The sequence below is a fragment of the Bidens hawaiensis genome, unplaced genomic scaffold, assembly GCF_021521415.1.
Source record: "Bidens hawaiensis isolate Kalapana, Puna unplaced genomic scaffold, B.hawaiensis_p1.1 tig00043271_1, whole genome shotgun sequence".
Classification (NCBI taxonomy): Eukaryota; Viridiplantae; Streptophyta; class Magnoliopsida; order Asterales; family Asteraceae; genus Bidens; species Bidens hawaiensis.
Genome location: NW_027505827.1, coordinates 2,750 through 74,838, shown reverse-complemented (window position 1 = coordinate 74,838; position 72,089 = coordinate 2,750). Strand labels below are relative to the sequence as shown.

Here is a 72,089-nt window from a genome sequence, read left to right as displayed (position 1 = left end):
TAGCATAATTACATCATAAACATACAAACAAACGTACTTGTGAACGTACATACATACATACATACTTGCATATTTACAAACTACGATTGTTGTACGCACAACTGACTTCTTGAAACTCGTGAAACTCACCAACTATTTGTAGTTGACCCGTTTTAACATATTTTTCAGGTATACCAGACTTGGACTAGAAAGTCAATGTGCTACGTGTTTGACTTGCGATCAATGTTGGGTGAATTGATGCAAGTGTGGTAGTAAGAAGTAAAACCACTTAACGGGCTGGATTTAGTTTGTATCACCTAGTTGTAAACAAAGTTAGATCGATGTAAAATATTGTAAACTAGTTTGTATTGTTCTTTATAAACAATGTGGTTGATACCAGAAGTGTATGTTACATTTCCGTTCTACGCATCCGCAAATCGCTTAACGTGGTGTGACAGAAGTTGGTATCAGAGCCATTGGTTATAAGGTAGGGCACCTGGGTCTGAGGCTTTACATCCAAGTAAGGGATAACTATGATGATGTGTCTATGGGTTTGAGTAATATAACTTGCACCTATAGAAAATGGGATTTAATAGGAATACCTTGCAAACATGTGTGTGTTGTGGCATGTTTTTCACATAAGAATGTTGAGGAGTTTGCTGATGCTTCCTACCTATTGTTGATTTCCCTATGGATCCACCCCCAATCAAAGTTGCTCTTGGCCGACCAAAGAAGAATAGAAAGAGGGATCCACCTGAGGATCCACAGAAGAAAGGTAAACTAACAAAGCATGGTGGTGGAGTGACTTGTGGTATTTGTACGGCAGTGGGACATAACGAGAGAAGTTGTGGAGAAAGGGGTAACGTTCCTGAAGAACCAGCTTCTAAAAGACAAAAGGGGAGGCTAAAGAATACTACTAGTCAATCAACTCAGCAGTAAACTTAGTAGTCAATGCAATAGTGAACTCAACAGTCAACTCAGCAGTCTAGCCAAAGGGGAAGAGGAAGGTGAAGGGGAGGGCCACAGTTGTAACATTTCTGATTTTTCATATTTGAATTCGTATTTGTTTACCCGGCTCGAGAATGTAATTCAGATCTTTGATATTAATAAAATCATGAATTTATTAGTATTTAACTGTATTTAATTTAATTTATGATTTCCTAACTTTCGAACTCGTCAAACTATGCTTACAAATCCTTGAAATCGCTTAAAATGACTATTTGTCGCATTTATAGAACTACAAGGCCTAAAATTGCCAAAAAAAAATTAAATATTTGATCATTCCTAGTGCTCCGAGCCGCAAGAGGGGTGAAGCCTCATCCGTGCCGCGCGGTGATGGGTCTGCACGCCCAGTTTTTGTTTTTACTAGTTTATTCGGTTTTTAATGCTAAATCTTCCCTAAACCAACCCAAATAACGAAATTAAGGTCCAAGATAATTAATCTACTATTGTAACATGTCTATGTTCATTTTCATGATGACCACACCGAATTATGGGAGTTAACAGACTCGATTTAGTCATAGATAGGTTATTCTCTATTTCTCTTGCTTAATCAAGTTGATTTCTAAATTAACGAGTTTTATCTATGGATACTTAATCAAAATGTAACCCTAAACCCTAATACTACTGTATTCAGCCATTCTCTCATTAATCCCACAAATTTTCTCTCACTCTCTTTATCATTTCTTCAAGATTAATTGAGTTTATTCGAGCCTAGTTGACTTTACTGTTCAAGACCTCTTTGATCACGAATTTCTCCTAGTTCCAATCCTCGTTTGGGTAAGTTATCTTTTGCTTTTTCATAGGTTTTTATCTCATAAACAAAAGCCATCAATTAATTTCTCAGTTTGATGGAGTCTCGATGGTCAATTTGATCCCGACCCGTTAAGGGCATACTAGTCAAATACATTTGACTAATTAATTTCTCTATCTTCTGGCAAAACCTAGCGTTCGGGCCAGAAGGCTTTATTGTTAACCATGAAATTTTGAGTGTGCTGGTCAAAACTCGACTCCCGACTTGAAGTTCGGATTCTGAACATTACCAGCTCGTTTAAATCTTAAAAACGTCATGATTTGAGTTTTACAAATCCATTTAATCTGATTCCAATTTCATTATTCTCAGTTTTAAATATATCATACTATCTCTAAGTTTCAAGTTCGTTCGGATTAACTCGGTCAGCACGTTAAAGTTCGGCTTCTCGTTTTATTCTTATTATTCATTAAAACTCGCCTAGTTAATAAGGTGAGTCGTCACGCACCTATTATACTGCTTCCAAAACCTTTTGGGACTTATGCGTACCTATTCATACTTTACATATTACATACTATACACAACTAGCAAACTGGGAATATTGTGTGTTGATCGATTAAACGATTATTTGTTGTTTTCTCACTTGCTTGTTGGTTTATAGCATTTGGAGAGGTCCATCATTGATTCTAGCATAATACATTGATTTTGTCATAGTATCCTGATCCCGATTCGCAAGGCAATGGTCAACTGACACCTATTACTTGCATTTGTTTAATTGTTGATACTCACGGTATGGGTTTGCTCATTATACATATAATATCATATTATTAAAAACTGGTGATTTTCTCACTCAACCTCGTGTTGACAAACCTATATATTTTGTACGCATATTGCAAGGCAGATTTACTATATCCGACTCATCAACAAGGCGATCTTTGCCAATTTTAGTATCGATCTCGGATTGGGCCTTTGCTATAACTTTTGGGTGGTTTAGCAAAAGAGACATAGCCCATTCCATGGTTCCAGCTGTAGTATCAGTGCCGGCTGATAAGAAGACCTAATCACAAGTCAAAAGTCAACTTAGAAGTCAAAGATCTCATTTTTTATTTGGATTTTAAATTATTCTTTTAATATAAAAAGTTTGATTAAAGCATCAAAATAATCATATAAATTAGACCATGTCTCGTCCACTTGTGTGATTTCCCTTTTGTTACGGTATAACTATTGCACGTTTCCACATTTCTAGAACATCATGGACTTTAGATAATTGCCTGCTGACTAAGTCCACATTGTTTTCAAATCTTTACCCACAAGATGACACTTATTTTCAACATCTTGAACTTTAAAGGGATAGAAAATATAAATAAACATACATTACTAAAAAAACAAACAAAATATATTTTTTTTCTAATAGAAGAAAAAGTTTTAGTCAGTGATTTACTTAAACTAATGGTTAAGATTTGCCAGTTAAAAGGAGGATGACGGCGTAGCTTGTTGCCTACATGCTTACCTGCCTCTCTATTATAATTTGATTCTTTTATTACTGAAACATTATATAGAAAAAAAATTGGTTAATTACATAAAAGGGAAAAAGTATATACCAATTTAACTTTTTCTAATATGTGTCTTCAAGTTACACTTTTTTGAAGTTTCCTAGCACTCTTGATAAATTTCCGTGTCAAACCTACGAAGTTACCTCTATCCCGTACAACACTACGTTCCAATTTTGAGTTCGATTTTTTAACGAGTTTTAAGGCAGCTTTGACTACCAAAAGTTGTGCCCTGAGTCACTATTTGTAATAAATTTTTGATTACGAAACTACTCTTCCCCAACTACAAAAGTGTCGTTACCAGGACTGGTTAACAAGTCAAAAATCGTTTGTGAAAGCAAATACTCCACTGTCTTAAAACTCATACATTGCACATGTTTTGAACTTAGTCACAGTAGTGACCGAAGTCACTAACCTAAAAATTGGATCGGGTCGGGTGGTGATTCGGTTTGGATCGCCGATCCAGTTTGGTCGGGTCAAACAATATGATATCTAAATATCTAATTTTTCTTCATTCATACAAATGATTATTCTTATATTAAAAAATAATAATAATAATAACTTGATCATTTTTAACCAACAAATGCCTAAAATATTCATGATAATGCGAGAGGAAGGGTGTAGTTACTCGATGTTACGACGTGTGTGGTCAGTGGTGTCTCCAAGGTTGAAAGCATTGTCCTGTGTGTGGTGGCTAGTGGTCTGCAGGATGGTGGCCGACAACGGCGGACGACAGTGCGTGCTTAGTGGTGGTCGGTGGTCTCCAGTGACTCGGTAAGGCAGTGAATTTGAGTTCTGAACCGAATGAATGGTAGATGTTTCCAAACCCTAACCCAATGACAATCCCGTTTTTTTTGTTGTTGTTTAAACAAGTATCATTATTACAAATTAATAGCCCCCTTCAATGAGCTTTATAAAAATAAGGCTTTTAGTATTCGACAAGAATTTGTTTATAAAAATACGAGGTTTTATATATATAAAAAAAATCAAATGCTGGGATATTATAAAAAACGTTTAATGGTGACAGGTAGCTTTTTGGAGAAATATCTTGGGGGTGACCACCCTCAACACCTATAAAATTTTTGGACAAAAATAACAAAATTTACCTATTAAACAAAAAAAAGGCAGTGACCGGGGCCACCCCCGGTCCCCATAAAGCTTTGCCCTTGCACATGTTGCATTATGAAGTCTTCCTACACTTAAATGAAGGCTTCTAGAAATCCATAATAATCAATTTAGTGGCAAAGTTTGAACGAAAACGACAGGGTGACAGGATTCAACACGTATAACAATTTTTATAAACCGGGGTTGTCGGGCTCAAAATCTTCAGACAAAAATGGGTAATTGTGTAAATTTATACTACGTACAAAAATTTTCAGACGAAACACATCCTCATCATCACATTCAAAGTCAACTCATAAAACACCATTTTCATATTAACCGGAGATGAAGAACCCGAAGTCGACACTAACTTACGTACCAAAAGCTTACATTCATCGACTCGTATGTCATGAAACTCATTAACCCGGTGGATGGACAAGTGCTCGGTGGAGGCAATGCGCCTAAGGTTACGCAAGTGATCGCCGTATGGGGACCACACCAGGCTGGTCCAGTTATTGCCTATGATCTTTCCGAATAACATTTTGGGACGGTTAGCGAAAACGATGTCGTTTTTGGTGAAACATTCTTCGGCTGCGGCCGGAGAGGAGACGACAAGTACACGGCGGAAGCCGAGACGGAGTTGGAGAATAGAGCCGTGCTTACTGGCTAGTTTGGCTAGGGTTTTGTAAAGTGGTGGTTTGAGGAGGTGGAGGTGGCCGAGTAATGGGAGAGATGGGAAGATGGTTGGTGGGTGTGGGTGGGTGGTGGGTTTACGGCGGAAGTAGGTGGTGAAGAGGTAGGTGGTGAAGAGGAGGATGATTGAAGAAACACTAACCGGACCCCGGGCAGATTACGAATAACCTGAGGGCTAGATAGATGTTTCCCACGAGGGGTTAGACCCAGAGAAGATGGTTCTTCTGATAACCTGCAAAACAGACACCGTGAGCTTGTCACTGAGAAGGGGGGGTTCCTCCTTGTGACCACCCTCCGGCGTGAGAATCAGACTAGATTGCTCTTTAAATATAAATGTATATTAAGAGATTGCTAGAGCAGATATCAGGTATAATATGATGATACAAGATAAGATGAGATGGTCATACCATTTGTGGTATTTATAGCCGAAGGTAGGTTTCCAAGGAGGTGTGGCCGGCTGCAACAGTGTTCCTGTTCCACCAACAGTGGCCTACGCACGTGCCCTGCTGGTAGTTGGTGGGTAGGCAGCGGCTGATAGTGACCAGGCCTGCTGTGTACTATTCCTTTTCTACCAACTGCCGGCTACGCACGTGGTATGGCAGTAGTTGGTGGGTAGGCAGCGGCTAATAGTGACATACAGTACAGGAGCATGCTGCTCGCCATACTGTAGTCAATAAGCTGTCGTATCTTTAGTCAGATCTTTTTCCCATACCTCGTCAGGTACAGTACAGAAGATCTTCCCGGATCGTACGGACTGGCTTATTTGGGCGGGAGTATTCCCCCTCCCGCCCTTGTGCGGGATTGTTCCCGGCTTTGCTCATTCCTTCAGGTGACACTGAATGAGAGCTAAGTGCCTTGTGCGTGTAGCCTTGCTGCGCGGGTGGCCTTCCCTGATGGCTTGTATCCGAGGCTGCGGGGACAGGCGGAGTCCTTCAACATTGGGAGGCATTTCCTGCGGGAACAGCTTGCGTACTGCGCATAAGGACGTCACGTCTCTGAGCATGGTGGGTCCTGCGGCTCCAGTTGGTTTCTGCGCAGACGTCCCTCTTCAAGGTGAGTCTTGCGGGTCCAACTGGGCTCTGCTGGGACCTACCTCTTCAAGTCCCCCCAGTCCAATGTTCTTCTCATGAGTGTTTAATAAAGTGAGGTGAACTTTTGGACTTAAGCAAAGGGTTTTTGAAAAGGGTTTTTTAAGGTTTTCCATGGGGATTTTTCCCGCGGAAGTCCTTATCACTTGCAGAAATTCCCGAGTTTCCTGCTTGGTCTTTGGGTATGATGCGTGTAGGTCTGTAACCTCCTCGCAAGTCAGGAGCGTTGAGTCCCACTTGTGTGGATTCTCCATGAGGTTTTGGTAGTTTTGAACATAGTGATCAATTATGTTAAAACCACCAATTCCATCCTGGAGCTTCAAACAACGTAGTTCTCGACGTTCCCGCTATGCGGGGATGTTATTCCCGTTTCCGCAAGCATTGCCCAGAAGATCCTTCTTGGTTTCAATTCCCAGCGGAGCGCTAGGTATGTGAAGGGTTTTGCCTTAACACTGTACACGCGCTCGTCTTACGGTTACTTTACTTCCAAGGTATTCCTAGCGTCAATTCCCTGCGGGTGCTAGGTATGTGAAGGGTTTTGCCTTTACACTGTACCCGCAGCCGTCTTATAGTTACTTGGTTGCCGAGGTATACTTGGCTTCAATTCCCTGCGGGTGCTAGGTATGTGAAGGGTTTTGCCTTAACACTGTACCCGCATCCGTCTTACGGTTACTTGTTTGCCATGGTTTACTTGGCTTCAATTCCCTGCGGGTGCTAGGTATGTGAAGGGTTTTGCCTTTACACTGTACCCGCATCCGTCTTACGGTTACTTGTTTACCAAGGTTTTCTTGGCTTCAATTCCCTGCGGGTGCTAGGTATGTGAAGGGTTTTGCCTTTACACTGTACCCGCATCCGTCTTACGGTTACTTGGTTGCCAAGGTAAGGGGTATTTTCCCGCTTACTTTTGAGTCTTTTTGAATTTTTGAATTTCGAAATTCGAAGAGTTGGTGGAAAGATAAGAACAGTCCAAACATCTGAAACGTCGTGCGACGGTTTCCTCTGACTATGTCAGGACGTGCAGGAAGTTATGGTGACGTGACAGTACATGGTCATTCCAGACGCTTTTTCAGGCGCGTGGGCGCGATTTTTCGGGCGCGTGGCCGCGAAATTAATGGTAGTTTTGAGTCCCACTTGTGTGGATTCTCCATTAGGTTTTGGTAGTTTTGAACATAGTGATCAATTATGTTAAAACCACCAATTCCATCCTGGAGCTTCAAACAACGTAGTTCTCGACGTTCCCGCTATGCGGGGATGTTATTCCCGTTTCCGCAAGCATTGCCCAGAAGATCCTTCTTGGTTTCAATTCCCAGCGGAGCGCTAGGTATGTGAAGGGTTTTGCCTTAACACTGTACCCGTGCTCGTCTTACGGTTACTTTACTTCCAAGGTATTCCTAGCGTCAATTCCCTGCGGGTGCTAGGTATGTGAAGGGTTTTGCCTTTACACTGTACCCGCAGCCGTCTTATAGTTACTTGGTTGCCGAGGTATACTTGGCTTCAATTCCCTGCGGGTGCTAGGTATGTGAAGGGTTTTGCCTTAACACTGTACCCGCATCCGTCTTACGGTTACTTGTTTGCCATGGTTTACTTGGCTTCAATTCCCTGCGGGTGCTAGGTATGTGAAGGGTTTTGCCTTTACACTGTACCCGCATCCGTCTTACGGTTACTTGTTTACCAAGGTTTTCTTGGCTTCAATTCCCTGCGGGTGCTAGGTATGTGAAGGGTTTTGCCTTTACACTGTACCCGCATCCGTCTTACGGTTACTTGGTTGCCAAGGTAAGGGGTATTTTCCCGCTTACTTTTGAGTCTTTTTGAATTTTTGAATTTCGAAATTCGAAGAGTTGGTGGAAAGATAAGAACAGTCCAAACATCTGAAACGTCGTGCGACGGTTTCCTCTGACTGTGTCAGGACGTGCAGGAAGTTATGGTGACGTGACAGTACATGGTCATTCCAGACGCTTTTTCAGGCGCGTGGGCGCGATTTTTCGGGCGCGTGGCCGCGAAATTAATGGTACGCGTCCTGTCAACAGCTGTTGCCAGCTTGCTTTTTGCCACGTGTCATAGTTTCATTGCACCTTCGTTTTCTCTCTCTTCCGCATTAATTTCATCGCATTAATTGCGATTAGTATATAAAGGGGGAGAGGGTTCTTTGTAATCCACACTTTCACTCTTTTCTTCATCTATTAAGCGATTTCCGGCAAATACTCCCCTTTTCAGGCAAGCATTCTCCCGAAATCGTTTTCTTCTTTCTTTTGCAAGATGTCGTCTCGTGATGTCGAGTCCTCAGCCGATGACAAGAGTACTGCCGGCGAGTGCCAGTGTGCTCTGCCTGGCGATCTGTATCGGTACGTCGTCAGGAAGTTCATGCTCGAGTCTCTCGAGCCTGAGTTTCCTGAACCCCACCAAACGGTGTACGATGCCCCCAGAGGCAAGATCGGGGTTTATGCAGCATTCTTTGTTTATGGGAATCTTAGGTTCCCATTGACAAAGTTTGTTAACCGTGTCCTTGAGAGGCACGGTGTTCATTTGACCGAGTTGCACCCCATGGCGATTGCCAAGATTCGCCACTTCGAGTGGGTGTGCCGGATTTTGGGCATTGAGCCCTATGTTGACCGCCTGATGACCTTCTACACTTGGAGGTGCATCCAGGGGTGGTATACCCTGACAACCCGAATCAAGGGTTTGAAGATTTGCGCGACCGAGAGCAGTCTTCGCCCGTGGAAGCGGGAGTTCTTCTTCATCTCCGCTCGCGCCATCCCCCTTGCCATGAAGTTTAAGAATGGGCAAGCTCTCCCAAGCCTTCACGCCTCCAACTACCAGGAGGCGGAATGGTTCTCGAAGATATCTCGGGTACAATCTCCGGTTTACCGGTTTGCGGAGTCCGGGATGGTGATGCTGGGGATGAGCCGGGTGTGGAAGGCTGCCGATGCGCAAAAAATCCCAATCGTCCTCGAATACGGTTCGAACTCTGTTCCTTACGGTATGCTTTGTTTCTTTTTGTTAATTCTGAATTTCTTCTAACTTTTTTCCTGTTTATTTCAGAGGGGAACGACCTGCAGTCGCTCCTTAATCCGCGGGAGGCTGACGGTCCCGCCCGGATGGGTACTCGCGCTCTAGACGCGAACGAGTTGCCCATCCTAGAACAAACTGCGGATTGGTTCGTGGAGGTCTACCCGCTAGGCCACGAGATCCTGAGCGCCAGGCGGCCAGGTAAGGCGCTCTTCAACCCTCAACCCCTCAATGTTGAAACCTCTGCTGGAATTTCTCTAATCGTATGTTCTGATGAGGAATCCGCAGATGGTCCTCCGTTGGTGCGGAAGAAGAAGGCTGCCGGCGGGAAGGGGAAGGAGAAGGTGGCCTCCACTGCCGATCCAGCGCCTCGGTCTGATTCGGAGACCGAGAGCGAAGAGGTTGCGGGGAATCTCGGTGGTGATAAGATCACCATTCCGGAGGCTGTGACAACTGTCACCGAAGAGCCCAGGATGACAACGGTGACCGGCGTGAAGAGGCCGGCTCCATCGGGTTCATCCCCGCCCGTCCGTACTTTCAGGCTCAAGAAAACCCGTAAGTACAAATTTCCTTTGTCTTTAGCTTCATAGTTTAATATCGTTAACACTTATCTTCTTTACGCAGGCGTGGATGTTGACGCATTCCAGGGTGGAGCGCAGAGTGGTACCTCCCCGCCAATGACGGTAGGCCCGGTCAGCCTACCTGAGGCGACGACCCAGGTGGCTGCGCTTGCGCCTGCATCCGCTGGTTCAGTTGCTCCCTCCTTTGAGCCGACTGTTCCAGCTGCGATGACGTCACCGCCGGCTGTAAGTGCTATTTTTACAGCATCCTTCACCGAGCCGGCGGTTACTATTGCTGCGGATTCCGCGGCGGCGACCGCAGCGGCTGCTACCATGCCCCCGCCATCGGCAACGACGGCCGATCCATCAGGTACGCATGGGGCTTCTCGCCAATCTCTGCCACCTTCCCATCTGCCTGACCTCTTGGATGGATTTCCCTTGGGTTCAGGTGATGGGTTCGGCGGCTATCGGCCTGTTATTGACCCTACAGGTGCGTAGGGTTCTTTTGGCCCTTTTCATATTTTTTTATCATCTTTTCCTAACTGCTTTATGTTTTTTGCAGTGTCGGATTCCAATGAAGTGTATATTCCACGATGGAACATTCGCCGAGGAACAACCCTTCGCACCCCTGTAGAGTGCGTGGAATGGGCTCGTCACGCTGCTCCCAGTGGTGCGTTGGGGGAAGCCATGGCTAGCTACCAGGAGGGTAGGCTAACCAATGAGCTTCGGGTTCTCCTGGCCCGGATGCAGCCGCGCGTCGAGCTGCTTTGTCGTGAAAACGACAAGTTAAAAGCAGCTCGCCTTAAAGAAATAGCTCAAGCGCGGGCTGTCCGGGAGGAGAACCAAAGGCTTTCCGCAGTCGCTGCGGAAAAGGAGAAGGCCTTCAAGGCCCTCGAGGTTGAAGTTCAAGCTCGACTCGAGGCCCGCTCCAAGGCTGCCCAAGCTGTTAATGAACAGCTTCGGCTGGCTAAGGAGACTGCGAGGAACGCAACCGAGAGGGCCACCAAGGCTGAAGCTGTTGCTGAGCCTCTACGCGTGGAGAATGAAGAGCTTAAAGCCAAATTAGAGGCTCTCCAGCAGGCTCATGATGCCTTGGCGATGGAAGACGCCAAAAAGCTCCAGGAGATCTTGGACCAGAGGGGGGTGCTTGACCATACTGAGCGAAAGCTAAAGGGCGTTGAAGAGGCTGCGGCTAAAGAAGTGTTGCTTGCCAACCTTAACAAGAGTGAAGCCGAACGCGCCCGTAACGAAGCTCAAGCTGCCCTCCAAGAAGCTCTGGTTGCCAAGGAATGGCTTCTTCGAGAAGTGTTGTCTCAGGTATGTTTTCATGTCTTTACGCTTTTCTTTGTAAATAGAAAAGGTTTTGACACTTGTATTTTTTCTTTGAAGGTTGTGCATTGGGTCTTCTCAGAGACATCTTATGACGATGCTATGAGCGCAGCCCTCAACGCTTCTCACGAGGATGGGGAAAAGGCCAGCTTCCTGCTTGGTCTAGGGTTCGTTGAGAAAGGCATCCCGCCTTCCAACTTCCCTTTATTCGATGTAGATACTGAAGCTGTATACGACCAAGCAGTAAATCAATATGCCGCCTTCCCGCATCCGGTGGTGGAGAAGGTGAACGAAGTTGCTGCTGCTGATGATGGGCTAGCTATCCTTAAAGCTTTCCTTGAACCGCCACGCTTTACTGATGGTGCTGGTCCAAGTGGAAGTGGCCCTGAAGCCTGATCCTGAAGATCCCTTCCCACTGCTAGGATAGATTTAGCTTGTATAGATTTATTTTCTTGTAGGCGGGTAGTTACCCGGCCATTCTTGTAATGAATATGAAATATAAATCTTTGCGCGGGTAAGACCGCTTCTTTTATTGGATTCCTTGCTTTATAAACGTTATATGACTTGCATACTTTAGTTTAAATTAGCAATTTTCCAAGTGTAGAATAAGTTAACCTTTGAACGTGGTAGATAATAGGTTGAAGTTTTGCTTCCTCTTTCGTGATTGTGCGGGTAGGACCGTCACTTGCACTTAGTAGGATGGCTAAACTTTACCATCTGACCTGCGTGTAGGTTTTCCTCATCTTTTTATGAAATTTCTAAGTGTTTAGGATAAGTTAACCTTTGAACGTGGCAGATAATAGGTGTGAAGTTTTGCTTCTTCTTTCGTGATTGTGCGGGTAGGACCGTCACTTGCACTTAGTAGGATGGCTAAACTTTACCTATATCTGACCTGCGTGTAGGTTTTCCTCATCTTTTTATGAAATTTCTAAGTGTTTAGGATAAGTTAACCTTTGAACGTGGCAGATAATAGGTGTGAAGTTTTGCTTCCTCTTTCGTGATTGTGCGGGTAAGACCGTCACTTGCACTTAGTAGGATGGCTAAACTTTACCTATATCTGACCTGCGTTTAGGTTTTCATCATCCTTAGAAATTTTCTTGAATAAGTTAACCGTTCGACGTGTGGTTGTTAATAGGTTACTGTTCAGTTTCCTCTTATCATGATTCATGCGGATAGACCGGCACTTTCATTTATTGGGATGACTGAACTTTTCCCCTTTAACTGACCTGCGTGAAGGTTTGCCGTTTTTTGGGTTTATGCGGGTTTTGCCGCCTTCCCCATGCAACGACTTTCCACGTAATTATGCGGTGAAAACCGGCATACTAGTGTTTAATAAATTAACCGTTCGACGCGCGGTTGTTGATAGGTTAGTGTTCAGTTTCCTCTCATGATTCATGCGGATAGACCGGCACTTTCATTTAGTGGGATAACTGAACCTTTCCCCGTCAACTGACCTGCGTGAAGGTTTCCCGTTTTTTGGGTTTATGCGGGTTTTGCCGTCTTCCCCATGCAACGGTTTTTCACGTAATTATGCGGTGAAAACCGGCATATCCGTGTTGATAGTTCATAAAGTATAAATGTAAAATCATCAGCATCGATGTTTTAAGGAGAATCATTTCCATTAGAAGTGGCTCTTGGCCTTTTCTTTACAAATTTGGAATTGATTTATATGCAAACTGTGTAAATGAGCTCCCTTCCATGTTGTTGGGATGGGAGTGCCATCGAGCCGATACGCACCTGGTTCGGGATCTCGTTCTTTACGCAGCATGTAATCTCCATATTGAAGCTGGAATTTTATTCGTGTTTTCCCCAGCTGGGGTTCTACACGCATCAGCCTGTTCAGCGTTCATTGCGCCACGAGGTGCGCGAACGTCCCATCTCTGACAAATGCTTCGACCATGTCCTTTACGTCTACGCATTCTTCGGTGTTGTGGCCTTTTGTCCTGTGAAAGTCACAGTATTTGTTCCGATCAGCATTGTGACGATGTCGGATTATTGGAGGCTTTGGCCATGGGAGCTCCTCAGTGGCGAATATCTCGGTGACGCTTTTGGTGAGCGGCGTCCATCTGGAGTTCTGGTTCGACCGTACGTTATCCCTTCCGCCTAACCGACGTTGCAAGCCGGATAAGGTGTCAAAGTTTACCCTTGACTGCCAAATGCCTAGCTTTCGCTTTTTGTTTAATCGGGCGGTAAGGACGTTGTCTTCCCTTGTTTTCTGGGTGTAGAGGTTTGTGCTCTGAGGGAGATCTCTACCCAGTTGCTTCTCCGTTTCCGCAAAGCGTTTAGCTGCTGTCATGATGGCATCCCATGTGGATGGCATGCCATCTTTACCCGTTAAGGTGCGGATGAGCTCTGGGTCGTTCGCGCCCTGAATAAAAGCAGCGCGAACAAGATCTTCGCTAATGTTACCCAGGCTTAGCTTCTTCGAGTTGAAGCGAGTGATGAAGTCTAGCAAAGATTCATCTTCCTCTCGAATGCATTTGAGGATTGTCCATTGCTCCTCGGTATACTTTCTTTGCTGGCTGAAGTGTTGGCTAAACTTCTGTTGGAAGTCTGCCCAGTCGTAGATGTGGTTGACCGGTAGACGATCGAACCACGCTCTAGCAGCCCCCACAAGCGTCATTTGGAACATGTAGCACCACGTAGGTTCCGTCCAACTACTGACGGTTGCCCCCGCTATGAATCTGTTCAGATGATCATCTGGGTCAGATATACCATCATATGTGCCTATGCTGGTCATTTGTTTGGCACTTTTTGGGGCGATTGCTTCCGCAATGTCCCTTGCAAATTTGGACGTTCCCGCATTTGCAACGTTTGGTCTGAACGTTTTGGAGAAGTCTCGTGGACTTCCACTTGTGCTTTTTGGTTTGAAGGCTTGTCCAAAATGCCTTCTCGGTTGGGGGTCCGTTTCCTTACGCTTCCCTTTTGCCTTATGGCGAGGGTTCGCGTCGGAGTCGGATTCCTCCGAGTCGTCGTCCAAGTATTCTTCGAATTCGTCGGCCTGTTGGACGGAACGCAAGCGTTCGTCCAACTCAGCTTGGAATTCCTTTTGACGTGCCTCCGCCCATGCCTTAACTTCATCGAGAGTTTGGCGGGGGAGTCTTGTTCGTTTCTCAAACTGGGTATCGGTGAGTCCCAGTGAGCGATTATTTACTGCACTTGCCCCAGCTTGGGTAACTGGGGTAGTGTTCGTAATATTTACTTCACTTGCCCCGGCTTGGGTAACCGGGGTAGTGTTTGTAAAGACTGTGTAGCCGGTATTCCCCCCAGTAGCTGGGGTTGTGGTTACCGGAGTTTCTTTAACCATCTTAAAAGTTTGAAAAAACTGGAGAAAAATGTTCTAGCTTTATGCACGGATGGCGCCAATGAAGAAACACTAACCGGACCCCGGGCAGATTACGAATAACCTGAGGGTTAGATAGATGTTTCCCACGAGGGGTTAGACCCAGAGAAGATGGTTCTTCTGATAACCTGCAAAACAGACACCGTGAGCTTGTCACTGAGAAGGGGGGGTTCCTCCTTGTGACCACCCTCCGGCGTGAGAATCAGACTAGATTGCTCTTTAAATATAAATGTATATTAAGATATTGCTAGAGCAGATATCAGGTATAATATGATGATACAAGATAAGATGAGATGGTCATACCATTTGTGGTATTTATAGCCGAAGGTAGGTTTCCAAGGAGGTGTGGCCGGCTGCAACAGTGTTCCTGTTCCACCAACAGTGGCCTACGCACGTGCCCTGCTGGTAGTTGGTGGGTAGGCAGCGGCTGATAGTGACCAGGCCTGCTGTGTACTATTCATTTTCTACCAACTGCCGGCTACGCACGTGGTATGGCAGTAGTTGGTGGGTAGGCAGCGGCTAATAGTGACATACAGTACAGGAGCATGCTGCTCGCCATACTGTTGTCAATAAGCTGTCGTATCTTTAGTCAGATCTTTTTCCCATACCTCGTCAGGTACAGTACAGAAGATCTTCCCGGATCGTACGGACTGGCTTATTTGGGCGGGAGTATTCCCCCTCCCGCCCTCCTTCAGGTGACACTGAATGAGAGCTAAGTGCCTTGTGCGTGTAGCCTTGCTGCGCGGGTGGCCTTCCCTGATGGCTTGTATCCGAGGCTGCGGGGACAGGCGGAGTCCTTCACCATTGGGAGGCATTTCCTGCGGGAACAGCTTGCGTACTGCGCATAAGGACGTCACGTCTCTGAGCATGGTTGGTCCTGCGGATCCAGTTGGTTTCTGCGCAGACGTTCCTCTTCAAGGTGAGTCTTGCGGGTCCAACTGGGCTCTGCTGGAACCTACCTCTTCAATGATGGAGATGTATAGGGATGGTAGATCCATGTTTTGAAGGGTTTTGTGGTGGCGTTAATGGCGGAATATTGTTGTGGTTTTATAGGTTGGAAGTGGAACACAAGACGTTGACTTATTAGACGAGCTAGAGGAATAGTTGAATGATTTTCCACGTTGATGTAGATGTTTTGTGGAAAATCGGGTTTTGATTTTTTCTTGATTCATTTTGGTTTGTTTTTGTTAAAAAAAATGGAGAATAATTATTTATCAAGATTGGCCCATGTTATTTTGGTGCATGACAAAAAATGGCGTAGGAGAAATAGTAGCAAAATAAGATAGCGCAGGAGATGATGATTTTCCTTTTTTCGTTGTTTTTCTCAAAATGGCGCAAGAGAGGATGTCGCGAGAGAAAACAACGCATCAAGAAAAACCGAGGTTGTTGTGATGTGTTGTATCATGACGCAAAAAACCTAATATTTTTAGGTAAATTGGAAATAAAAAATTTCATATTTTATGTATTAGCCGATAGCAATCCAACTTTTAAAAATCCCTGTCCACAGTCCATTGAGTAATTAAACTAGGGAGGCTGAAATGTTATTTTAGGCCTTAAGTGAATTCAAAATTTAAGATTTATTATTATTATTATTATTATTATTATTATTATCAATAAACTAGAAATAACTATGCATTTGATTCATTTGGCACTTAAAAACTAGACAAAACAGCAAAACTAGTCCTTTATGTTTTTACGTTTTTTCAGTGGTTGTTCTTTCGCAAACTTAATGACAGAAAACATCCTTTTGTTTAAAAATTCTTTCACGTTATGTCCTTTGACCCTAACCTTGTTAACTTTTTTCGTTAAATCCTGTCATGTGCAAGGCACATGAGGGTACTTTTGTAATTTCACATATTTATAAATTAAAATAAAGTTATAACTAGAATTTTTTTTTAAATAACCTCTATCCCCCCACCCCCACACTAGACCAGCCAAGACATCTCCACCATCTACCCCCAACACCTGCAACTTAAACCACCGTTCACTACCACCACCACTGCCAACACCGTTCGCCACCAGTGATCTCTCTCTCTCTCTCTCAAGAAAAAAAGCCATCCATGATGAAATTTGAAAACCTAATATTCCATCAAATCAAGAGCTACAAACAAAGTGAACAAAAACCCATCAAATTAAAGCCTAAAAACTTGCATTATCCTTAACTTATTCAACAAGATTAAACACAAATTCATAAACAGTAAAGAGAAAAACTTCAGTTAAAAAGTCAAAATTAGAGAACACAAATTACAGGTCAATATAACGAGAAGATGATGCAAGATTTGAGATATGTGATTGTATAATTTTGAAGACAGCCAGAATCTTGAAACCCCTTTTTAAGATTATTGGTAATTTTAATGAACTTTTATTGAAACCCCTTTTTAGAGGGCAGGAAGAAAGAAAATGGGGGGGGGGGATATGGGTTAGGCAAACTCTGTCGACCAAGATCCCCGGCGGCAACAACCTCCGGCGACCTCCTCTTCTACTCGCACTACAAGAATAAAGGCTTATAATGAGGACAAAATTCAGGTTTGTGTCGAGGACATGCCCTCACTATAGGTTGTTTCTCACATATAGCAAGGACATTTTGTCACTACCAAAGTTGTCACTATAGGCTCGTCGCAATAGGACCATAGAGTCCTCACTACAAGTGTCCTCGTTATAGATGGACATATAGTGAGGACATGTTGTCACGAAACGTTTTGACAAAAAAAATAATAAAAAAGTAAATAAAATCATTTTTTATAATATATTCAAATTAATCCAAAAAAAATATTTATGTTTTACATATAGCAAGGACATGTCGTCGCTATAAGACAAAAAATATAAATATTAACGATTAAATAAACAAGGAAGTTATATAGCAACAACTTGTCTGCGCTATAGGGTTTGATTTTTTAATTTAATTTATTTAATTTTTAATGATCCTAGTTTTTAAGCCACAAAGCCCAGCAATAAAACAAAACTGAACATGGTGAAATTATAAACAAAACTACAAACAAGCTCATCCTAAATTAAACCATCCAAATATCCAAGTTAAATGAATTCAAACCGAAGTATCAAAAAGTGTAAAATACAAATTAAACAATCTAGCTAATCATCTTCATCCTCACTGCTACCATCACGACCAGGACTGCCACGTCGATGTTGATATTTTTTCTCAAGATCCTTGGCATGTGTTCCATTTGTTTGTCAAAATCTTGTTGCTTTCGTTATCGCTTGTGTTGTTCCAATATTTCCCACTGTGCATTCATTTGCGATTGAACTTGTGGTTCGAGTTGTTTTACAAGGTTGTCTCTCACCTCATCCATTACACTTTGTTTTCAATGTTGTTGTGGGATGAGAATGTATTTACTCGAGGGCATATCAGGGGTTGGCTTCTCACAACATGACCCACGCCCCATATGCGCCTACACCTTTCTCCTAAAGCACATTCCATACACTCAATATCATTGAAGGATGAATCACCAGACTCGTTTTTCATTTGCTGGGCCTCTTGTTGAATTTTTCCTACATTAAACCATATAATAAATGTATGTTAATTTTTTTTAACTAAATAGTTACATGTATCGTGTTAGTTACATGTGTTGAATCCGGTTATGTTTAACTAGTTTAACTAACTTACAAGACTTGCAGCCCATTTGAATCCTACTCTTGTTCCTATTAGGAGGCTCGTTCCCACTATCTCCCCCATATGGTCATGCAACATCGGCCATTCCTTCAACATAAACAAATAGCAATTACAAGAAAATATACAGCAAACATGACTAATAAGTTTGACAGTTTTAACAAATTGTTTTCAAATCATGTCAACTAGGAACTTACCCCGGGCGGTGCGGCGGTGACACCTGCTTGACATAAGAAAGAAGACCTTCCAAAACTTATGGCGGTGGCTTTTGTTTTGTAAACTAATTAACAAATATAACTAGTCAATCTAAGAGGTATCGTTTATACTAATTACTAATACTAACAAAATGTAAAACTAATAAAAATCAAGTTATCAAACCAAAGATTTGTTTGTGCATCAGTTCAATTAGCTTCATCACTAATCAAACCGATTCAATAAACATGAATAGAACAATGGAAGCGTAAACTGAAAACTCGCCTTTTTTCAACCGGTCATAGAAAGCACAAAAAGATTTACTTCCTCACAGTGGAGTACTCACCACACGATCGTCGCCTAGGTTGGCAGATCGAAACCAGCCGGCGGCTAAGGAGGTGGCAACCGACATCATAAACCGTTGATTTGATAGCCTTGGCTTCCAACACCAAAGCACCGCCACCACCGCACGATCGCCGCCTATGATTCGTAAATCGAACCTGGTAACAGGCACACTAAAATTTCCCCAAAAAAATAGCCCAAAACATTTAAGAAATTGAACAACAAATGTGATTAATTTAAGTCTTTCACCATAACAACACAAAACCAAAAAACCCAAAGCCACTTAGGTCTAGTGGTAAGACAAAAAAACAGAATCCTCTCCTTATCCATTTCAGATGTAGATCTAACCTTGAAATCAAAGTCGCCGAGCTAAGATGAACAGAACCATGAAACCGCAGACGAGGAAGAAAGAGTTTTCTGGGTCTAATTTGAGCCATGGAGGTAAACCGGTGGTGGTCGCCGGTCGGTGGCATGGTGGTGTATCTGCTATGAATTGAACATGGATTTGGGACGGGAAGAAATGAGCGGCTGAGGATGTCCCAATGTAGGGTAAGGTTTTAGAAAGATAGATGTATATATATATATTTGAATAAAATAAATAATTAAAAAGATATAAAATTCAAAATACAAACATGAAAATTCAATACAAGCGCCCAAATTTCCCTCCAACTCACCACCATTTATAGTGACCACTTAATTCATGCTCCATCGATGACTAGTCCTCGCTACAGGGGAACTTGGGGGGTGTTTGGTAGAGAGATTTGAGGGTGGAGAATTAGGTTTCTCTTGTTTGGGAGAATTAGGCGGAGAATTGGGCGGAGAATTGGTTTTCTCTGAGAATTGGGTGTAGGCAAAAAGTAGAGAAATCCAATTCTCTCCATTTGGAAGAGAAATGGAATTCTCTCTGCTTCTAAATCGCGTCTCTGCTCTACTCCGTTCGCGTATGATGATGATGATGCTCCGACCGGCGATGGTGATGATGATGCTGACGTCCGGCACGGCGGCCGACGCCGCAGCCACGTCCGTTCGCGTCTCTGAGCCAAAACGAAACCCTAAATCGCGAGGCGGTGTTGCGAGGCGGAACCCTAAATCGCGGTGTTGATGTTGCGCGGCGATGATGATGACGCTCTACTCCGTTCGCAGTGTTGTGACGCGTCTCTGAGCCACCATTTCTCCACCATGATGATGCCGAGGCGGAACCCTAATCACGTCTCTGCTCCCGTTTCTCCACCCATTTCTCTATTGTACCAAACAAAGGAAATGATTGTCAATTCTCCACCCATTTCTATTTCTCTCCAATTCCATTTCTCTCCCATTTCTATTTCCATTTCTTCCCATTCTTTTTCTCTGTACCAAACACCCCCTTGATGCATATCTTAATTAGTTTTTATAAATTTGTATTTATTTAATAAAAACTCAATTATAATTATTACATTTAACATAATATATATTATTCAATTACTTTTTCATAAAATTATATATATTAACTTTTAATTATTAAATATATACAAATATATCATATAAATATTATATTAATGGCAGGCTCAAGGGCTGTCACTTTTACCCAAAACCCAACCCGAAAACACATGGAATTGAACCCAAACTAACCCGAACCGAAGTAATTTGGGTTGGTTCTCGGGTTTGATTTATATGTTTCGGGTCAACCCGAATAAACTTTTAGTTTTGAAATATGCCCAGCCCTCGAATCCACATATAGTCATGCTTCCATTAAGCGCATGCTTCTTCTTCTTCTTCTTCTTCTTCTTCTTCTTCTTCTTCGTGATAGTCTTCGTCAAATTACCAAAGTTTAAAGGTATATGTGATCAATTGGCTGCCATCAGTTATCCCATATCCGACATTGACAATTTTCATTTGTTTTTGTGCAGCCCAGTTCATCGTTCAAAACCTTTTCCACTATTGTTTGGACGACGAAACTAGTCCATGCCTTTCTTGATCTTCTGACTTGGGCTGAAAGTCACATACACATTTTAAAATCCATTCATCCGCCAACTAACTCTTCTTCCTTGAACAATAATAATCAGTCTTTTTTCTGTGGTCCTCGCCGACCTGATTATCAGTTGTGTCGAACTGAAGGACACTATGCCAATAAGTGCCCTACGGTTACCTATGCTTCCGCCAACAATCACGATCACATTTGGCTCTAAGCATTTTAGGCTCAATGTCGTGTCACCATTGACGTCTTGTTTCTCAACCTTACTTTACCATTTAGGACCGAAAAAACAATGTAATATTTCGGATATTTTCAAACCCGTATTCGTTTACGTTTAACCCGAACGAAACATTTTTAGATTTTTATTATTAATCAAAAATCAAGTATTTATAAGTATTAAAGTTTTTTATGTTCAATTTATACCCTTTACTTTCTCCAAGTTGTTCATTTCTTGTTTTAGCTTTAAAAGATTCATTATTTAACCAATTTTAGAAGTTCAAGTACCAATATTGCCAAAATTGAAATCTTTCCCTTTCTCTCCCGGAGCGCTGGGCGGCCGGAGGTGTCCTTGGCCGCCGCGCGACGCCTTGGTAATGCTGCACATATCGTTTTCGTTTTTAGTTGTTTCCTATTTCGTTTTTGGCCCAAAATCGCTTATTTTTGGCATCAATCGAGTGTTTTAAGCCCCAAGAAAACTAACCTACCTTAGAAACATGTCCATATACATTACCCCTTGATCAAGAACGAATTTTACAGATTATAATGTTGATTTGATCATTAAAGGCCCATCTGGTTCTAAAACGAGTAATTTAACTTATAATGACTCCTCTCTTTGTAAGTTTTTTCATTTATAAATCCATGTTTATAATACAATTAAAAGATTAAGTACAATCTAAAGCGACAACATGTCCTCACTATAACTGAATGTTTACTTTTTATAAATTAGTTTTTTAAAGAGGGTTAAAATAAAAATTAGTATACCTATAGTGACAGCATGTCCTCACTATAAGTGATCGTCCTTTTTAAGTTTTTTAATTTATAAGATAAGTATTTTAATGTAAATCAAAATAAAAATTAGTTTACCTACAACGACAATGTGTTCTCACGATAAGTTAATCGTCTCTTTAAGTTTTTTTTTGATTTATAAATCACTATTGTGATGAAAATAAAAATAAAAATTAATTAGCCTATAGTGACAATGTGTCCTCACTATACGTGAATCGTCTTTTTTAAGTTTTTTTATTTATAAGTCATTATTTTTATGAAAATCAAAATAAAAAATAACTTACCTATAGCGACAACGTGTCCTCGCTATAAGTGAATATTCTTTTTTCAAGTTTCTTATTTAAACATCATTGTTTTAAAGAAAATGAAAATACAAATTAGTTTACCTATAGCGACAACATGTCCTCACTGTAGAGCTTGACAAACAAATTGTTACCAAACCTCTACAGTGAGGACATGTTGTCGCTACAAGTAAACTAATAGCGACGACTTCGGTCCTCACTATAGATGTCCTTACTATAGCGTAAAATTCTTGTAGTGTCGGTTTTGACAACTACAAAGGCTAATAGATCTGGATTTCGTGCGGCTGTGTCTGAGGGTCTCCATGGTTGAGAACGGCTATGTGTGTGAGGGTTAGGGCCGATGAGAGTTGTTGTGTGTTGACGGTGTGATATAAGGCTAAATATATATAAATCCCTTGTATATTTAATATAATATTTTATTAGTTTTCGTTCGATTTTTATTAGAATTTGTATATTACTAATTTATTTGAATATTTTAGGTTCCGGGTTTCAACCATGTCAAAAAGAGGGCGAAAACAAGCAAAATGGGAGAAGGCCCGTCGCGCTGCACTTTGGGCTCAATTTTCTAGAATCTTCTACAAACATTAAGACTTTGGGCTCAGTTTTCTAGAATATTCTACAAATATTAAGTTTATGGGCTTAGATTTACAGAATCTTCTACTAATTTAAAGTTTATGGGCCTTAAAAGTCTATATAAACACCCATAAACTTAACCCTAATCATAACCTGAAAGCCATAAACAAAATTTGGAGCTCAAGAGGTGATCTTTTGGAGGTTTTGAAGGCTTGGAATCATACGGTGGCATGCTTATCATCCAAGAACGAAGACCACGGGTTTTATCGCCTTTAATCTTTCCTTTCTTTTGTTTTCCACCATGAATTCCTTTATTATTGTTTTGTTTTATTTTATGATGTTAGGCTAAAAATTACAGACTGTCTAGGCTTATGATGAACCTATTTTGACGTTGTGTTTTGATTTGGAATTTATTTATCGTTATGATTTTTATGATTTAGTAAAAGGTTTAATCATATTAAATTGATGCATATGGATATTCAGGATTGTTTGATTAATTGTTATTATTCCATAGTTGCCTAGATTATTGTTTGTCATTATGATAGGTTGCTATTAGGTCATCTACTTTGTGTTTTTGACTATTTTATGATTGATATGCATTAAGATCATAGGAATAATAATTATTAATTAATTAAACCTAAGTGTGCTGCTAACCTAAATCTGTAAGGTGCTAGGTTATTGATAGATCTTTATTATTTGATCTTGCTAGATTTAGTTCTTCGTAAGGAGTCCGTCTAGGTTTGATTATTTAATTATTGTCTATTGAATCAATTCGATATATTAAACTGCCTTTGATTTCCGCGCTGTAAGGTAGGATTTCGTATAAAGGAACTAAATTGTAAACAACTGGGTGACCGTAAGCGAACTTGATTTTTAATACTGGTGTGCGTTAAAACTTGTTAGAAATCCATAGGCTTTCTCTTGAGAAGGGTCAGGGGTCCTATTTGGTTTTTCTTTTAAGTGTCTATTTTACGATCTCAGTCCATAACTAAATATTTTCCCGAGTCAATTCATTACCAAAATTTAGGGGAGTCTAGCCTAGGTAGTTTTCTAATCATCATCTTATTTTCATAACAAACTTTGTTTTCGTTTAATTTATTTGTTTTCTTAATTAGTTTTAATTATAGTATTTTAAATAAAAACCCCCTTAAACAAATATAAATAATAAGTCGTGTTTTGTAGTCGAGTCTAATTAGCTAGTAAACGTAATTTAAAGAGTCTCGTGGGTTCGATATCCGGACTTACTTAGCTGTACTAGAGTCGACTGGTTCACTTGCCGGTTAGTAGTTTAGTTAAGTTTAAGAGTCTAGAATTTATTACTTAGTGTCTAGATTAGCGTGTTTTTATATAACTACTTTTAGCACATCACGGTGTTATTTCTGATTTGTGGGAATTTAGGTTATTAGGGTTTTCTCAGTGAGAGAGAGAGAGAGAGAGTTTTGTATTTTTATTTTTTTAGTTTAATTATTAAATAAATATGTGAAATTACAAAATTACCCTCATGTGCATTGCACACGACAGGATTTAACAAAAAAAATTAACAGGGTTAGGGCCAAAGGACATAACGTGAAAGAGTTTTTAAACAAAAGGGATGTTTTCTGTCATTAAGTTTACGAAAGGACAACCATTAAAAAACATGAAAACATAAAGGACCAGTTTTGCCATTTATCTAAAAACTATAGAACTAGATCCATTTGACATTAAAATTCAACTCAAAACATTAAAAATCAAGATGCACAAAAAAACAAGACCCGGCCATTAGAGATCCATTTGTCATTTACCTGAAAGGTAACATTTTGTTCTCAGATTTAATCTTAATATTTAGAAATTTAATTACGAAAATAGTATGGAACGAAGTTATGTATGTATGTTAGCAGTAACACATTTCCTCCACTTGAAACAAGTGTAGAATGCATCTTAGTTTGAAACGCTAGAATTATTACACTTAGGTGCGTTGTGGCAAGTGAGCGGGGGCGCTAGCCCCTCACTCGCTACAACCATGATAGCGAACACCGTTATTGCATCAAGTGCAGGGGCGCTAGCGAAGTGTCATGACCATGGTAGCCGCTAAAGAGTGTGTGATCATGTAGCTATTCAATTTTTATTATTTATACGGCATGGATTATTCAACTTTTTATTTTTATTTTTACTTTTATCTTTATTTTTATTTTCAACATTTTATAACTATTTCTTGCAATAATAGTTTGTGTGAATATATGTAACAAATTAGTTATTTATAATAATCAATGGCATTTAAAATTTAACTAGGCATCCCACTCGCGCGTTGTGGTGACACACCGACACGAGTTTGTTGGTATCAAATGTTGTTATTTTACATTTTTGAAATAAAAAAATAAATAAATAAAAAGAAACTCGCTGAACAATAAATACTCCAAAACGTACAAGATATCAAGAACCGTGAGGTACACAAAAACCTTCGTCATGAGTTGGTGTAGCATTTGTGGGCTAAACGACCTGATGATCTTGTATTAGACTAGTGTTATTTGTTGGTTGTAATATTTTTATTTAAATGTAATATTTTCTATTAGTGTTAGTATACAAACTTGGAAAGAAAAAATATAAAATAATAAAGAATGAAAAATCGCTAAAACCTCCGCTTACCTGAATCACAACAGGGCCAACTGGCTTTAGTAGGGGCCTTATCTAGTGCTCAGTTAATGACCAGTCAGCGCCAAATAAAGCAGTATTAGTAGAGGAATCCAAGTTGTGACTTGAGCCACAACATGTAATCTTAATTGTGTTCAATTTATAGAGGACTCCTCAAGACTATTAATTCCTGTTAGCCGTTTTATAACTTCAACCAAATGTTCCCTTAATAATATTATCGTATTTTGATACGGTGTATTCGAGACAACTAAATATCTTCCAAAAACACAAGAGAAGAAAAGAAAACAAACTTAATTCTATAATTAATCATAACAAAAGAAAATTATATGGTATAAAAAGTAAACAGATAGACATCATAAGTTGTTCATATCATCCAATAACTATTTGAAATTTAAAGAAAGTTAGAAAATCTAACAACCTATTACATATATACAATACACACAAATAAAATATATAAACACAATAATGAAACTACTAACATTGGGGATATGATCGTATCAACTCTCGACCCCTTGAAAACGCCCTTGTCGTCAAGGACTAAATGATGTCGCCATGGCGGTTGCCGCTCAAGCCATGAAACGACATCCAGACCGGTCTCAAAGTAGTGCCACAGTGGACGCCACTTGTGGGTTTTCGTGACACATGTAATCTTCAACATGGCAATAAACCGGAGTTGTTGAAGTCCCATGATGAAGGGTAGAAAGTTGGGTGATGATGTCATGTGGTTTTGCTGGCCAAGAGTCTTCGTTAATTGAGATGGACTTTCGTGTTAATGAAAACCGAATGCATAGTTGTTGGGATGGGTGCTCGAGTCATTGTGGTCCACTGGTTGGAATGGGAACATCGGTTTAAGTTAATGTGGTTGTTAGAGTTGATGGAAGTGGTGGAGGCGGAGTCGGGGTTGGCGTCAGTAGTGGGCGTTGGTCCTTTCAGGAGAATGAAAAGGGCATTGAGACCAACCTAACATCGGTTTAAGTTAATGTGGTTGTTGTCCAATCAATACGTTACGCCCCCGGCATGTTCCGCCTTTGTTCGAGGTGTGACACAAATGTTACCTCCTATCAAAGCAGGCCACGTGTCCCTTCAGGAGAATGAAAATATTCTTTGGACAAGAACAATCCATCCAATTATTCTCTTTCACCCATGGCTATAAATCCCCTCACAATCATCAAAATGTACACATTCACTCACACATACATTACATCAGTTGCATATCATTAAGTATTTTCTCTCTAGAACCGTTACTGATTCTCACGCCGGATGGTGGTTACGAGAAGACCCCCCATGTTGTCCTTCTCGTAACGAGCTCACGATAATCTGATTTGCAGGTTCAGATTTGATTTGCATTCGTTCGGCCCAACTTTTTCCTTGAAACCCTAACTCGGTTGAAACATAGATCTAACCCTAACCTTGGTTTAGGTTGGTGTTTCTCCGATTACCCAATTTTAATAGCCAAACTAATCTAACGGCATCATAAATACTATACATAATTAGAAACATGATCAAATACATTTTATTATTAACATGAAAACAGTGAGAACCAATTTGCTGTTATTATGAGGTTTATTTTTATAGGTGTTTACTGTTATTTTTTGTTCGTATTTGCTAATTTTCGATTATGAGACGTTATAAGTATTTGTTGTTCTTATTTTGTTTTTTATTTTGATTTTTTTGTTGTAATTTTTAGGTTTTTTTCTTTGTTATTATAAATCATTGTTTATATAGATTGGTATTGTAGGGACTAAAAGTTTATGTTGCGATTTCATCTGTGAAAACATTTAATTGGTTAGCAATAAACGGGTAGTCCGATATATTTGGTTGTTTGTTATTTTTTATAAGAAAAAGTTAAATCAGTTATCTTGCTGATAGTGAAATTATAGTTACGGGTTTGGATCAAATACAAATTAAATTAGCGTGTTAAATGTAAGAATCAAGTATGTAATTATATATACAACATTGTATAATTATAGTATAGTGTAATTACAGCATGGTGTAATTATATTGCGATGTAATTACATTATTACACTACTTGTAAATATAATTACATTACTTTATTCTCATAGTTAGCACGTTACTTTAATTTGTACGTTAACTTTTTCTTATAATTATTTATGTAAAAGTAGATAAATTTATTTTTGTTAAGTTACGCTTCTTAACACATCGTAAAACAAATAATTAAATTAAGATTACTGACATGATATAAAGTTTTGATAAACGTAATAAGACAGTAATTATAAATCTAAATTGGCTTTATTTTTTATTTTATTATTTTTTTTTTTGGGGAATTGCATATACATGAACAATGGAGTAGTGACTCCCCTTTACACCTCATTATTATTATATATTATTAAAAAGTTTGGCGACGTAAACGTTGTCTCACGTTGTTTGTTGGTCTTTTTATTTGATTTTTGATTTTAAATTCATGTCGGTTCGCTGTCGTAAAATACGGAATTTTTTTACCGTTGATGCCGACAAATTGTTCCCGCCAAATTTGCGTCAGCTCGCGATCGCAACATAAGGTTTTTTTTCCCGTAGGTTTTTTTTGTCCATCAATTCTAGACGAATTCTCGTCAGGTCACGGCCACAACGCGCATATATTTTTGGTTTTCGCCACGATCTTTTTTATGTAAATATTTTAATTTGTTGTATTTTGAGTGTTGACGAATTAACTTATTGCTTTAATTTCGGTGTTGTAACCTGATACCAACCGAACTCGTGTGTTCATCGCCACAACACATGGTTCTCTGCGTACGATTTAGTGCTGACAACTTCGATTCCGACTGAATTCGCGTTAGTTCGTAAACGCAACGTGCAGGTTTTTTTTATCAGTTTTTTTTGTCCCTCGATTCCAGAATCAGCGAATTCGTATTAGTTCGCAACTACAACGCTCGTGTGTTTTTGTTTGCCACATTTTTAATATATTTTAAATATGTTAAGTGTTGTATTTGAATGTGGACGTATTTATGGTTTGCTTTATTTTTGGCTTCGTAACTAGATACCAACCAAAGTGTTATCGGTTCGTAACCGCAACGCATGTTTTGTTTTGTTATGTTAATTTGTTGGATTTTTGTGTTAACAAAGTTAATTTTTTTATTTTTTTCCGGGAGGAGGGGGTTGGGTTTATTACTGGTTTTGTAACCCGACACCGATCAAATTCATCTCGACTCGCAGACGCACTACACGATTTGATAAGTTGTACGGGTATGACTGTCAATACATCAACCCGGCGCAATGCGCCGGGAATCTTCTTAGTTCTTGTATAAGAAACAAAGGTGGGGACTAGAAGTGTGCATGAGTCGTTTGGAACAAATTAAATTGACGAAAAACGAAAAGACTGGTTTTTTATTTTTCGAAAATAGTTCAGATTCGGTTTTTTCAAATTCAATTTTATCGGATATAGTTCAGTATTTGTTTAATTTTGTTATTTACCATTACAGCTATAAAATTTGATTAGGAAAGAAAACTGGACAAAAATAATAAATTTTTGCTTAAAAGTTTTTGTGTTGGATTAATGATTAATAATTAAGTGTTACATGATAAAATATTTTGAGTTTCATTACTTTTTAAATTCTTATCAATTACTTAACATCCAAAATAAAAAAATAAAAATCCATACATTTAATTCGATTTTAAGTACATGAAAAACTCACACAAAAGAAATTGGTTTTTACGAAAACATAAATCAATCCATCGAATTTTGTTTGAGTTTATTTATTTTAGATTGGTTTTTCTGTCACGGAACAAATTTTTTGATTTCATGAACCATTTTAGTGGGGATGTCACATATTGCTCATGATATCATCTGGTTCTACACGTATTAATTGTTTACATTTGTACGTGCCTTTCAAATGAAAATTGTTTTCATTTGTACCTTATTTCACCGTAGCATTCTAATGGGTTATGAATGAAGTTTCAATTATTGTGGTTAAAAAAAAAAGCTCTAAGACTATGTGTTAAACTAAAAAGTGGATAACACCGTATCATGTCACATAGTACACAGACAACTTTAAGTATCAAGTTTCGGATCGATAATCAAACACGAACTAACGAATAACTCTCGTTTATATTAATAATAAAATATAACTCAAAAAACTGATTACAATCTCTCAAACCCTAACTCAGTTTAACTCTTGATGAACCCTAACTCGGTTACATCTGGTGTGTCTATTGATGAACCATAACATGGTTGCATCTCACACGTATCTCTAACAATGACGTGGTTTATATAGACTAACCTAACTTGTTACCCAAGACATTACCTATTATAATTACAATACAATTATGAAACATAATCAACCATGACCAGCTTGTCAAGATTGGCCCCTCAAGTTCATCGACTTGTGACTTAGAGTCCGAAATTACTTCCAACAAAGTAACCCACACTTTAACAAGCTCGTTGAGGTTTAACTTAAAAAAAAGTAATAGAATAAAATTTTTTTTTAGAAAAAGTGTGATTAATTGGTTTGGGGTGGACCACATCTTATTGGCGGGCACTAATGTCTTGGCGTCGGCAGGGGTGGCTCGTGGAGCAGCGAAAACAAGTTAGGGCTTTAGGCCCACACTTAATTAAGGTCCCTCAAATCTAAAAAAACATTATATATAAATATATTATAATTGGTAAAATAAACTCAAAGTAATATTTGGTGTTGTGATAGGCTTGGTAATCAAAGCCCAAAGATCTATGAATTAGCGCATGCTTAACTAGCCAAGCAGACAAATTACCCTGCATCTTTTTTATCTCTCCCGCATTTTTTTGTAGGTATAAGTATTTCAGATTTCCGATAAAATTTCTGAAGATTGAGCCACAACTTTTATTCTGTGCAAAGGAATCCTGTCTAATTTACTAATTCGTGGGAAGATACTGAACTTTTGTATTTGAAAAATGTTTCAGGAGGAATCTCTAAGGTAGATGGCGGTTGATAAAGGAATCCTTTATCATAATTTCCAGTATGAATACTATGCCCAACCTGAAACTTGTGATTGGTAGTAAAACACTGATTTGTTACTAAAATATAGATTATGAGTTCAAAACTTTTAATAAACAATTTTTTTTTCTTAACACTTGTCATGAAAAGGCCCTAAAACGTGTTTCGATTTAGGCCTCCACATTCGTTGAGCCGGCCCTGGGCGCCGGTGGATTTAACAGCCAATTTTCACAAGCTTGATTTAGTGTTTGGCATGACATGGCTCTAGCGCCTGTGGATTTAATGGCTACAATGCACAACCTAACGAATAGAATAACAATTTATGGTTGAGAGTACAGAAAAAAGCACACTGAACCTCTTGCCCAAGACTCATGGAGGGTCCAAGCAGTTAAACCATTGTAAAACAGGATATACATATATATAGCCAACTAAAACAATAGCTTCCGAATATTTGAAATCATGTAACAAAGAAAATACATTATACTAGTGACTTCTGTTGTTTACAAATGAGCATAACATATGGTTTGACTTAAGTTTTCAACTTTGATTAAGCCCATATCATCATACAAATACTCAGTACTTAATAAAAAGGCTAGAAACATGAAAGAACGAACCATCTTGTTACCAACATTTTTTCAACCGAAACCGCAACCAACTCATAAATCGGACAATACATTCTTCATCTCTACCCGTGGTGTGCACTTGGCTACCAAAGGTATAGCCTTAGGCATGGTGAGCCCAGGGCCTTCTGTCATATCAACCTTCTCTTCATTCATCCGTTCCCAATCAAAGCATTGAATAATCGATCCTAATGCCATCCCAAGCATACGAACCGCCAACCCTTCCCCAGGACAACTCCTCCTTCCAGACCCAAATGGCAATAACTTAAACCCGTCTCGTGTCCCATCCAACCCTTCAAACCGTTCCGGTTTAAACATTTCCGGCTCGTCCCACACTTTTGGGTCATGATGTATGGCCCATTGGTTAACAATCAACATTGTCCCACGTGGGACATTATAACCACCAACAACGCAATCACTTGACGCCTCGTGTGGCACTAGTAATGGTCCCGCCGGACACATTCGTAATGTCTCGTTTATGATGCAACGAAGGTAAGGTAACTGGGGTATGTCCGACTCGTCAACTAGACGGTGGTTGCCGATAACCGTGTCGATCTCGTGTTGTGCCTTTTTCAAAACGTGTGGGTGGTTTAGCAAAAGTGCCATGGCCCATTCCATGGTTCCTGCCGATGTATCAGTCCCTGCTGCTAATAAAGCCTGATCACAATAATCATTCATTGATCATTATGTGGAAATCAGAGGTGTCTACATGACTATTAAATTGGCCAGTGGGTCAACGACTAGTGGGCTAACCCAACTATCATTCCTTTACTAATATTTTATCTTAAGAAATTATTTTGTATAATGCATTATTGACGTTTGCATGTATAACCAAATCTATATAGGAAAGAAGACTATATAGTAAGAATACTTATTTTTTAAAATTATTACAATACGTCTGATTCAATGATTTGTTTACGTATTCTTATATCTTTCTCTCTCCTAATAAATTTGACGGTAGAGAAAAACCGCATGTAAGGAAAACATTATATATTAGAAGTGCTATGTGGCATCATTTGGCTGGTCTAATATCATACCATGAAAATGTCACATTGAAAATTCTGCAACCATCTTCAAAATATTTTGTCCGGTGATGACTTCTCGCAAAATTTTGCGAATACGTGGGCCATATTTAGGCCGCATCCCATGAAATTCACATCCGAGTGAACTTGGCACATGAACTTTGCTTTGATTATTCAAAGTAGAAAAAAAAAATAAATGTTTAAATTTGACTCATTCAGTTTTGAATAAAATTTATCTTGGTGTGCAGACAGATTTTAGTAAAACTTTATATTTTAAAATTTATAAAAAAAACTAATTATAAGTAAAATTAAATATAATAATATAATATTAAGAAAAGTACCAAAAATTTTATAAAAAACTCATTTAAACTATTTTTTACATAAAATAGTCGTCCCGACAAGTTTATTGATTCAAAATACTCGTCTCTGAAATTTTTTTAGCTTAAAATAGTCGTCTCGACGAGTTTCGAAAACTATTCGTTTACACCAAGAATCTAGTCGTTGCAAATAGTTTAAAATATTTATTTCTGAATTCTTTATAAATAATACCTAAACTGTAAACTTGTTTATAAAATTATCTATTTTATAAATTTTCCCCTATGCTATTCTTGTAATTTTTACCTAATTTGATATTGCACATATTAAACACGTCCTAACACAATAATATATTTATTAAAAACAATATAAATGGAAAATCGTAATAAGACCTGAGACAAAACATGTTACCAGGACAAAGCTTCGAATCATGACGTCAGTATAGTACTCAGGTTCCGACTCTTGTAACGATAACAGCAGTTCAATCATTGTCTTTCTTGTATTTACACCTTCAGCCCCTTTAGTTTTCCTAACCTGCTCAATCAACCCCTGAAAGAAAACATCCCTCTTCTCTTGCAACTTAATCAACTTCTTCTCCAAACCCTTAACCCCTAACCAATTCAGCACCGGCAAGTAATCACCAATATTCGACGCTCCGGCGAGCAAAAACGTCTCGTCCAATATCTCCCGAAACCGCCTCCCTTCGTCCTCCATTTCCACGTCATCACCACCAAAATACCGCTTACCAGATATCATCCTCATCATAATATTCAACGTGAGCTCGTAAAATAACGATTTCACCTTCACTGGTGACGACCCGGATGCTAGTTTACGGATGAGAAGCTTGCATTCTTCGACCCGAATGTCGTGAAACTCGTTTAGGCGGTGAATAGATAATATTTCGATGGAGGCGATGCGGCGAAGGTTGCGCCAGTTGTCGCCGTAGGGGGACCATGCAAGACTGGTGTAGTTGACGCCTATGATCTTTCCGAATAACATTTTGGGGCGGTTGGCGAATACGATGTCGTTTTTGGTGAAACATTCTTCGGACGCGGACGGGGAGGAGACGACAAGTACGCGGCGGAAGCCTAGCTGAAGTAGCAAAACTGGGCCGTGTTTTGAAGAGAGTTTGGCTAGGGTTCGGTAGAGTGGTGGTTTGATGAGGTAGAGGTGGCCGAGTAATGGGAGGGAGGGGAAGATGGTTGGTGGGAGGTTCGCGGAGCTGCGGCTGAGGTAGGAGGTGAGGATTAGGAGGATGAGGAGGGAGATGAATAGATAAAGAAGCTCCATTGATGAAGAGTAAGGTGTGTGCTTTAATTGTGGATCTTGTCTATATTAATGTTTAATGTTTTAAGATAAGATTTATAGATTCAAATGTGGATGTATGGGAATGGGATACTTTGGTGGGCACGGAATTCGACTGATGATGATTACGTGTGGAATGGATCAAGACTTTCTTGGCTAAAAATGACGTAAGTTGTTCTAGATGATCATTGACGTTGAACGATGACTTGGAGTTTTCTTCTTTCTTTTTTTTTTTTTTTGACAACTAACTCGGATGACTGATGGCCACTGACATATCCGATCATTTCAACTATACTCTCACGAAGAAACGTGTTAATAGGTGGGAAAACTTTCTAGCCTAACTTAAACCCTTTATTTTTTGTTGCAAGTTTATCTCAAATGACACTTGAATTCAAAACATTTCTTTTTGTATTGAAGTCTTTAAATGTTTACTTTAACCAATTAGAGTATAGATCATTGTCTAAAGTAGGACATGAAGTTTCTACATGTCATAGTGTATATATTTGTTTATTTATAGACAAATAATGAATTAATGTCTTTGGTTTAGTTTTAATGTTACTTTTAAGACTTGTGTTTTCTTTTGATAAAAATAAAATATGTTTGGATCAATTCAAGATGTGAGAATCCCATATTAGCGAAAAAAAAAAATAAAATACTTTTCAAGGTTTGCTTTAAAATTAACATTAATATATTTAAATAAAACTAGAGTAAAGTGTCATTTTCGTCTTTGTGGTTTAACAAATTATGTGAATTTAATCTAAAATGTTTATTTTATGCATATGGACCATCCATGTTTTCCAATTCTTACAAATTACAATCAAATAACTAATTAGGTTAAATTTGACCGTTAATTTAGGGGTAGACATGTTTTTTTACTTTTTCTTTATTATATGAGTAAAGTGTCAAAATCGTCCCTAAGGCCTGGTAACATTTGCGAATTTTATCCAAAAATATTTTTTCGCAATTAGACCCTCGATTTTTCCCAACCGTTGCCAATTTGGTCCAAATTGTTAACTCGATCTAAATTCAAAGTTAACTCAAGGGTGTTACTGTCCTTTTACATGTTTGTTTACATTATTATTATTATTATTATTATTATTATTATTATTATTATTATTATTATATGTTTGTTCGATGACATATATAACATCTCACGATTCCTGTTTGAATCCAATATAGTATCCGTTTGTTTACTCTTCTTTATTTTTATTCATATAAAGGGTTTAACTCATAAAATAATAATAATATAAACAAACATGTAAAAGGACAGTAATACCCATGAGTTAACATTAAATTTAAACCGATTTAACAATTTGGACGAAATTGGCAATGGTTGGGAATCATTGAGGGTTTAATTGCGAAAAAAAATATTTTTGGACGAACTTCGCAAATGTGACCAAACGTTAGGAACGATTTTGTGACATTCACCAATTTCGGTTTAATGTTTGTATCCGTTTAATGTCTCGATGCTATCGGATCTTCATATTTAATAAAGATGCTAGATTATTATCTATGTTAACTGAATTTATCATTATTATATTTACGCGTGGCTCGCTTAATTTATTCAAAAATCGTTTAAAGTATATAACATGTGCATTTAGAACCCTAAACTATAGTTTTACCCACTCTTGATCCTCAACCAAACCCAAGGGGCCATAGTGCAAGTTAACAAACCCCCTCTCTTTTTCTTCCCCTCCATCTTATTGATTCAATTGACCCGTTAAATCAGCCATGAATTATGGAATTGAACGCGTATACTTGTTTCTTGCTCAACGCGAAATCAAACATTATAGAAAGTTCGTTAATTGATAGCTAGCTCGTATCAATTTCATTAACTTCTTGGCGCGGCTGATATTGGCCTTTTAACCTTAAAAATACTCAACCAAAACGCAATTAACTTGTCCCTCATACTCTCTAGCATACTGCGAACCTAAGCCCTAAGTTAATCGTAGCCAAGAAACAGTTTCTGAACCCGTTTGAGATTGAGTCGTTGTCCGAAAACCGTAGCTCGTGTTCTCCTTCAATTCCAACTTGTATCAGGTAATTAGTACATGGATTGTGATCGGATTTGAATGCTAAATATAACCCATTTGTCAATTTTGATCGATGGAGATTGTATGATCTTCAATTCAGGAGTTTATTAATTAGGGTTTATATGATTTGGGGGTTTTGTTTGAACTACTGGTTATATGTATTCATTTTTGTGTCTATTAACGAATTTGACACTGGCTCAGATGGCCAGTGCATATCAGACCAAACACTTAACCTGGCCAGGGGCGCAGGTTCGACCCCCCTGTCCGGTTTTTGTATTATTTTTGTTATTTGTTTGTTTTAATTAATATAAAAAAACTATGTTCACATTAATACCATATTTTTGTTACACTCGTTTAAACGAACCGAACTCCGATAAGTTTCAAAAATAAATTTCACACACACACACACAGATATATATATATATATATATACATAATCTTTAAATATATCTATATTTGTCTTTTTACATTAAAAATAACAATAATAATAATAATAATAACCATAATAATAAATGTGTTTCTTATCTTTCTTTCCTTGATTAACCTCGTTAAAAACTATTTTAGATTACATAAAGCATTTTCATATGTCGGTGTATATATCATATAAGGGATTTTCTTTAATAACCAAATATGAGTTTTTAATTATTTTCTAATGATTAAAATGAATAAAATTTAATTAAGTCTTTATCAATATTTTATAAAGTATAACTAATACGTTAACGACCCCAAATCCGTTTCAAACCCAACTCTTTGCGTCTCGTTCTTTTAGTTGTTTAAGTATTTATTTCATTTATGCTTTAATAATTAGGACAAATTGTCGGGAATTCTCGCGGGACCAACTAGCTTACTCTAATCTTTACCGTGTTCTCATTACCGTATTCCTCATTCCATGTGAGTTCTTCATAACCCCATTTACCTTATGCTTTAATAATTAGGACAAGTTTTTCTTTCGTTAGTTATGTGCTTGTTTACAAAACGGTTCACTTATATCGTACACATTAATATTATTCATGCATATTGTTTATGATTATACGTGAACTTTCTTGCAATGTGTCTATTGTTTTTATGGTGGAAGTTACGAAAACGCAAACGCATACACATAGTGGGAGGGTCTGACGGGACGTGCCCGCGCCGTCTAACGTTACAACTTCGGTTGTTTACCTAAGGTGATTCTCATTTTCCCGACTTCAACGGCTTCGGCTAAATGAACAGGAGGACGACAGTATTTGATTTCATTTACTTTACGCTTGAATACTTATTGCATGACGATTATTGAATCGAGAGTTTTATATATACATGAATACGCAAAAACTTATGAAAAATCACCAACTTAATTGTTGACAAAATATATTATTTTCAACATGCTACGGGTTGAATCGATGGCGTGCTAAGGACGAAGATCATTAGTATGCTTTAGGATATTTGAAATAAAGAACTTGCTTACTTTTTCGATGAAGTGTTATTGTTTTCTTTCATGAACAATGTGTGTACTTTTGATGATACGGAATGAATTAAATATAATTAATGTTGCTTTAATAGCGTTACGAGCTTATGAATGATTTGTATGTTACAACCGGGCGTATTCCGCTTAAAGCCGGGGTGTTACAGATTGGTATCAGAGCCGTAACTATAAGATAGATTGTTAGACTTATCGACCTAGTATAGTTATAATTTATTTTAGGGCCCAAACTACATTAATACTCTATGTGCTATGTGCCCGCACTTATATTAAAGTTTCATTCATACTCTCAAATTTATAACATTTTATAACGTCGCCAGTACACATATTCACACACAAACTCCAAAGTTTAGGCCTAAAACAAATATTTTCAAAATATTTTTCAATCAATTTTATTTCGGGTTTCCAATATTTCTTCTTTATAAAGATGATTTTACGTGGCGGGTATGTAGTAACTGTAGGGGGGACGTGCTTGTTTTTCGGACTCTTGAAACCAAGGTTATTAAAACCTAAGGATAAGCAATGTGAATAAATCCAATCAAACGCAGACCCGGTTGCTTACCTAGAGAGTTTGGAAAGGGCATGAAACCTTAAGCCAAAGCGTACCACTCCAAACGCCAGATGAATCGCAACTTTATGTTTTTGAGCGTGATCATGTCCCCTTTGTGATAAGGATATGGTTACACTCCTTATGATGTCATACAAGTCATGGTGATTCATGCGACGTGTGACTCTAACCCTCAATGTTTTACAATGTGTTTTAACCGAAAGTTTGTCAAGTTGTGGTGATACACGAATACCCAGCTTTTGGTTTGATTTAGTTTTGATTTTTGATTTTTGTGTTGGAACATAAAAGTCCATAGTGGTTCATGAAAACTCTAAGTTCCACACAACGCTTATTTTATTTTTACAAGTTTTCATATTTAACAAACATTAACAAGAACTCTTACACCATACACAATTCCGAGACTCACGATTCTTATAAAACACCTTTTTGCAGAATGTCTTCCCGTTACCTTAACCGTCGTCCTTCTAGAGCCTCTATCCAAAAGATGACAGCCCGAATCGCTAAGCAATTATGGCTGCTGTGCTCCTGGAGATGGTGGCTCAAATGCACCAAACCATTGCTACCAATTCGAACACAGCTGCTTCGGGTTCAAACTCCAACTCTTGTCACCATAAGACCTTCACCGATGCGAAACCTTCTAAGTTCGATAGCTCTGAAAGTGTCACTGCCCTACTGCAATGGTACCAAAGTATGGAGAGTACTTTCCTCCATATCGAATGTCCCAATGACAAGAAGACACGCTTTGCTTCGAGTGTCTTCGAGAAGAAATCCCTAACTTGGTGGGTGCAAGAAAAATCCACCTGTGATGCTGATGTAGCAATGGTGTAACATCCGTATTTTGAGATTAATAAATAAAAGAAAGTTACATTATTAATTGTGTGTTGTTATTTAATTTCATTAAGTAATAATGGGCTTGAGTGGTAGGCTTAGGATAAAGGATGAATCAAGAGATGGTTATGGGCCCAAGGCCCATAGGATGGAGTATTTAAACCCCTTATTTCCTCAAACACTATTCATTCTCTCCATTTCTTTTCCTTTCCCACACACATACACTCAAGAACACATACACTTTCTCTCTAGAACCCGGATCCAAATCAGAGCCAAAGGAAGGGTAGATCTCGTGTTTAAACATCATCAAACAACAAGAAACACTTCTAAGTTCCACGGGTTGTCCAGATCCGAACCCGAACCTGAACCCGAGACCAAAAGGTGAGTTTCGGAAAAGGGTTAAGTTTTTAAGGCTGGATTCGACATGCAAACTGATAAAATGATAGATCGGGCTGTAAGATGAAAGAAAAATACAAACTTTATGAGCCATGAGCTAACGAGTGCTATATAGGAAGAAAAAGTAACGTTCGGGCTTTATAAAACACGAGTATTCAAAGTTGGTACGACCAAAAACCCATAAAAGGGTAAAATTGGGTATTAAGTAAGGACCTCGGAGGAAAATGGCTTTAAAATGGTAAAAACGAAGAAAAGAAGATTCTGATCGCATGCTAAAGAATCACATCGCATAGTCATGCGATGCGAATGGTTTTCATGCGAATTTTTTTCATGCGACGCGAATGGTTTTCATGCGAATTGTTTTCATGCGACGCCAATGGTTTTCATGCGACGCGAATGGTTTTCATGCGAATTTTTTTCATGTGACGCGAATGGTTTTTATGCGAATTGTTTTCATGCGACGCGAATGGTTTTCATGCGAATTGTTTGCATGCGATGCGAATGGCTTTCATGCGAATTGTTTTCATGCGACGCGAAAGGTTTTCATGCGATGTGAAGGGTTTTACATGCGATTTAAATTGTTGTATAACGTAACCCGATTCTTTTTTCTGATGCATTTTTTATAAAGGCCTATTAACGACCCAAGCCAGGGACTCTGCCCCTTGGACCCTGCTAGGGGCTGCCGCCCCTAGACCCCGCTACGAGGGGCGCTGCCCCTGGAACCCCGTTCGTTAGGGACTTCACTAACCTAGACGTATGATTTGTTTAGAAGTAGTTAATTATTACTTGTAATTATTACACAATTAGCCGTGCACAGCTAAGGAACGGTATTACCATTGACTCCGAGAGAAACCGACTATAGGTGAGTTTCTAGCCCCTTTATCTGTGATGTTTTCGGGGCTGTGTGCATACTCCGTGAATGTCTATGAATGATATACGAATGGTATAGAAATAGTTAAGAGTATGTGTGTGGACACGTATGATTATACATAAATATGTAATAGGTCAGTGAAGTATGTGTGGATGTATGATTTAATGATGGTATAGAAAGAAGGGATGATGTGCAAAAAGTAGTTTAATAATTACTAACTAAATTAACTAAAAATAAACACTAATTAATACTCTAGACTCTCTAAAACTCGATTAAACTACTAACCAGCTAGTGAACCGATCGACTCTAGTAAATCTAAGTAAGTCTGGATATCGAACCCACGAGACTCTCTAAATTACGTACATTAGCTAATTAGACTCGACTACAAAACATGACTTATTAATTTATATTTGTTTGGGGGGTTTTATTTAAAATACTAATTTAATACTATAATTAAAAACTAACTAAGAAAGCAAGTAATTTAAACAAAAACAAAGTTTGTTATGAAAATAAAATGATGATGAGAAAACTACCTAGGCCAGACTCCCCTAAATTTCAGTAATGAATTGACTCGGGAAAATATTTAGTTATGGAATGGGATCGTAAAATAGACACTTATAAGAAAACCCGAACAGGACCCAAACCTATGGATTTCTAACAAGTTTTAACGCACACCAGTATTAAAAATCAAGTTCTCTTACGATCACCTAATTATTTATGACTTAGTTCCTTTATACGAAATCCTACCTTACAGCGCGAAAATCAAAGGCGGTCTAATATATTCAATTGACTCGATAGACAAAGTTAATCAATCAAACCTAGACGGACTCCTTACGAAGAACCAAATCTAGCAATCCTGATCAACAAAGACCTATCAATAACCTAGCACCTTACAGTTACAGTAGAAACTCGATAAATTAATACTCGATTATTTAATAAACTATCTAAGATAATATTTTTTGCCGGTCCCGACTCGGGGATAGGGTGCTAAATTAATAATTCGCTAAAATTATAAGATAATACATTTTTGATTATTTCTTTAGACCCCATATAAAATATAAATTAATAATTCCTTATATATAGCATATTACATGAATGATTTATGAAGGTTTCTTGAAAAATGACTCAATTGTCTTTTGTTTTTTGTTGAAATCAATTTCCCGTTGAATCTCGTCTCTTATTTTTCTTAGCATGGTAAGAACTTCTGGTGTTGTTTTCTCATAGCTCAACAAGTAATTGTTCAATGTGATTGCCGTTTTAATAGCTTCGTTTCGCGAAGGGGGCTCCATTGTAGAACTTTCATCATCTTCTTCATCGATATCATCTTTATTAATTCCAATAACACTTTCAATAATTTCTTCATCAGTCAACAACTGTGCAACTACATTTTCTTCTGGGTGAGTCAGAACATCTTCGACATCCATTGCATTGCGATAACCCAACTCTTTGATCAAATTCTGGAGTTCTTGAGTGCTTTCACCACCTTCATCTGAGTTCTCAAAAGTCATGTTATCTGTTGATCGAAGTTTACAATGACGAAAGCAGTCCGCAATTGTATTTGCACGAACATCCATAGTCCATGCTGAAATTGCAAGATTCATTGCATCTAATACATTTATTTTTGCTGGATTTGGAACCCCTAATTCATAACCCTCCAAAAGACTTCTATAAAATCGACGACGATAATGCATCTTAAAAGCTCGTATGATCCCCGCGTCACAAGGTTGAATTTTTGAAGTTGTGTTTGGTGGCAAAAAAAATAATTCAACATTTCTTAATCCTTCAAATTTTTGGATGAGCAGGGCAATTATCCACAATCAAGAGAATTTTTCTTCCAACCATTTTTTTATCAAGTTGGCGAACATATTCTTCAAATAACACACCAGTCATCCAAGCTCGTTTGTTAGCACGGTACTCACAGTTCAGATTGTTCAAGTTTACATTCTTTAAGCACCTTGGTTTAGCATATTTCCCAATAATCCATAAAGGAAGTTTTTCCGAACCGTCCTCATTACAGCAAATAGCAACAGTTAGTCTTTCCTTGTCTTGTTTTTTCCATTCAAGCTGCATTGTTGCAAGAGAATGATCCGGTTGAAGTCTAAAAAGCAAACCTGTTTAAGATCAAAACATGTAAATAATTACATCACTAAAGTACAAAATATAAAATAAAATAATAAAAAAACAAACATGTTTCCATCCATATTAAAGATGTCTTTCATTTCAAACGGATCAACTTTGTCTCTTATGGATTTTAATTTGTCCTCCATGCCCTCCATTTCAACAGATCCACTCTCTCCAAAACGCCAGAAATTTTTAATTCCATATCTTGCTTTGAACTTTCCATGCCAACCAATAGAAAAAGTGAAGTCTGGAGTATCCACTGGATACATATCTTTCATGAACTTTTTCGCCTTCTCGATGATTAGTTCACCTGTCATATTCACATGTTTGTGATATTGAAGAATCCATTCATAGAGAGATTTTTATAGGTCAGGAAATTTTGCCGGTTTGTGTCGCTTAACATCGCCTCTTTCGAGAGCAAGTGAGAGATACTCTAAAGACCGCTTAACTGTATTCGATATTGTCGCTTGACTCACCTGCAAACCATAGGTACTATGAACCCATTCTTGCAATTGCTTTTGAGTGAGACTTGGATTATCCTTGTTGTGCTTGCATAATGCTCTTCGAATCTCGTCTGTCATTGTTGTTTTTTTCACACCTTTAAGATAGGAAGCCATGTTGTGTGTATGATTTGTTTGTGTTAACCTATTTTGATCTTGTATTTATATAGAAAATATTTTTAATGTCCATAAAGTGATACATTGAACACAAGAAGCATAATAAGGTGGGAGATTGAATGTTTCTTTCAAATTGGGCCGTTCATTTGATATACATGCATTGTATACAATAATTAAGTGGAAGCTTGAAAGGTGTTTGTAAACTAAGTATTCTACTATAAATTAATAAAATATTAATTAATATATAAATTAATAATTATTAATTTATCGATTAATTAATAACTCTTTTAATTAATAAATTTTGGTGGCCCCAAGTGTATTATTTTATAGAGTTTCTACTATATTTAGGTTAGCAGCACACTTAGGTTTATTTTTAATTAATAATTATTATTCCTATGATCTTAGTGCACATCAATCATAAAATAATCAAAAACACAAAGTAATTGACCTAATAGCAACCTATCATAATAACAAACAATAATCTAGGCAACTATGAAATAATAACAATTAATCAAACAATCATAAATATCCATACGCATCAATTTAATATAAGTAAACCTTTTACTAAACCATAAAAACCATAACACGAATAAATCCCAAATCAAAACACAACGTCAAAGTAGGTTCATTATAAGTATAGGCAGTCTATAATGTTTAGCCTAGCATCTTGAAATCAAACAAAACAATAATAAACGAAATCATAGCGAAAATAAATAAGAACGGAAAAATAAAGGCGATAAAACCCGGAATCTTCGTCCATGAATATTAAGCACTTCGCCGGCTGATTCCTCGACTCCAAAGCTGCCGAAAACTGACCTCGGACACCTCGGAACTCACCAAAATCGTCTGGAACTTCAGGGTATGCTTAAGGTGAGTTTAGGGGTCTTTTTATTGGCAACAGGGGTCCAAAAATAAGAAAGTCGGCTATCAACAATCTGGAATGTTCTGACTTTGCCCCACCGCGCTGCGCGACAGCCTTCCTTCCCCTGGCCGCGCGGCGCTCCAGCCTAGGGGAGGGGAGTCGTCTGGTCCGGTCTGGTCCTGTTCATTCTTGGTTCGGTCCGGTTTGTTTCCTGATGCGTCGGTTCACCGGTTCGGCTTGTTTTTGCCCTTTTTTCATCCTCTTTAACCACGAACAAGTCCCGGGACCTACATTTATTCAAATAAGTTTTTAGTATACAAATCCTAATAAAAACTAAAAAAAAACTACTAAAATATTAATTAAAATATACAAGGGATTAATATATATTTAGCCTTATATCAAAGGACCAGGCCCTTATAATATCTGTGATGTTAGGGACCAGACCCTTATAATATCTGTGATGATAGGGAACATACCCTAATAATATATGTGATGATAGAGATAGAATAACTTATGTTATACCATAGGGAATTATGAAAGAATGTATGTAAGTACGTATGCATGTATGTAAAGAATGTATGAATAAGGTAATGGTAAGTAAAGTACGATTAAGTATCATCGGACATGTATGAGTAAGGATGTGAATGTAATGTATGATAATTGATTAACTAGAACTCACTCAGCGTAGCTGACTTTTAGTATGCATGCAGGTAAATAGGTTGAAGGAGCTGGCTTGAGGAGGGCACATGGTAGTGACTGGAAGGCTGACATCTTGAGAAGAAGTGTTATGAACCTCTTATGATATATTATGTTTAAGATAAGATAAATTATGTTTAAGACAAGATTTAATGTTTTGTAATGTAACGGTTGATGTTTTAAATCATTCCGTGAAAGCTTCAATTAACTCTGATTTTAAAACTGTGTTTATGAGTAAATCCAACATCCAATGTAGGACACCGGGATCCGGGCGTGAGACATGGCCTTGCCATGGGAAGAACTTAAGGAAATCATGACTGCCGAATTCTGTCCACCCAATGAACTTATGAACCTGGAAGTGGAATTTTGGAACCTCAAACAAGAGGGTGGTGATAACGTTACCTACACCGCTCGCTTCAACGAGCTTAGCATCATGGTGCCACATCTTGTCACTCCTCTCTCTCGCGGGATTGGCAAGTATATTCGGGGTCTGCCAAGAAAAATCCAAGATTCGGTTCAAAGTAGTGCTCCTAAGACTCTTTGCGAGGCTATTGCTCTTGCTGCATCCTTGTCTGACAACCACGTCAAGGCAGAAACCCTCAAAGTCGGCAAGAAGGCTGCTGAGAAAACAAAGGTCGAACCTTTAAAAGAGGTCAAGGCTGAAGCCACACCCAAACCAAACCACAACAACAACAACCACTCCAAGAAACGAAAGCAAAACTATGCCTTAACACAACCAAACCCACCACAACTCCAATATCCACAAACCCAAACCCAAACCCAAAATCTTCAAACTCCCCCTCCAAAGAAGCCTTACTGTAACACCCTAGGCAAATCCCACATCGGCCGTGGACAAGAGAGATCCTTGGTTCATAAGTAAATGTCCCGCCTCTTAAATCACCAACGCATTTGGGCTTAATGGTAGTGGACGAGAGGAGAGCTCCACAGTTAAGCGTGCTTAGGTGGGAGTATTAGCAGGATGGGTGACCTCCCTGGAAGTCTCCACTAGGGCAACCAAAAACAAATCCGTGAGCTCTTCGTGGGCAAAGCGGACAATATTGGTGGTGCGAGGGGCCGGATGTTACAAGTGGTATTAGAGCCACTCTTGTGTTGTTCGGGATGGTGGGGCAAACCTCATCAGAGACGGTGAGTCCCCGAGGGTGTCGCGAGGTACACCTTAGGCGAATCCCACATCCTGGATTGGATGGTGGGGCAAACCACATCGAGGACAATGAGTCCAAAAGGGGAGGGGGTGTTTGTAACACCCTAGGAAAATCCCACATCGGCCGTGAACAAGAGAAATCCTTGGTTCATAAGTAAATGTCCCGCCTCTTAAATCACCAACGCGTTTTGGGCATAATGGTAGTGGACGAGAGGAGAGCTCCACAGTTAAGCGTGCTCAGGTGAGAGTAGTAGCAGGATGGGTGACCTCCTGGGAAGTCTCCACCCGGGTAACAAAAAACAAATCTGTGAGCTCTTCGTGGGAGAGGAGAGCTCCACAGTTAAGCGTGCTCAGGTGAGAGTAGTAGCAGGATGGGTGACCTCCTGGGAAGTCTCCACCCGGGTAACAAAAAACAAATCTGTGAGCTCTTCGTGGGCAAAGCGGACAATATTGGTGGTGCGAGGGGCCGGATGTTACACTTACCATGGTCCCCACCCGCTTTGCCAAATCTGCCAACGATACCATCAATTCGGCATCCCTTGCCAACAATGCACCCATTGTGGTCGTTACGGACACAACCAACCCTCACCAAGCCACCCCGTACTCCCCACGCCTTCTATCAAAACCGTGTCCTAACTCAAGTTCAACCTATATCTCAACCTTAACACACCCTTCGAGTTTGTCACCTTGGGGCGCACCTGTTCTTTTCGTTAAAAAGAAAGATGGTTCTTTACGAATGTGTATCGACTATCGTGAACTCAACCAACTTAATTGTTGACAAATTATATTATTTTCAACGTGCTGCAGGTTGAATCGATGGCGTGCTAAGGACGAAGATCATTAGTATGCTTTAGGATATTTGAAATAAAGAACTTGTTTACTTTTTCGATGAAGTGTTATTGTTTTCTTTTATTCATGAACAATGTGTGTACTTTTGATGATACGGAATGAATTAAATATAATTAATGTCCCTTTAATAGCGTTATATCTGTACGTTACACTCGAGTGTATTCTGCTTAAAGCCGGGGTGTTACAGATTTTGGCACCTTACTCAAATGATAAAGAAAGAGTTAAAAGACATGTATACCCCTGACTTAACGATTCAATTTAAAAGGGTTAGTGATATGGATGTAATTGGCAAGAATTGGGAAACATGGATGGTCCATATGCAAAAAATAAACTTTTTACACTAAATTCGGATTATTTTCCAAACCAAAATGACGAAAATGACACTTTACTCTAAAAACTAGTACAACTATTGTTGACTTTCTCATGTTCAAAAAACATTCTAATTTCAGAAATCCAGAATTCATCCCTTAGACAGAATGTGGTGGGCGATAATTTTGGGTGATAAGGGGCGATATACGGCGGTCGGCAAGAACACCGCCCTCCGGTGATAAGAGGGGTGGGGGGGGGGAGGACATGGATTTGTTGCCTGTGATGCTGTTGTTTTGTTATATATATATATATATATATATATATATATATATGATCAGGATCATGTGAGAACTTTTTGGGAATTGAGAACTATAAGAACATTTTTGGACCACAAAAACCCCAAAAATAAAAAAGATCATAAAACAAAAAAATAAAAAACGTAAAAAAAAAACCAAAATTCTTATTTATCATCCAGTTTTTCAAAGAAAACGAAAAAAAATTCTCGGTTTAACTAAATTATACATATACGTATAATGTGTACATATATGTGCACATATGTTTTTTTTATACACATATGAATAATTGAAGGTAAATGATAATGTACATATGCATATATTACGTAACTAGAGATTAAATGAAATTATGTAAATATGTATATGTATAATATGAATTAAATCTTTTTTTTTGGTTTTTTTATGAAACCGGAATGAAATATAAGATATTTTTTTTACTTTTTCAAAATTTTCGTTTTTTTTTTGTGTTATAAATTTTTAAATATTTTTATAGGTTTTTTTAGTGGTAATTTGATCTCACGGAGTGCCAAAAAGCAACCGACGGTGTCAAGATCAAGTTGCGAGTCTGAATATAAAGCCTGATGGCTAACACGGCTACTGAAATCATTTGGATAACTCATCTAGTGTGTGAGTTATATGCTCTCCCAACAGATCGTCCTAAAATTTTATGTGACACTGCTTTGTTCTTAAGTCAAAACCCGGTATCGCATAAACGAGCAAAACACATCAACATAGACTACCACATTGTTCGTGAATTGGTCTATGTCGGTCGCCTCTACACTGATACGTGTCGTTTTAGTTTATTTGGTTTTTAAGTACTTTGCATTCTACAGGGTGTAATGTGATTTGTTTTTATTTGTTTGGGGGTCAAGTTTGTAAGTCAAGTTTTATATAATGAATGAGTCAAACCCTACTAGAGGGTATCCAGAATTTGAGTCAAACCTTCTTCATCTCTTAGTTTTCTTTCTCTTTATGGTTCTAACCCTATCAAGGGTATCAGAGCTGTTCGGTCTTCATCGGACTCTATAATCGATTTAATAAATGGAAACGAACAATCACAAATCAGAAATTACATTAATGAATCACGATAGGTGGTTCGCTAATATGAATTCCAGGTTAGAAGCAATGGCGAAGCAATAAGATAAAATCTCAACAGCTATAGCAAAATTGAATGTGAATCTGTCGGGTCACAATTTAATTGAAGATCCTAGGGTTAGCGCATTCGTTAATGCAGAAACACACATGTATTCAGAATCAAATGAGAAGGCTTCGAATCAAATGCTATCATCGTCATCATCATCATCATATCTTAAGGTAAAATCTTCTAATGTTCACCACGATTTTAGTTTTATGAGTGATGCTGAACAGAATTCGAGGCACAATACCCTTCTCAACTCACAAAAGTTGAACCTGCCCCTAAGGTGTTCGATAAAGTGCCTGAAGAATTTGAGACTGAAATAAACACAGATTCAATTGTTAATTCAAATGAAAATGACAAAAAAGTTGAAACAAATCAGGATATGGAGATTTTGGTAATTAGGAATGAGAAAATATGACAGTTAGATAATGATTCGGTAGATGATAAAACTTTTGAATGGAAACCGGGTTGGGAATGTTGCTTAATTGAAAGCATGAGTGAAGTTCAACATAACTCAATGGAATTTCATTCTATTACTAACCAAGGAATTGAGGTTGCAACTGACGCAATGCTTGACATGATAGAATATGATGAATCAGGCATGTTATCTTATTGTGGAGATAAACACATACAACGTGAATGGATTATGGAAGATGAGAATGGTATAGCTGTATACCAATGTATTGCCATTACACACCGTGAATCTGGTTTTCTAAAAGAACTCATGAGTAAAGTTTCTTGGGGTAATCGACACAAAAACAAGAAAAGGTCAGTTCTTATGGATCTTTCTAATGGTGAGAAAAAGAATGTAGGAGCTATTGGTGTATCTAAGGAGCATGAGTGGCACATCCCATGGTGTGTCACTAAAACGGCTCTGAATGCTAACAAAAGATTCGCATGGCATTCCTTGTGGCACTTGGTGATGACTCGTCTGAATGTCACGTGAATAACTGAGTGGCGGTCATCGTGGAATGGGTCGAACCGAAGAGTACATGGATTCTGCAGTTTATTCTATTTTAATTTAGTTTGTGATTCTTGGGTCAAGAATCTTTTAAGGGTGGAGTATTGATACATGTCATTTTAGTTTATTTGGTTTTTAAGTACTTTGCATTCTACAGGGCGTAATGTGGTTTGTTTTTATTTGTTTGGGGCCAAGTTTGTAGTATAGTCTTATATAATGAATGAGTCGAACCCTACCAGAGGGTATCCAGAATTTGAGTCAAACATTCTTCATCTCTTAGTTTTCTTTCTCTTTATGGTTCTAACCCTATCATACACAAAGTTTGTTCCTACCACACTTTAGGTAGCCGACATCTTCACAAAGAGTCTTCCACGACCTCTTTTTGAATGCTTTCGCAAGATGATTAGAGTTGGTCCGCTGCTTTTTTCGCCTAATGGGGGTAATAGGGCGGCAAAAGAATAAATCAAAGATTCAAAATTCAAGCTATTGTTTCTAGTCAATATTTTTGTATTTAATATTGTTATTCTTTCCTTTGGTGGAGGAATCAATCACTCCCAGGATTGATCTCTATCTCTGGTATATGTTATTGTGTTTTATTGTAATGTAAATCAAGTTTTGATATTATCACACTAAGGGTATGTTTGGCAATGAGATTTTAGGGGCTTCAAGCTTCAAGCTTTTAAGAAAAAGCTCATACTCAATTAAAAGCCTTGTTTGGTTGGAAGGAGCTTGAAACTTTTAGGTCATGAGAAAAAGCTTAAAGCTTAAAGCTCCAACTAGTAGCGTTTAGAAAGAGCTATAAGCTTTTAGTATTTTAATTACTTAAATAACCTTCCAAAATAAGTATATTTAATATTATTGTTTTTTAATTATGCCAATTTTTGTCATTTTATACATTTATTAAAAGTTCCAGCTACTCTGCCAAACACCTAAATATATCTAAAAACTACAGCTTCCAGCTACCAGCTACAGCTACCAGTCACCAGCTTCCAGCTACCAACCACCAGCTAATTTTGCCAAACATACCCTAAAACGATTACTCGTCCATACATTCTAACAAGTGAGCCCAAATATTATCACGTAACAACAACGCTAACAAGATATTATCAAATACATAACAACACATATAGTTCTTACATAGCCTATTCTTCTCCTAGAAGGAGCTTGCTCAAATTTGAGAAAGTAGCTTATCGAGCTCTAACCGTGGGTGACAAACAGCCATCAAAGGTTTCTCCTTCAACAAAGCAAGGCCTGTTTGTGCGGTCATGTCCACTTTACCAACCTTTTCCCAATTAAAGGAATGTATGAGTGAGCCCAAAGCCATAGTGATCACACGCTCTGCCATGCCCTTCCCGGGACAACTCCTCTTTCCATATCCAAACGGCATGAACTTAAATCCATTTAGTTCGTCAGTAATGCTTTTAAATCTTTCCGGATTAAACTTTTCAGGTTCTTTCCATGTATTGGGATCGTTGTGAATGGCCCACGCATTAACCATTAGTATTGTATCTTTCGGCACGGAATACCCTCTAACTTTACAATCTTCTAACGACTTGTGAGGGACTAGAAAGGGTGCAGCTGGGTACAACCGCAATGTTTCATTCACAATGCAACTTAAATAAGGCAGATGCTTAATGTCGGACGCCTTTAAGAAACGATATGCACCATCAAGATGTTTGTCGATCTCATTTTGGGCTTTCTGTAGAATCCCTGGATGGTTCAGGAGAAGAGCAAATGCCCACTCCAGAATTCCAGCTGACGTATCAACACCTGCTGATAATAGTACCTAGATAAAACATGCATTCATATTTAATCATATGACAAATTATCTGCAATTTAAACCAACTTTTGCATATTTATATCAAATGAAAAGTTCTTGCTACTGACTTCTTTGACTATAAATATAAAGAGGAGCTGATATGAAAGTTAGCAAGCTCGTACCTATACTACCTAAATAGAATAAATGGTCCGAATTTTAAAAAGTATAACTTGGGCCATGAATGAAGTTATGGAGCACATAAGCAACAAACACATAAGCAAACAGCGATTGGTGATTTATCCCAATTGTTAGTCCCGAATTTCATTAATTAGGTAATTTCCGATATGAACACCTAACAATTTTCCCAACCTGAGTGAAATTCAATCCTGTCTTTATAGTGTAAACTTGTAAATCACTGATCGAGTGTCGTAAGTCATTCGTTCCCTTATATCTTGAATTTCAATAAATATTTAATAATTTCTGATTTTGAAGTTTGGCAATACCCACCAAAGCCAATTTAGAATTCTCTATTAGTCATGTAGCTACAAGAATTTGAGTCTGCACCGACATGGGCATGTAGTGGCTACATCAGTCTTCAGCATGGGTTCACATGTAGCAACAACATGTCGTCTGTGTTAGAGTTTCACATGTAGTGACAACATGCCGTCTAAGTTTCATGTAGCAACGACATTTCGTTATCAAACAATTTCATTGAAAAACTCTCTCCGCAGTCCTTTGTGCTAATCATGCTAATACAAGTGAAAATGAGGTGCTTGGAAAAAGTAAGATATTGTGTACCAAATTGAAGAACTTACTTGCACCAGTGCACTAATCTTTGCATCATCGTATTGTTTACGATCTTGTTTCTGTTTTTCCAACAAGAACTGGATTACATTTTCTTCTTTCTGGCATAATCCATCACACGACTCCGGCGAGTTTCTTACTTCATTAATTAACTTGTTCATGAGTTTATCACAATCTGTTTGCAACTCCGTGCACCTTCGCTCTAAACCTGTAAGTCCAAGTGACTTTAATATAGGGAAGAAATATGCCCAATCAGGTTCTCCAGTAGTCATCTTAAATGACTTGCTGGCATATTCCCGCAACCAAATATATTTATTTTCTTCCTCTTCTTCTGTGGTTTTCTTCTGGCAATACCTATAAAAACATAAAATATAGTTTGTTCAGCAGAATACCTTAGCAACGAAAAATAAGGGTGGTGAAAGTCAGTTCGTTACCATCCCACACCAATTTTTTACCCTCTCTCATCTAAGCCAACGTCACATCATTTCAATAAATTTCATCCTATGTTTGAATCCAACATAGTATTCGTTTGTTTATTCTTCTTTATTTTTAGTTATATAAAGGGTTTAGCTCAGTGTAATAATAATAATAATAATAATAATAATAATAATAATAATAATGTAAACAAGCAAGTAAACGGGCAGTAGCACCCCTGAGTTAACGTTGAATTTAGACTGAGCTAACAATTTGGAGAAAATTGGCAACGGTTGAGAAACATCGAGGGTCTAATTGCGAAAAAAATATTTTTGGATGAAATTCGCAAATATGACCAAACTTCAGGGACGATTTTGGCACTGTACTCATATAATAAAGAAAGAGTGAAAAGACATGTTTACCCCTGATTTAATGATTCAATTTAACGAGGTTAGTGATTTGGATGTAGTTGGCAAGAATTGGGAAACGTGGATGGTCCATATGCAAAAAATAAACTTTTTGGACTAAATTAGCATTATTTGTCAAATCATAAGGACGAAAATAACACTTTACTCAATAAAAAATAGAAAAGCACTACTCTTCACAATAAAAAATTAATATGAAAGTACTATTTTTAAAAGGAATATTGGATTCTAATAATTCAAACTTTGGTCTATTGTTCGACATTAATCACAATTTAAGAAACTTCGTAGCTTAATCCTAACTTTCACATTATTGGCCTTCACATAACCTTTTCCTAATAGAGACTAACCCGGTTAGTTATGGAAAAAAATATTTCGTTTCTCTAAGTTTAGGGAGTAAAACAAAAATGCTATTTATTATAAACGATAATTCTTTTTCTTCTCCAACAACCAACCCCACCTCCTAACCCTTTCTTCTCCGGCAAGTCTCCACCCCTCATTGCCATCTGTCGTACGCAGACAAAAGATTGAAAAAGTTAACCACGTCTCCACCACCACCATCCATCTGGCCACTACCGTCCATCGTGAAAAAACCCCAAAATTGAAAACCCTAATTCGGAAGTCAAGTATATGAAAATAGATACTTTGAATGAAGAAGTTATGGTCATCAATTGGCTTCCTTGCGGTCACCGGTTGGCCAATTTTTTCAGCGATCTAGTAACTAGAGCCGAGTCAGCTAAAATAATACAAATGTTTTGAGTTTTCTTTTGGCTGTGGTGACAGAAAGAACCGGGGAGGGGGATGAGTTTTTAAGTTTAATCAATCATGGTGGTGTGTTGGTGGTGATGTGGTGGTAGGGCGGAGCGATGATGGTGGTGGTGGTGACTGGTGAGGTCGTAGGGTGGGGAGACGATGGTGGTGATGGAGTGGTGATGAGTGGAAGAAATGGAGGATGAAGATAGGTTTTTAAGTAAAATTACTTTTTTTATTTATCCCTTTTAACTTGGAGAAGTGACATATTTTGCCTCCAAACTAACTAGGCCAGTCTTCGTTAGAAAAATGCTCGATGGAGACCAATTAGGTGAAAGCTGTGATTAAACTAGGGAATTTTTTTAAGTTTTGATTAATGCCGACCAATAGTCTAAAGTTTGAATTATTAGAATCCAATATCCCTTTATAAAATGAAAGTAATTATAATGAAAACTGTATTTGTAAATATAAATATTTTGTAAATTTAAAATAAGTAACATAAAAGGCTATTCATGAAATAAAAATAACCAACATAAAAATAATATTAATTTGTATAATAACAATAATTTATAAAAATTACTTGTAAAACAAAATACTAATTAAAAAAAAGTAAAAAAAAAAAACTAAAATTCTTATATTTCATTCGGTTTCATAAAAAACTCCAAAAAAAATTAATCCGTATTTTACGTATACACATATGTATAATTTCATTAAATCTCTAGTTTCATAATGTACACATATGTACATTATCATTTACCTTAAACTATTCATATATGTATAATATATACATATTATACATATATGGATAGTTTAGCTACACAGAGATTTTTTTTGTTTTATATGAAACCGGGATGATAAATAAGAATTTTGTTTTTTTTACTTTTTTTTTATTTTGTGTGTTTACTTGTTTTATGATTTTTTTTTTTTGGTTTTTTGTGATTCAAAATGATTCTCATAGTTCTCAATTCCTAAAAAGTTATCACATGATACTGATCCTATATATATCTATAGGGTAAGGTTAAAATAAAAACCTACTTGAGTTATAAAAACTCTATAAACTCATTCTCAAACACATGTTTTTAATTAAAGTTTGAAACCTGTGGTCCACAATTAAAGTTAATAAAAAATATAAATATAAATATAACGTTTTCTCTCTCCTGAAAACATATATAAAAATTAATAAAAAAAGGTTAAAAAATAGCAAAACAAATTTTTTTTTTTAGTTTTCGATATTTTGTATTAAATGTTACAACATATATTACGTGTGTAAAATAAACAAAAAGAAAACGATGTTACATAGGGTTTTCATAACTCAAGTGAATTTTTATTTTAAACTTCTCTTATATATGTGTGTATGTGTGTGTATACACACACACACACATATAAGAGAAGTTTAAAATAAAAACCCACTTGAGTTGTGAAAACTCTAGAAACTCATTCCCAACCACATGTTTTTAATTAAAATTTGAATTATGTGGTTCACAATTAAAGTTAATAAAAATGTAAACATAAATATAACATTTTTCTCTCTCCTGAAAACATATAAAAAAATTAGTAAAATAATTTAAAAAATAGCAAAAGAATTTTTTTTTTATGTTTCGATGTTTTGTATTAAATGTCACAACATATATTATGTGTGAAAAAAAACGATGTTACATAGGGTATTTACAACTCAAGTGGGTTTTCATTTTATACTTCCTCTCTCTCTCTCTCTCTCTATATATATATATATATATATATAAATATATGTATAGGGTTGTAATCAATTAAGAACTCATGATTTTTTTAAGAATTCTAGGAACTCATCTTGACCAATCAATTTTTTTTATTCTTTTTACATATTTTTTAAATAGGGGTAGCATGGTCTTTTGAGCAACGATATTCACATATTTCTATTGAGAAAAAAATTCCTATTTTTATGCTCCTATTCGATCCTAATGTTGCATTTATAAAATTCGAATTCAATGACACATTTAATCAAAGTTTTGCGTTATTGATACAATAATTTCATTGTTTTTATTTTTCCTTTTTTTATATATTATTTTATCTTGGATTCATAGTTTCCTAATTTATAGTTTTCTTACAACTGTTAAAAAAAGAAGGTATCTTTCAGTTCTAATTTTATTTTTAAGATTTCCATTAAATAAATATGCAAGCATTATCACTATAAAGAAAAAAATTTTGTAATTATATTTTCATCAAACATAAGATTACAATATTACATGTTTTGAAAAATATTATATTTGAGTATTGAGTATTACGTATGTGCAAATTTTATTAATAGATACGTTAATCAGCAATTACATACGCATAATTCTGCTAGTGCATATATGTAACTTTAGCGTTTACATGTGTAATTATTTACATGTATTTCATTGAGTACATATATGCCAAATTTTTTGGTAACTTTTTCAAACGAATTTAAGTATTTTAGTGTTTACTTATGAAAGTTTTTGATTTTTTTATTGTATAAATAAAGTTGTTAGATACTTTTCCTATTAAATAGACAACATGCAAGAAGGTTGTTCGATTTGAATATTGATTATTACGTATATGAAGAAACACTAATCGACCCCGGGCAGATTACGGGTAATCTGGGGGTTAAATAGATGTTTCCCACGAGGGGTTAGACCCGGCAAAGATGGTTCTTCTGATAACCTGCAAAACAGACACCGTAAGCTCGTCACTGAGAAGGGGGGGGGGTACCTCCTTGTGACCACCCTCCGGCGTGAGAATCAGACTAGATTGCTCTTGAATATAAGTGTATATTAAGAGATTGCTAGAGCAGATATCAGGTGTAAGATATAAGATATAAGATGAGATGATAAGATGATGTACCATTCCAATGTGTTGGAGTATTTATAGCCGAAGGTAGGTTTCCAAGAAGGTACAGCCAGCTGAATAGTGTTCCTGTTCTACCAACTGTGGGCTATGCACATGCTATGCTGGTAGTTGGTGGGTAGGCAGCGGCTGATAGTGACCAGGCCGGCTGTGTACTGTTCCTGTTCCACCAACTGCAGGCTATGCACGTCCTCCGACAGGTTGGTGAGTAGGCAGCGGCTAATAGTGACATACAGTACAAGAGCGTGCTGCTCGTCATACCGTTGTCAGTGAGCTGTCGTATCCTTGGTCAGATCTTTTGTCCATACCTCATCAGGTACAGTACAAAAGATCCTACAGTATCGTACGGACTGGCTCATTTGGGCGGGAGTTCTCTCGGCTTTGTGCGGGAGAGTTCCCGGCTTTGCTCATTCCTTCTTCAGGTGACATTACTGAATTATTATGAGAGTTAAGTGCCTTGTGCGTGTAGCTTTGCTGCGCAGGTATCCTTCCCTGATGGCTTGTATCCGCAGCTGCGGGAACAGGCAGAGTACTTCACCATTGGGAGGCTTTTCCTGCGGGAACAGCTTGCGTACTGCGCGTAAGGACGTCACGTCTCTGAGCATGGTGGGTCCTGCGGATCCAGTTGGTCTCGGCGCCGACGTCCCTTTAAGTTAAGTCTTGCGGGTTCAACCGCGCAGACGTCCGTTAAGGAGTCTTGCGGGTTCAACTGCGCAGACGTCCCTTTTCAAGGTGAGTCTTGCGGGTCCAACTGGGCTCTGCTGGGACCTACCTTTTCAAGTCCCCCCAGTCCAATGTTCTTCTCATGAATTGTTAATAAGTGAGGTGAACTTTTGGACTTAAACAAGGGGTTTTGAAAAGGTTTTTAGTTTTAAGGTTTTCCATGGGGATTCTTCCCGCGGAAGTCCTAATGTCACGTGCAGAAATTCCCGACTTTTCTGCTTGATCTTTGGGTGTGATGCGAGTAGGTCTGTAACCTCCTCGCAAGTCAGGAGCGTTGAGTTCCACTTGTGTAGATTCTCCATGAGGTTTTGGTAGTTTTGAACATAGTGATCAATTATGTTTAAACAACCAATTACATCTTGGAGGTTCAAACAATCTAGTTCTCGACGTTCCCGCTATGCGGGGATGTTATTCCCGTTTCCGCAAGCACTGCCCAGAAGATCCTTCTTGGTTTCAATTTCCTGCGGAGTGCTAGGTATGTGAAGGGTTTTGCCTTGACACTGTACCCGCACTCGTCTTATAGTTACTTTACTTCCAAGGTATTCCTGGCTTCAATTCCATGCGGGTGCTAAGTATGTGAAGGGTTTTGCCTTGACACTGTACTCGCACCCGTCTTATGGTTGCTTGGTTGCCGAGGTATTCTTGGCTTCAATTCCCTGCAGGTGCTAAGTATGTGAAGGGTTTTGCCTTAACACTGTACTCGCACCTGTCTTATAGTTTCTTGGTTGCCAAGGTAAGGGGTATTTTCCCGCTTACTTTTGAATCTTTTTGAAATTTTGAAATTAGAAGAGTTGGTGAAAGGATAAGAACAGTCCCAACTGTTGAAACGTCGTCCGACGGTTTCTTCTGACTGTGTCAGTACGTGCAGGAAGTTATGGCGACGTGACAGTACATGGTCATTCCAGACGCTTTTTCAGGCGCGTGGGCGCGATTTTTCGGGCGCGTGGCCGCGAAATTAATGGCACGCGTCCTTTCAACAGCTGTTGCCAGCTTGCACTTTGCCACGTGTCATAGTTTCATTGCACCTGCGATTTCTCTCTCTTCCACATTAAATTCATCGCATTAATTGCGATGAGTATATAAAGGGGGAGAGGGTCCTTTGTAATCCACACTTTCACTTCTCTCTTCATCTTCTAAACGATTTCCGGCGAATACTCACTATTCCGTCGAGCATTCTTCTGAAATCGTTTTTCTTTACCTCCAAACCATGTCTTCTACTCACGATTTCGAAGCTGCTGCCGAGGAATCTGACGTGCACGTCGAGATCCCGACGTCTACGTCTGATAAAGACGATAAGAGCACTGCTGGCGAATGCAGTGTGCTCTTCCCACTGAGCTTTTTCAGTACATCGTCCGGAAGTTCATGCTCGAGCCGTTCGAGCCTGAGTTTCCGGAGCCACACCAGACGGTGTACGATGCCTCCAAGGGCAAGATAGGGGTGTACGCTGCATTCTTCGTTTATGGGAATCTCAGGTTCCCATTGACGAAGTTTGTATACCGTGTCTTGGAGAGGCACGAGGTGCATTTGACGGAGGTACACCCGATGGCGATCGCCAAGATCCGCCACTTTGAGTGGGTGTGCCTCATTCTGGGCGTGGAGCCCCACGTAAATCGGTTGATGACCTTCTACTCCTGGAGGTGTATCCAGGGGTGGTACACCTTGGTCAATCGGATCAAGGGGTTGAAGATCTGCGCTACCGAGAGCAGTCTTCGGTCGTGGAAGTGGGAGTTTTTTTATATCTCCGCTCGCGTCGTCCCCCTTGCGATGACCTTTAAGAATGGGAGAGCACTCCCCGCCCTTCGCGCCCTCAACTACCAGGAGGCGGAGTGGTTCGCCAAGATCTCCCGGGTCCAGACTCCGGTGTATCGCTTTGCGGAGTCGGGGATGGTGATGCTTGGGATGAGTCGGGTGTGGAAGGAGGCGTCGCAGGTTCCCATCGTCCTCGAATACGGTTTGAACTCTGTCCCTTACGGTATGCTCTGTCTTCTTTGTTGATATAGGTTTTTCTTCTAACTGTTTCTTTTTTTATTTCAGAGGGGAATGACTTGCAGTCGCTCCTGCATCCGCGGGAGGCTGATGGTCCCGCTAGGATGGGTACTCGTGCTCTCGATGAGAACGAGTTGCCCATCTTGGAGCAAACGAGGGATCGGTTTGTGGAGGTCTACCTGCCAGGCCACCCCATTCTGAGCGCCACGCGGCCAGGTAAGGAGTTATTCAACCTCGACCTCTCAATGCTGAAACCTCTGCTGGAATTCCTCTAATCTTGTCATCTTCTGATGAGGAATCCGCAGATGGTCCTCCGTTGGTGCGGAAAAAAAAGGCTGCCGGCGGGAAGGGGAAGGCGAAGGTTGCCTCCACTGCCGATCCGGTGCATCGGTCTGATTCAAAGACCGAAAGCGAGGAGGTGGTGGGGAACCCTGGTGGTGATAAGACCACTGCTCCGGAGGCTGAGACGACTGTCACCTCCGAGCAGCCCAGGACGACGACGGTGAGCGGCGTGAAGAGGCCGGCTCCATCGGGTTCGTCCCCGCCTGTTCGCACCTTTAGGCTCAAGAAAACCCGTAAGTACAAATTTCCTTTACTTTTAACTTCATATCTTTTCGCCATTATACTTATTATATATCTTGTCTTCGTGCAGGCGTGGATGCTACCGCATTCCAGGGTGGAGCGGGGAGGAGCACCTCCGGACCCATGACGGTAGGCTTGGTCAACCTACCTGAGGCGATGACCCAGGCGACTGCGCCTGCTTCAGTTGGTTCAGTTGCTCACCCAGTTGAGCCAACTGTTCCAACTGTGGTGACCTCTCCGCCGGCTGTCAGTGCCATTTTTACTGAATCTTTCACTGAGCCGGCGGTGACTATTTCTGCGGGCTCTTCCGCAGCGGCGACCACGGTTGTGAGTTCATCTCCGGTGAGTTCACCTCCGTTGGTTTCTACCGCGGCGGCCTCCACCATGCCTCCATCGTCGGCAACTACGGTCGATCCTTCAGGTATGTTTGGGGCTTCTCGCCAACCTCTGCCTCCTTCCCATCTGCCTGACCTTTTGGATGGATATCCGTTAAGTTCAGGTGATGGGTTTGGTGGCTACAGGCCTGTCGTCGACCCTACAGGTGCGTAGGGTTATTTTGGCCTTTATTATATATATATATATATATATATTTTATCATCTTTTCCTAACTGCTTTTTGCTTTTGCAGTGTCGGATTCCAATGAAGTGTATGTTCCACGAAGGAACATCCGCCGAGGAACAACCCTTCGCACGCCTGTGGAGTGCGTAGAGTGGGCTCGTCACGCAGCTCCCAGTGGTGCGTTGGGGGAAGCAATGGCTAGCTACCAGGAGGGTAGGCTAACCAATGAGCTTCGGATTCTCCTGGCCCGGATGCAGCCGCGCGTCGAGCTGCTTTGTCGTGAAAACGACAAGTTAAAAGCAGCTCGTATCCAAGAAGTAGCTCAGGCGCGGGCTGTCCGGGAGGAGAACAAGAGGCTTACCGCAGTGGCTGCGGAAAAGGCGAAGGCCTTCAAGGCCCTCGAGGTTGAAGTTCAGGCCCGGCTCGAGGCCCGTTCCAATGCTGCCCAAGCTGTTAACGAACAGCTTCGGCTGGCTAAGGAAACTGCACGGAACGCAACTGAGAGGGCCACCAAGCCTGAAGCTGTTGCCAAGCCTCTACTCATTGAGAATGAGGAGCTTAAAGCCAAGCTAGAGAGGCTCCAGCAGGCTCATGATGCCTTGGCTATGGAAGACGCCAAGAAGCTCCAAGAGATCTTGGACCAGAGGGGCGTGCTTGACCATACTGAGCGGAAGCTAAAGGGCGTTGAAGAGGCTGCTGCTAAGGAAGTGTTGCTCGCCAACCTTAACAAAAGTGAAGCCAAACGCGCCCGTAACCAAGCTCAAGCCGCCCTCCAGGAGGCTCTGGTTGCCAAGGAATGGCTTCTACGAGAAGCGTTGTCTCAGGTATGCGTAATTTCATATCTTTACGCTTTTCTTTGTACATAGAAAAGGTTCTGACACTTGTATTTTTTCTTGTAGGTTGTGCATCGAGTCTTCACGGACACATCATACGACGATGCCATGAGCGCAGCCCTCAACGCTTCTCATAAGGATGGGAAAAAGGCCGGCTTCCTGCTTGGTCTAGGGTTCGTTGAGAAAGGCATCCCGTCTTCCAACTTCCCTTTGTATGATGTGGATACTGAAGCTGTTTATGACCAAGCAGTGAACCAGTATGCTGCTTTCCCGCATCCGGTGGTGGAGAAGGTGAATGAAGTTGCTGCTGCTGATGATGGGCTGGCTATCCTTAATGCTTTCCTTGAACCGCCACACTCTACTGATGGTGCGGGTCCAAGTGGAAGTGGTCCTGAAGCTTGATCCTGAAGATCCCTTTCCATCATTATAGTAGATTTTTATTTTTGTATAGCTTCTTTTGTATGCGGGTATGTACCCAGCAATTTTTGTAATATTTGAATTTCGATGGAATAAAGATTATTTGCTAATGCCTTGCCTTGTTTATTTCACGCATATTTTGATTTAACTTAGCAATTTCTTTAGTACTTAGATAAGTTAACTTTTCAACGTGGCAGATAATAAGTTAAAGTTTTGCGTCCTCTTTCTGATTGTGCGGATAAGACCGTCACTTGCACTCAGTAGGATGGCTAAACTTTACCTATATCTGACCTGCGTGGAAGTTTTCCTCATCTTTTCCTTTGAAATTTTCTAAGTGTTTAGAATAAGTTAACCTTTGAACGTGGTAGATAATAGGTTGAAGTTTTGCTTCCTCGTTCGTGATTGTGTGGGTAAGACCGTCACTTGCACTTAGGATGGCTAACCTTTACCTACATCTGACCTGCGTGTAGGTTTTCCTCATCCTTCTGTTAGAAATTTTCTAAGTATTTTGAATAAGTTAACCGTTCGACGCGTGGTTGTCAATAGGTTAGTTCGGTTTCTTCTATCATGATTTGTGCGGTTAGGACCGGCACTTTCATTTAGTGGGATCACCAAACTTTACCTATGACTGACCTGCGTGAAGGTTTGTCGTTTTTTGTGTTTATGCGGGTTTTGCCGCCTTCCACAAGCAACGATTTCTTTACACTTATTTATGCGGTGAAAACCGGCATCAGTGTTGAACAAATTAACCGTTCGACGCGCGGTTGTCAATAGGTTAGTTCAGTTTATCATGATTTGTGCGGTTAGGACCGGCACTTTCATTTAGTGGGATCACCCAACTTTACCTATGACTGACCTGCGTGAAGGTTTGCCGTTTTTTGTGTTTATGCGGGTTTTGCCGCCTTCCACAAGCAACGACTTCCCCACTTATGTATGCGGTGAAGACCGGCATATCAGTGTGGAAAGTTCATAAGTATAAATGTAAGATCATTAGCATCAATGTTCTAAGAAGAATCATTTCCATTAGAAGTGGCTCTGGGCCTTTTCTTTACAAGTTTGGAATTGATCTATATGCAAACTGTGTAATTGAGCTCCCTTCCATGTTGTTGGGATGGGAGTGCCATCGAGCCGATATGCACCTGGTTCGGGATCTCGTTGTTTACGCAGTATGTAGTCTCCACCATTGAAGCTGCAATTTTAGTGTTTTCCCCAACTGGGGTTCTACACGCATCAGCCTGCTCAGCGTTCGTTACGCCACGAGGTGCGCGAGCGTCCCATCTCTGACAAATGCTTCGACGATGTCCTTCACGTCTGTGCATTCTTCAGTGTTGTGGCCTTTTGTCCTGTGAAAGTCATAGTATTTGCTTCGATCGGCATTGTGACGATGTCGGATTATTGGAGCCTTTGGCCATGGGAGATTCTCAGTGGCGAATATCTCGGTGACGCTTTTGGTGAGTGGCGTCCATCTGGAGTTCTAGTTCGACTGTACGTTATCCCTTCCGCCTAACCGATGTTGCAAGCCGGATGAGGTGTCAAAGTTTACCCTTGACTGCCAAATGCCTAGCTTCCGCTTTTTGTTTAGCTGGGCGGTAAGGACGTTGTCTTCTCTTGTTTTCTGGGTGTAGAGGTTTGTGCTCTGGGGGAGATCTCTACCCAGTTGCTTCTCCGTTTCCGCAAAGCGTTTAGTTGCTGTCATGATGACATCCCATGTGGATGGCATGCCATCTTTACCCGTTAAGGTGCGGATGAGCTCTGGGTCATTCGCGCCCTGGATGAAAGCAGCGCGAACAAGATCTTCGCTAATATTACCCAGACTTAGCTTCTTTGAGCTGAAGCGAGTGATGAAGTCTGGCAAAGATTCATCTTCTTCTCGAATGCAATTGAGGATTGTCCATTGCTCTTCGGTATATTTTCTTTGCTGGCTGAAGTGTTGGCTAAACTTCTGCTGGAAGTCAGCCCAATCGTAGATGTGGTGGACCGGTAGACGATCGAACCACGCTCTAGCTGCCCCAACAAGCGTCATTTGGAACATGTAACACCACGTAGGTTCCGTCCAACTACTGACGGTTGCCCCCGCTATGAACCTGTTCAAATGATCGTCTGGATCAGATATACCATCGTAAGTGCCGATGTTAGACATCTGTTTGGCACTTTTTGGGGCGATTGCTTCCGCAATGTCCCTTACAAATTTGGACGTTCCCACCTTTGCAGCAGTTGGTGTAAATGTTTTGGAGAAGTCACGTGGGTTTCCACCTGCGTTTTTTGGTTTGAAGGTTTCTCCAAAACGCCTTCTCGGTTGGGAGTCCGTTTCCTTACGCTTCCCTTTCGCCTTATGACGAGGGTTTGCGTCACTATCGGATTCCTCCGAATCATCGTCCGAGTACTGTATGAATTCATCAGCCTGTTGGAGTGAACGTAAGCGTTCATCCAACTCAGCTTGGAATTCTATTTGACGTGCTTCCGCCCACGCTTTAACTTCATCGAGTGTTTGGCGGGGGAGCCTCGTTCGTTGTCTCTCTAACTAGGTATCGGTGTATCCCAGTGAGCGATTTACTGCACTTGCCCCAGCTTGGGTAACCGGGGTAGTGTTCGTAAAATTTACTGCACTTGCCCCGGCTTGGGTAACCGGGGTAGTGTTCGTAAGAACTGTGTAGTCGCCGGTATTCTCCCCAGTAGCTGGGGTTGTGGTTACCGGAGTTTCTTTAACCATCTTTCCAGAAGTTTCGAGAAAACTGAAAAGGAATTAAGTTCTAGCTTTTTTGCACGGATGGCGCCAATGAAGAAACACTAATCGACCCCGGGCAGATTACGGGTAATCTGGGGGTTAAATAGATGTTTCTCACGAGGGGTTAGACCCGGCAAAGATGGTTCTTCTGATAACCTGCAAAACAGACACCGTGAGCTCGTCACTGAGAAGGGGGGGGGTACCTCCTTGTGACCACCCTCCGGCGTGAGAATCAGACTAGATTGCTCTTGAATATAAGTGTATATTAAGAGATTGCTAGAGCAGATATCAGGTATAAGATATAAGATATAAGATGAGATGATAAGATGATGTACCATTCCAAGGTGTTGGAGTATTTATAGCCGAAGATAGGTTTCCAAGAAGGTACAGCCGGCTGAATAGTGTTCCTGTTCTACCAACTATGGGCTATGCACATGCCATGCTGGTAGTTGGTGGGTAGGCAGCGGCTGATAGTGACCAGGCCGGCTGTGTACTGTTCCTGTTCCACCAACTGCAGGCTATGCACGTCCTCCGACAGGTTGGTGAGTAGGCAGCGGCTAATAGTGACATACAGTACAAGAGCGTGCTGCTCGTCATACCGTTGTCAGTGAGCTGTCGTATCCTTGGTCAGATCTTTTGTCCATACCTCGTCAGGTACAGTACAAAAGATCCTACAGTATCGTACGGACTGGCTCATTTGGGCGGGAGTTCTCTCGGCTTTGTGCGGGAGAGTTCCCGTCTTTGCTCATTCCTTCTTCAGGTGACATTACTGAATTATTATGAGAGTTAAGTGCCTTGTGCGTGTAGCTTTGCTGCGCAGGTATCCTTCCCTGATGGCTTGTATCCGCAGCTGCGGGAACAGGCAGAGTACTTCACCAATGGGAGGCTTTTCCTGCGGGAACAGCTTGCGTACTGCGCGTAAGGACGTCACGTCTCTGAGCATGGTGGGTCCTGCGGATCCAGTTGGTCTCGGCGCCGACGTCCCTTTAAGTTAAGTCTTGCGGGTTCAACCGCGCAGACGTCCGTTAAGGAGTCTTGCGGGTTCAACTGCGCAGACGTCCCTTTTCAAGGTGAGTCTTGCGGGTCCAACTGGGCTCTGCTGGGACCTACCTCTTCAAGGTTGTTCGATTTGAATATTGATTATTACGTATATGTAATTTTTATTAATAGAAACGTTAATCAGCGATTAAATATGCGTAATTCTATTAGTGCATATATGTAACTTTAGCGTTTACATATGTTTAATTATTTGATTACACGTATGTATTTCCTTGAGTACATATATGCCAATTTTTTGATAACTTTTTCAAACAAATTTACATAATTTAGTGTTTACTCATGAAAAATTTTGTTTTTTTTAATTCTGTAAACAAGTTGTTATCTTTTCTATTAAATACACAACAAAAAAGTTGTTCGATGATTTTTGTATTCATAAACAACAAACATAAAAGGGTGTGCAAACAAAATTACACATACGTAATTTTAGTTGCAAAAGTTTCAGAGTGGAAGTAAACAGAGGCGGAGCTATGTTGGTGCCGTAGGGGTCGGCTGACCCTTGTGAAAATTTTTTTGTTAGTGTTATATACGTGTTAAAATTCTGACCAACCCATGTGAAATTTTGACACCGACCCCTGCAAAACTAGTGAAAATGTAAGATGAAAAGAAAAGATTAAATTTGCTCTAGCCGGAAATTTTTCCCTGTGCCGGAGAAAGCTTAGAGGGTAAGTAGGTTAAAAGAGGAAGAAGACTAAATATTTTAAAAGTGAGAAATAGGCTGTAAAAAAGTAGGTCTAGTGTACTCTATCTATCTTTTTATTTATATCTAGTTCATTATATTAAATGACAAATTTTCCGGTCTTTCATTTGTTGTATTTAATATATTTATTTACTATTTATTATTTTATTAGTAGATGATTTTTAATATTTCTTTTAATGTTTAGCATACACATATTTTTTTTATATAGAATAAAAGCTAAATGAATATATGATTTTGTTAGGGTTGTTATATACAAACACCATCCCAATGGTGTGTGAATAAGGCTATACTGCTCGTATAGGGCCTATACGAGTCGTATGGGCCTAACTTATTAACATACGTACGGAGGTGACAGTGTGACAGCTTTTTGCAGTCTATATGAGCCATAGACCTATACGAGTCGTATAGATATTCTTGTTCGTATAGACCCTATACGAGCCGTATAGGGTCTATACGACTCATATAGACTGCTGCCAGCTGTACTTTGGCCAGATATTTATAATTATTTTATGGTCTATACGAGCCGTATAGATGGTATACGACCCATACAGGCCAGGTATTTGTTTTCCTTGCTCCAAAGGTAATTATTTTTATGGCAGTTATATTTCAAAAGCTTAAATAACTCACATGGGAGTCAACCAAAATGGATTGCATGACCACATACAAAAAGTCGTTACCTAAAAACGTTCATGTTGTTCGTATGTTTTTATGCATGTAGCAAAATATTTACTTTTAAATTACGTGTTTCTATTTTGTAAACAACTCGGATGCTATTTTTAATATTTGGTAATTTTTAAAAAAATCTAAAAAAAAATACTATACGAGTCAAACAGACTCGATACGAGTCGTATAGCCCTATACGGCTCGTATAGGGGCTATACGATGCAATTAAATGAAACCTGACACTCCTAACCAAAAATGAATTGACACTGCACCTATACGACTCGTATAGGCCCTCCTAGTATGTGAACAACCTCTTGGTGTATGAATAACCTAAACCTTTTGTTATCTGACCCGATCGAACAGAATAGTTTATCTGACATGTATTAGTAGTAAATTTCCGATCCCCACGAAAAAAATTATGCCCGTGGAATTTAAGAAAGTTAAGAGGAAAAATTAAAGATTGAGATTTTTCAATAACTTTGTTAAGGAACAATGACACAAGGAAGAGATGAAATAGTTTTTAGGTTACGTTATTGAGTATATAGTCGCTACAAAAACTAACATTTTGTTGCAAAATATTATGTTTCATGTTTTTTTTTTGTTTTGTTTTATGGTGTTTTGTTTAGTTATCTTGTTATTTTTTATATGACTGAACCCGATTTAACTCGACTGAAACAAACGTATCGGACCAAAAAAGAATTTATATGCCGATTTAACCCGACCCGAATAGCCGAACCGAACCATAATAAAATTCAAATGCCGATAGTCAATTGAGTATCGACCCAAAAAAATCCCGACCCCTATGAAAAAATTTTCTGAATCCGTCACTGGAAGTAAAGGAAAAAAAGATAAAAAGAAAAAAAAAATTCACACAAGCTGATGTAAAAAAGAAAAGACAAATAAAAAAGAATGCAAGATCATATGTATAGGAAGATGGAGAAAAATTAGGGTTGGTTTAAAAATTCTATTTACTTGGTTTTACAAGAATACCCTTGCAAGATAAAATTGACCCTTTAACTTTCTGATTAATTACAATTATGCCATGATGTGTTTAAAACCCTTGATTAACTAAATCAACAGCTAGAAATAGTTCTTAGAGTTCTCAATTATATTTGAGTTTTTTAAGGATACTAACTCTCTCTCTCTCTCTCTCTCTATATATATATATATATATATATATCTACCTATCTACCTATTCTAATAAAGTAAAATAAATGTGGACACTTGTCATGTTTTGGTTAATTCTCACAATTTTTTCCCTCCAAAACTAATATACCCTAATATATGTAATAAATCGATAATTATTCACTTTCCTTTTACACTATATTTATATAATATCTATATATTTTTATGAATATAAATATTAACATATTATTTTACTATATATTTCAAAATACTTGGTGAATTTTAAAAATAAAAAACAAATCATGTTTCTTAAATGAAAATTGTTTCGGGTTTTTTTGTGGAAGTTAAATTTGATTTTATGGGTCAAAAGTTAGTAAATAGATTGTTTGGTACAAGTTAACTACATTTAGGTCAAGATTTGTTACGGGTCAAAAATGAAAATTTTAAGTATTTTTAAAAGTTTGAGAATGCAAAATAGATTTATCGTCAAATTTGTTATGGGTTCAAAATGTTGACTTTAAAATGTCAAAAGCATGAAGGTTAGAATTTTAAACATGATTCGGGTTTCAAGTTTGTTTTTAAGGGCATTTTTTTGAAATAATCAAAAAGTTCAGGATTTGACAAATTGACTATTTTTCCCTCAACTATTAAAAATTTAAGAAAAAATTGCGAACACTTTCGACATGTCACCCCCATGCTATCAATGCTTCTCACTTTTATCAAATTTGAAATATTTATGTCAGCATTAATTTTTCCTTCAATGGGGATCAAAACGTTGTATGGGAAGCATGTCATGCAAAACTATGCTCAAATGAAACAAAATATTCACAAAATTGAATGGGTTAACATGTTATTTTTTATGTTGTCATTATGACAAAGTCAAGAAGCCCTCTGAAATGTATCAAAATCTTTTGTATGGTGTAGCTCAGAAAAACATAGTTCTTGAAGAATATCCATTGCTACAATTTAATGTCCTACTTTCCTTAGATGGGTGATAAATTAATAAATATATCAATAAAGGTAACTCCTCTTTTGTATTTAGAATGAGTGGTTAGAACTACTATCGTATGAGAAGTCTTATTTTCGAAATTGGTTCATAACCAAAATTCTTTCAATTATACATATATGACACCGATAATGAATTTTTCAATAGAAAGAAGCATTCTCGGATACGATTTTGCACGGACATTTTTTTATTAAGTTCATTTAAAAAAATCATTTTGTGATATAAATAAAATCAATTGTACACATTGTATAGATACAAGCATAGATGTAATGCATTTTTTTTCATATGCGCTATGTAATTATTTGTTTTACTAATAATTTTATAATTTGAATTATACCGTGTGTGACACGGGCTCTAAAACTAATATATATATATAAACAGCTAGAAATGGTTCAATTATATTTGAGTTCTTTAAGAATACTAACTCAGGGCCGGCCTAACAGTGTTAATGGGCCAAGCTAGGGCTTGAGGCCTATCAAAATAAAAGGCCCCCAGTTTTTTAAAAGCCTTAACCTGTATTTGGGACTATAGTGTTCATATTTTGGTCGTGGGCCTGCAATCCAGAGTTAATACGCTGGAAGTCTGGAACTTTGGAATACATAACTTGGATTGTGGAGCGGGAACGAAAATTGTGGCGAAGACAAAGAATGGAAGATCAACCGACGATTTTTGGGAGGATCCATCGTTCAACTGAGAGAACGTTTTAGCAATCCGGATTCAATCGGTTGCCTACCCTTGCTTTCTTAAATCTGGAGTTTTGTTAGTACATTCAGCATTCCAATCGGTAATTTTTTATTGGCACCGCCTGCAACATGCGGACTTGTCGGTCAGTGGAACTGGGTTCCAAACTTTCAATTTGTGGTTTGAATGGAAAGACATGTGACAAAAGGCATTTTTGCAAATGTGTTAATCTCAATCAGGTAATATATTTTTTTATTTATGAACCTACTGAACCTACCTTTTAGTTGCTATTTTCTATTGTGCACGATTGTCTTGATTTAGTGACTTAGTTTGCTCATTTAGAATTAACTTTGATTTGATTCTCTGGTATAGTAATTTAGATTTGATAGTGAATTTGTATAAACTTTTTAGTTTATAATTACCGATCTCAAGGCTGGATAAAAGAGAAAGATATATAACATTTTGGAAAAAAGGCCCGAATTTTTTAGTTCGCTTGAGCCACCAAAAACGTTGGGCCGCCACTGCTAACTCTCTCTCTCTCTCTCTATATATATATATTACACACACGCATGAAAATTGATTGATTGAAGATGCATACCGGTGAAGTGGTTAATTAGCTGTAAACTAATAAAAGATGGCTCTGGTTATCCACTCACCCTTTGATTTATACACACCCACTTTCAAGTGGGTTCCATACGATAGTATAACCCCTATACGATCGTATGTAGGGTGTGTGGATAACCAAAAGATGTATGAATAACATATCCCTAAAAGATTGAGAATCCTGGGCCTGTGTTTGAATCCACTTATATTTTTTCTTTTATTAAAAAAAATGTGATCACAAGAGAGCACTTATTTTAGCTCCATATTCTACGATGTTGGAACTTTGGTGGGTCATTTATTTGCCATAGTATATTCAACGTTGGACTTGGGAGACCTTTACCTACCATATATCATTATTATATCGTACAACAAAGTTGCTAGGCAAAGTAATCTTTATCAGATACCGATTAACGTTCCAAAACGATAATCATGAAAGTTAAACTGCGTGTAGTATCAGTGGTGTACTTAAGAAATTTTCTAAATTGATTATTGTTATATACTCACAAAGATCGATCTGGATTTTCACATCGTAAGTGTATGATTGACCCCGTACCATAAGAGTAGGTCAGATACCTTTTCATTTTCAATTTTCATTGTTCAAAGAAGTTCAAAACTTTTAACTATCTTGGTATCTTAAAAGTGAAAATGGTTCTTAGCAAAACACCTTGAAAACAGCCTTAATGTATACTGAGGTTACCTTTTTCCTGCGAACATCCTCATCATTACGTTAAACACCAGTTCCAAAAACATGGGTCTTAACTCTAATACTGAATCCTTGTTAGAGTAAAGCTGGCGAATCAACTGCTTCACCTCATCAGCAAGTGAGTCATGTTGGTCCGTCTGACAAAATAATGGAAGGACTTCATGGCAGCAGATATCGCGGAGGCGATTCCAACCCTCACCATGAGGTGCCCATGCGAGGTTCGTGCAGTTGCACCCAAATACCATCGCGGGCACTATCTCAGGTCGGTTGGCAAACACCTCATCATTTTCAGTGAAGAGGTCTTTGGCAGCATCCGCGGAAGAAATCAGAAGTATTCTCCTCCAGCCAACCCAGAAGAACAAAATTGGACCAAACCAGTTCGCAATACGGGATAGGATTTGGTGCTTCGGTAGCTTAGAGATGCTACGGAGACCTATGGCTGTTAAGGCTAAGCCAAGAAGCAAGATGATCAAGTAAAGGGTTTCCATGTATTTGGTTTGAAGTTAATTATTGCTAGGATTTGCAAGTTCACGTGTAAGTTTGTTACGTATATTTATAAAGCCTAAAAAGTAACAAACTTTATTGAACATTATTGCAATTATTGAACCAACTTATGTTCCTTCTGAAAATAAATAGCACGAAAAAATCTTTCTAACGTACCTTACGATATAATTTACTCATTACAGTTTGATTACAACCTGGTAATAATCTCATCAATAACAAAGCTATAATTAGTAGTGTTTGGGAAGAGTAGATGTAGGCAATAAACCATGCCTCTATCCCAAGGGATCCAGTTAAACGCTCGGCTAATCCTCGTGCGTTAATTAGCAGTCATGGTTTCAAAAGGCAGACTTAAAAGGCTACCATCATTACAGTTTGATTATTTTGCTTAAATTGACAACTGAAGACTCAAGAGAGAGTGAATTTCCCAATGATTAGAAAAATATGTCGGTTAATTTTATCCTGAATCTGAAGCGCATTGATTAGTAACGATTAAGTTTTAATCTTGGAGTTTGTACGTTGGTTGATAAGATGGACCTAATCATGCATAGAGCATAAGTCCAAATTAAAGCGCACAATATATTCCTAGTTGTCAGTGCTAATTGAAGGTAAGTGAACACAGAACACAGACTAATAAACTATAAGTCTTGTTCCATCATATGATAATTATCATACAGGTTTAAATAGAGTATATGTATACACATGCATATTGTTACTACAACAAATAAATGTAAAGGGTGGTCGTGATGGTTCCCAGACTTCAAGGCTTGAATGAAATTGTACAGCTGAACAAACCGTGAACACACCGCATAATATGGGTGTGTTTTTAACCGTACCCGAATTCATCCGCATAATATGGGTGTGTTTGTACGTTGGTCGATTTAAAAAGGGGTAGCGGCGCAGCTTGTTGCCCGCTTGCCTTTTGTTTTGATGTAATCCAATACATTTTTGTACCTTTATTTCACATAATTAATAATTATTTTTAAAAGAATTAAACTCCTAACCCGAACCCGAGATAAAATATTCGGGTCGGTATTTGGGTTGAAATACCCCGATTCAGGTTGACCCGAATAACCCGAAGTATAATACATCGATGCATGTATCCCTAATTTTATTGGGTAGTTTAGCAGTGAAGTAACACAGTGACCTTATGTATTCTTGTTCGGTTGTTCTCAAGACTCCAATTAATATTGGATCTATCATATCCCAATGTATTAATGACCATAAAGCATGCGGAGAATGTATCTTCAATTCAAAAACTTAAATAGTATAGTATTTAAACCAGTATTTATTGAGCATGTTTCTTCAATCTATACAAGTATTAATCCACAGCTACAACACTCTTCATCTTGTTTAATGCATTCTTGTATGATAAATTTCATATTTTGCTAAATAATATATGCGCGCTATTGTTGAATATGGCTGTATATTATCATTTTATAACGACTTGGAATATGGTTTTTTAATTTATGATATTGTTAAAAGTGGATTTTTTTAATTTGTTAAACCCGAAACCCAACCCGAATTTACCCAAACCGTATAACCCGAAAATCGAACAAATCGAACTTATTTGAGTCGGTTCTTGGGTCAATTTGTTTTGAGCTAAAACCTGAACAACCCGACCCAAACAACCCAAAACCCGAATAAATAACCCGAAGAACACCCCTACCGCATAAGGGGTTTCCTGCTATCATCCTTCGGTGAGAGAATAAGTTATATGTTTTTGAGAGGGATAATCAGAAAAAGAAGGGAGTCGAAAGTGTGAGTAAAAGTTTTAGCAACAGAATGAATACCAGGAATGAGTAAGGCATACTTACATTGGAGGGGGGGGGGGGGGTCGACTTTCCACCCAATTCAGGCTTGGTTGTTC

General features: G+C 38.8%; 1 protein-coding gene and 1 pseudogene across 1 annotated transcript; both read right to left on the bottom strand.

Annotated features, from left to right (window-relative positions):
- Positions 1 to 30,550: 30,550 nt before the first annotated feature.
- Positions 30,551 to 33,197, bottom strand: LOC143615489 (cytochrome P450 81Q32-like). Its single transcript, XM_077088603.1, has 2 exons — positions 32,311 to 33,197; positions 30,551 to 31,219 (listed from the first exon to the last, which is right to left on the bottom strand). The coding sequence occupies exons 1-2, from the start codon at positions 33,187 to 33,189 to the stop codon at positions 30,599 to 30,601; spliced, it is 1,500 nt and encodes a 499-aa protein (XP_076944718.1). The 5' UTR covers positions 33,190 to 33,197; the 3' UTR covers positions 30,551 to 30,598.
- A 7,262-nt stretch (positions 33,198 to 40,459) lies between these two features.
- LOC143615485 (CENP-B homolog protein 2-like) lies at positions 40,460 to 69,868 on the bottom strand (annotated as a pseudogene).
- Positions 69,869 to 72,089: the final 2,221 nt, after the last annotated feature.

Coding starts and splice junctions, on each gene's coding strand:
- LOC143615489 (XM_077088603.1), bottom strand. CDS start 33,189: ATGGAGCTTCTTTATCTATTCATCTCCCTCCTCATCCTCCTAATCCTC. Junction 31,220..32,310: donor TGATTCGAAGCTTTGTCCTG/GTAACATGTTTT, acceptor TATTGTGATCAG/GCTTTATTAGCAGCAGGGAC.